At 52.2% G+C, this 69,863-nt stretch overlaps 10 protein-coding genes across 10 annotated transcripts; 7 read left to right on the top strand and 3 right to left on the bottom strand.

Annotated features, from left to right (window-relative positions):
- Positions 1-1,426: 1,426 nt before the first annotated feature.
- MIND_00398400 (Monocarboxylate transporter) lies at positions 1,427-3,249 on the top strand (the record flags this gene model as incomplete). The annotated part of the gene is made up of 4 exons (XM_037360811.1): positions 1,427-1,547; positions 2,133-2,384; positions 2,433-2,869; positions 2,992-3,249. 4 exons carry the CDS (start codon positions 1,427-1,429, stop codon positions 3,247-3,249), a joined length of 1,068 nt encoding a protein of 355 aa, XP_037223696.1.
- Positions 3,250-18,895: 15,646 nt separating this feature from the next.
- MIND_00398200 (F-box domain-containing protein) lies at positions 18,896-20,812 on the bottom strand (the record flags this gene model as incomplete). The annotated part of the gene is made up of 3 exons (XM_037360810.1): positions 19,623-20,812; positions 18,983-19,571; positions 18,896-18,934 (listed from the first exon to the last, which is right to left on the bottom strand). The coding sequence occupies exons 1-3, from the start codon at positions 20,798-20,800 to the stop codon at positions 18,896-18,898; spliced, it is 1,806 nt and encodes a 601-aa protein (XP_037223695.1). The 5' UTR covers positions 20,801-20,812.
- A 471-nt stretch (positions 20,813-21,283) lies between these two features.
- Positions 21,284-23,536, top strand: MIND_00398100 (uncharacterized protein; the record flags this gene model as incomplete). Its single annotated transcript, XM_037360809.1, has 11 exons — positions 21,284-21,310; positions 21,361-21,432; positions 21,487-21,570; positions 21,620-21,757; positions 21,809-21,862; positions 21,918-22,451; positions 22,501-22,657; positions 22,708-23,012; positions 23,062-23,075; positions 23,128-23,237; positions 23,289-23,536. The coding sequence occupies 11 exons, from the start codon at positions 21,284-21,286 to the stop codon at positions 23,534-23,536; spliced, it is 1,743 nt and encodes a 580-aa protein (XP_037223694.1).
- A 6,057-nt stretch (positions 23,537-29,593) lies between these two features.
- MIND_00398000 (uncharacterized protein) lies at positions 29,594-31,098 on the top strand (the record flags this gene model as incomplete). Its single annotated transcript, XM_037360808.1, has 3 exons — positions 29,594-30,805; positions 30,855-31,039; positions 31,086-31,098. 3 exons carry the CDS (start codon positions 29,594-29,596, stop codon positions 31,096-31,098), a joined length of 1,410 nt encoding a protein of 469 aa, XP_037223693.1.
- A 1,137-nt stretch (positions 31,099-32,235) lies between these two features.
- On the top strand, positions 32,236-33,100 carry MIND_00397900 (4HBT domain-containing protein; the record flags this gene model as incomplete). Its single annotated transcript, XM_037360807.1, has 2 exons — positions 32,236-32,646; positions 32,798-33,100. 2 exons carry the CDS (start codon positions 32,236-32,238, stop codon positions 33,098-33,100), a joined length of 714 nt encoding a protein of 237 aa, XP_037223692.1.
- Positions 33,101-50,463: 17,363 nt separating this feature from the next.
- Positions 50,464-51,963, top strand: MIND_00397800 (F-box domain-containing protein; the record flags this gene model as incomplete). The annotated part of the gene is made up of 2 exons (XM_037360806.1): positions 50,464-50,491; positions 50,540-51,963. Exons 1-2 carry the CDS (start codon positions 50,473-50,475, stop codon positions 51,961-51,963), a joined length of 1,443 nt encoding a protein of 480 aa, XP_037223691.1. The 5' UTR covers positions 50,464-50,472.
- Positions 51,964-52,687: 724 nt separating this feature from the next.
- On the top strand, positions 52,688-54,238 carry MIND_00397700 (uncharacterized protein; the record flags this gene model as incomplete). Its single annotated transcript, XM_037360805.1, has 5 exons — positions 52,688-52,964; positions 53,009-53,435; positions 53,491-53,565; positions 53,611-53,882; positions 53,940-54,238. The coding sequence occupies 5 exons, from the start codon at positions 52,688-52,690 to the stop codon at positions 54,236-54,238; spliced, it is 1,350 nt and encodes a 449-aa protein (XP_037223690.1).
- Positions 54,239-55,271: 1,033 nt separating this feature from the next.
- MIND_00397600 (uncharacterized protein) lies at positions 55,272-60,237 on the bottom strand (the record flags this gene model as incomplete). Its single annotated transcript, XM_037360804.1, has 10 exons — positions 59,910-60,237; positions 59,362-59,856; positions 59,121-59,306; positions 58,717-59,072; positions 58,461-58,671; positions 58,140-58,411; positions 57,267-58,088; positions 56,536-57,222; positions 55,766-56,486; positions 55,272-55,720 (listed from the first exon to the last, which is right to left on the bottom strand). The coding sequence occupies exons 1-10, from the start codon at positions 60,205-60,207 to the stop codon at positions 55,272-55,274; spliced, it is 4,497 nt and encodes a 1,498-aa protein (XP_037223689.1). The 5' UTR covers positions 60,208-60,237.
- A 438-nt stretch (positions 60,238-60,675) lies between these two features.
- MIND_00397500 (uncharacterized protein) lies at positions 60,676-61,532 on the top strand (the record flags this gene model as incomplete). The annotated part of the gene is made up of 2 exons (XM_037360803.1): positions 60,676-61,287; positions 61,344-61,532. Exons 1-2 carry the CDS (start codon positions 60,694-60,696, stop codon positions 61,530-61,532), a joined length of 783 nt encoding a protein of 260 aa, XP_037223688.1. The 5' UTR covers positions 60,676-60,693.
- A 187-nt stretch (positions 61,533-61,719) lies between these two features.
- On the bottom strand, positions 61,720-63,705 carry MIND_00397400 (Carbohydrate-binding module family 50 protein; the record flags this gene model as incomplete). The annotated part of the gene is made up of 9 exons (XM_037360802.1): positions 61,720-61,868; positions 61,930-61,943; positions 61,993-62,065; positions 62,118-62,215; positions 62,271-62,345; positions 62,398-62,856; positions 62,907-63,119; positions 63,165-63,222; positions 63,276-63,705. The coding sequence occupies 9 exons, from the start codon at positions 63,703-63,705 to the stop codon at positions 61,720-61,722; spliced, it is 1,569 nt and encodes a 522-aa protein (XP_037223687.1).
- Positions 63,706-69,863: the final 6,158 nt, after the last annotated feature.

Below are 69,863 nucleotides of genomic sequence, written 5' to 3'. Positions count from 1 at the left end.
GACCCCGGGTGGATATGCCAGGGCGCTGCGATGGTGCCGTCCAGCGACGCGGCGCATCTCCTGGCTCAGAACCCGGGATCCAGCCCATGGCCAACGAAGCAGCGTCCACCCGCGCGTCGACGCCAAGCCGCGCCAAGCCGCAGATCGCGGAGAAACGGCAATGCTATATTCATCGTATTCATCGTGCACTCACAAAGACTGATCACATCCGTCGCCACCCGCGGTCCGGACAGATGGCATCCGCGGATCGCGACCGCGTGATCGGCCCGGGGTGTTACGAGGGCCCAGGCGCTTGGCGGGCTTGGCGCGGGGTGCAGACTCATGCTGTGTCATGAGCAGTGAGCGGTGGGAGGAGGAGCCAGAAGCGCTGGGTGGGACCTGGGTCGCGCGACCGGGGGATCACCGGCAAGGCCTGTTCGGCGCGGGCTTGTGGCATAGAGGGCCCAGTGGGAGCAGTTTAATTTTGCCCTGGGGCTGGCACAGATGCAGCACACAGGGCATACTGTAAGATTTTATTCAATTCGAATGGCCCGGGGGGCTGTGACACATTGATGTCCGAAAACATTCGTATGATGTTCCCCATTTGGCAATTTGGCGCGCCGAAGGCGCCGGAATTGTAAAGAATTACCATTTTGGGAAGCCAAAATCCACTTTTTGCTGTGACATACGAAAAAATTTCGTATAAAATCGGTCGTGTGACATGTGACATACGAATTGAATAAAATCTTACAGTAGCAGATTGCCACTGGTAACCGGCGTTCCCCAGGATGGCAGGTTCATCGAGCAGCGGAGAGCGGTCCGAGGCCTGTTCGAGCAGAGCTCGCATAGTGGCGTGGCCGAATGGCGTGCGCCCGCCAAACGCCGGCGTGCACGCCACTGATGGCTGTGGCGTGGCGTGAGATGGCGTGGGACACTCCCTAAGGATTTTCTTTGTCGTTTGTCACTGTGCACTGAATCCCGCGGTGGGTTACACTGGCTGTGGTCATTCCCCCCCGAGGTGCTTACTACGATTCCGGTGTCGTCGACCGGTGTGTTCCGAGCCACTGGCAGGCTTCTGTAACCATTGAATGTAGCCCAGAATGGGGTATATCTTTTTTCGATTGGCTGCAGCTCCGAGTGACGATCCTAGCTGCTTGCTTGCTGCGGGTCTTTCTCTGCATCGTACGTGCGGAGACGGAAGACGACGTGGCAGTCACGGTGACGGGACGGCTATCAATAATGTAATGTGACATGTGACGCAAAGTTTTTTCTGCATCGAGTCGGCCTCCATGCGGGCGCTGCAGCGTGAAGGGCGCACACCCAGCCACACCCCTGCATTCCTGGCCATCTCTTTCCGGCCTCCATACAGCTCCCCAACGCCGCCGATGCCGACGGCGGCTGAAACTTGACGCGACCGCTTGATACTTTTGGGCTGCCTCCGCCCGTCATGTCCTCCGTCGACATCGAGCTCGTCGAGCGACGCACCGCTACCACAACAGCAACACCGACCCCGGATGTGTCCGAAGGCGGCTACGGCTGGGTAGTGGTCCTCGGCTGCGCGGTCATCAGTGCGTCGCTCTTCCAAGGGGGGTTCAAGATCCGAATCACGGATATAGGGTCGGAAAGTTTTTTTCCGACCCTCCGGGGACCCCCCCCTCCCCCCCTCCTGCCATATAGGGTAATATGTTCCCACGATTAGCATCATGTGACCACAGATGCGATCAAAAATTGGTATAAAAAATTTAATCTTTGTGAAACTTTTTTTTTCAAAAATTTTTATATATTTGTATATGTATGTGTGTAGGTATCTATATACCTGGAACCCTTAAATACACATGGCAGGCCATATCACTGTTCAATATGTTCACCTCTCATCCATTACCTGATGATGGGCCTGTGATAGGGTGTACTATCCAGGCTCATGGGCCTGAAAGTATATAGATATAAGTATGGGGGTTGTGAACTATAGAAATGAGAGTGTATACACCATATTTTCAGTGTCTTTACACCCATATAAGGCCCAAATCTTTTATATATAAAAAGTTTTTTTTACCCCCCGGGGACCCCTCCCCCCTACCCCATGTGCCTGATAAGGATCTTGAACCCCCCTTTGTGCTCTTCCTCATGTTTGGCTACTGCTGAATGCCTGCTAGCATGGTGGTACCTGGGCATATCGTACAGCTGGGGCATCGTCCAGGCCGCGCTCGTCCGCCGCGGCCTCGCCTCCCCGTCCACGCTGTCCTTCGTCGGCTCGTCCGCCGTCGCGTGCATTTCGGGGCTTGCGGTCGTCAATGCGCACATGATCCGCCACCTCGGGGCGCAGAGGACGGCACTGCTGGGGATAACGATGATCGGGGTGGGGCAGCTGCTGAGTAGCTTCGCGATTGGGGATTGGGACGAGGTGCGTGCGACTCTGCTCTGAAGTCTAACCAGTGGAAGTGACACTTGTGCAGTCTCTGCTTCATGGTCGTGTCCATTACCCCCGCACAGTACTTCCACAACCGACGAGGTCTCGCGAACGGGATCGTGTACGCGGCGGGGTGGACTTGGTGGGGTGGTCAACAGCTTCTTCATCGACGCGCTGATCGAAAAACTCGACCTGGGCTGGACGTTCCGCATCCTCGGCATCATCACACTTGCCACCGGCATCCCCGCTGCCCTGCTCGTAAAAGAGCGCACCCCCATCCGCACAACGGGCTTCGTCGACCCCTCCCTATTCCGCGACCCCAAATTCATCACGCTCTTCCTCGCGGGCGCAATCGGCACCTTCCCGCTCTTCGTCCCGCCCTTCTTCCTGCCGCTCTACTCCGCCTCGCTGCACCTCTCCGCGCGGGCCGGCGCCGCCGCTGGTCGCGACGTTCAACTTCGCCTCCGCGCTCGGCCGGCTCACGTGCGGCTTTCCTGCTCGCGCTCGTGCTCACTGGCCCATCTCCACGTCCCTCACGCCCCTCGTCGTCTTCGCTGTCGTCAACGGCGCGGCGAACGGCGGGTTCTTCTCCACGATGCCGACAGTTGTCGCCGCGGTGTTCGGGCCGGCGCGGCGTCGGCGTCGCGATGGGCATGACCGTGACGGGCTGGGTCGGCGGGTACCTCATGGGCGCGCCGATCGCGGGGTACCTGCTGAGCGCGTATGGCGGGGGCGCGCAAGACGCGTCGCTCGAGGCGTACCACCCCGCCATGTGGTATGCGGGCTTGATGGCGCTCGGCGCGGCGGGCCTCGTGTCGCTGCGGCGCTTCACGAGCAGCACGAAGCTGTTTGCGAAGATCTGAGGCTGCGCACTCGGCACCGGAAATCGTGGTGCAGCTGGACGACGGCTCGAAGAGGAGGGTTCGGCGTTGGAAAGAGTTTGGGCTCAGACTGCTTGTGAAGAGGAGGGATCTAACTCTAAGTATTTGTGTCTGGAGGTGATCCAACTATAAGGTCTACACAGTTCTGACTGTTCAATATATATATACTACACAGGGCTGGGGCTACGCCCCAGCTATGAAAAATCCCACTACGTACAGAATATCACATAGGTGCAGCATGCCCAATGGCCTTCTTAACTATGTGGTCTACTATTGTCTACATAGATTGCAACCCAAGGAAGTGAATTTTATGTATTTATTTAACAATTTGTCAGAAAATTAAAATACTCAGTACACACTTAGAAAATAACCCATACTGTACTATTTTGATCAATTTGGCATGTCACTGTCACACCCAATTTTTGTAAACACCGGGAATAATTTTTTCTTGATTTTCAGATTTTTGGGTGGCTTTTGATTCCATCAAAAAAGCAGTGATCCGGCCGAATTGAATGAAATAGTACAGTTTGATGTGTCCATGCTACTGGGGGCAGGATCATGATGTCATGTACAGCTTTATATCCCAATGAGGATTGGTCACATTTTACAACTTTTCTTACCAATTCAGGGTTTTAACAGCAGTGATCCCAAAAATAGAAGTGTGGAGCAAATGAATTGCTAATGCCAGCGCCAAACATGTGCATACATTCACACGATGTGGCTCCTAGACACCGCGTGACGGCGCGGTGTGACGCGTGACATGCGGGCCCGATCGGGCCCGCACCCTCCCATCGCCCCGTACCAGGGGAACCCAGAGCTTGAGGCCAGAGAGCAAGAAGAAGTGGCTAGGACAAGGGTGAACATAAGAGACAAGAGCCTGAGCTGTCCAGCCCAACCAAGGGCTCAGGTCAATGAGGCAAGCTAGCCTGGGTGTTGGAAGTCGTCTAGACGCCCCTTTCCTGGGGTATGGTCGCAGCAACCCCGCTCTAGGGGACCAGGCCGGAGTAGGGTTCAAAGGAAGAGACTTCAATGCTAAACCTAAGGTACAGGAGTAATACTGTAGTCTTTATATACTGTGGGCGCTAGGGGCCGATCGGGCCCGCTGAGGGTCGATCAGAATGGAGCAGGGGATGTCTCTGGTCGTCCCTGGTCGCTCCGCTAGGAGCCCAGGGACCATTCCTCTGGAAAGGAGCCATGCCAAAGTCGACACTAAGGAGTGTTTGGCAATGCAACAGTGAGGAGCTCCCTCCTGGACCCTGTGGTTGTCTAGGGCCGATTGGGCCCGCTGTCAAGGGCGTCCGGCGGCGCATCATGATCCCTGATGGCGGGTCATGATGGCTTGATGGCTGACTAAAGCGCGATCCGTGATTATGTCCCTTCTCTGGGATATTAGTGTTGTTGCTCATTGCTTTGAGCTTGTGAATTATGAGGGCTTGTCAAGCCCTAGGGCTCTAAGGGTGGTGAGGGCCCGATGGGCCGTATAGGGCCCGTTGGCCCGACCCGAACCCTGACAGAAGTGGGGGTTCCCCTGACACTAGGCACTAAACAAGTGGCCATATTTGGCAGCAGGATTTATATTGGAACAGTCTGGAAGCCTTGACTAGAAAATTTGAGGAGCCAATCAGTGGATCAAGTTACATCATTATATATTACATAATTAATCAAAAGAGGACTCATGGAGGCTTGTAATTTCTATAGAAGTCAATCTGTGAAACAAATAACATATGACAATTTGTTGCAGAAATTGCCACAATTTGGGTTGCGATCGGCGGTCCCTTAGACCCGGTCAGGCCTGCCCACCTGCCCGCTCCCTTTGTCCACCATTCCTTCAACCCTTTCCTTTCACCCTACAAGAATTCTGCATAACGCCCATCCAATCTGCAATTCTGCCCTGTTACTCAGTCATATAAAAGCCGTACCTCAGGCTGCAGCTTGTATCAAGTAGGCGAATACAAGGGGGGTTCAAGTCTCGAATCATGGATATAGGGTCGGAAAGTTTTTTTCCGACCCCTGGGGGACCCCCCTCCCCCCCCCCTCCTGCCATATCGGGTAATATGTTCCCACAATTCGCATCATGTGACCACTGATGCGATCAAAAAGTGGGATAAAAAATTTAATCTTTATGAAACTTTTTTTTGCAAGAATTTATATATATATGTATATGCATATATGTATGTATGTATGTATCTGGAACCTTCAAACACATATGGCAGGCCATATCAACTGTTACACTTTCTAGGCTGATCACTGATGACAGCATCACATTTGATCCCATCATCGATTTCTGATGATATCATCAATCTCTATCACATTGCACCAACCAACCCCAAACGAAGGCTAACACAGCCTTACCATATTTGGTTAGATGATATCATCCATCAATCCATCAATGACTCATACCGAGTCATATCGATCTGAGTCAGAGCGAGTCATGACATGAGTCAGGGTGAGTCGGTATGAGTCAGAGTGAGTCAGTATTAGTCAGCCTGGAATTAGTATATAAGGAGGACGCTGGTGGCCTTCTGCCCCCAAGCGCTTTTATTCTCTTTTCCCTCCTACCTCTTGGGAAATAGTCATCCGGTTGTATCATACCTATCAATACAACTTAATCTCATCATCAACCACTACGAAGTTAGATCATTTGATCATCCATTAAGTTGGCCCATCATCTGATCCGGCTTTGTTTGTGACATCAACTCTTCAACATGTTCACCTCTCATCAATTACCTGTCCATAGACCTATAGCAGGGTGGGCTATCCAAGCTCATGGGCCTGAAAGTATATAGATATAAGTATGAAGGTTGTGAACTATAGAAATTGGAGTGTATACACTATATTTTCAGTGTCTTTACACCCATATACGGCCCAAATCTTTCATATATAAAAAGTTTTTTTTGTACCCCCTCTCCCTACCCCATGTGCCTGATAAGGATCTTGAACCCCACCTCTTGGGCTAATATTGTCTATTCTCCAGGCTAAAACACCCTCTCTTTCATGCTCCTCAGACTGCCTGCAGTTGAATAACCTAACAACTCAGACACCCTGGGCCCAACCCTAACAGAAATCATACAATTTTTTCCCCTCTTCTTATTCAGTGTCTACCACCAATATGAGTGAGTATCTCATTATGGAACATTCCACAACTTTTATATATTTGAGGCAGGAGGCGTCGGCCATTGTGTCAGGGATGGTGGCACCGCGTTGGGCATGGGGTGGGATTGGCGTGTTTGACAGTTGATGTTGCTGATGATGTGCACATGCTGTGCGATCAGTTCCAATCAAGAAGCGACAAAATCTGTTGAAAAATGATGAAGTCATAGCCCACCGGCGTCGGCAACGTCGAGCACAACACCGGGCGGCAAGTGTTGCTGGGCGTCTGACAGCGGGTGTGTCACGGTTCGGGTCAGGCCGTCCGGGCCATAAGGCCGCACGGGCCCAAACGGGCCCGCACGGGCCCGCATACCGCCGTCCTCCTCGACGTTCCCCCATTCTTCCAACCCCTTCCCTTCACCCCTGCGTCCCTACGCAGCGCCCATCCGATCCGCCCTGGGACCTGGCGCCCATCCGATCCATCCCTAATATCGTAGCGTATAAAAACCGTACTTACAAGATGTAGTCGCTAGGCTAATATCGTCTATTCTCCGGGCAAATACCCATCCCTCGTGCTCCTCAGACCCCTTCGAAGTCGGACCCCCCGACGCCCCGATACGGCCCGAGCCCGACGTTGACAGGGTGATGATCAGGGGGGCTGGCGGCGGTCACTGTGGATGTCAGTGGTCAGCCACAAGGTGGTTGCTGGCCTGCCGCCCACCTTCCCCAGCTCAAAGACCCCACCCTAGTAAGAGTTAGCGGGGGTGCACTCGAAGAGCTCCGGGTAGTGGGTATGTGTCACTATAGATGTGCTAGTCTGAAGGAGGCTAAAGCAGGGGTTTCCCTGACAGCACTTTCTTGGTCCAAAAGACTTCATCATATAATAATATATATGTTTTTGAAATTGTTACACCTGCACCTGTACATGGGTTTTTTAAAAAAAAGAAAAGCCTTCTCATTACCATAGTTAATGTTTTTTTTTTTAAAAAAAAAAAACTGCCTCTGATTTATTGCCCCAGCCAAGGCAGGTTTTAGATAGGGAAATGAGAGATAAAAAATGGTTTACAAAGTTGAAAATGTTTTTTAGGAATGTTAATATGCTAAATACAAGGGATTTTTTTTACAAAAAAAAACAAAAAGAAAAACACTGTATAAGCCTGACACCTGATCATTATCATTACTGTGTGTCTATTAACTTCAGACCCAGCCATCACTGAATCAAAAGGCTTAATGATGAAGATTTTGTCAAACACTTTGGATATTGGGGAGTTCCCAATAAAGGGTTATATCAGGAAAAAACTTCAAAGAGAAACATGTCAACAATAATGAACAAAGTCATTTCTTCATAAGGAAATGGGAAACAGAACCATTGGTTTTTGATCTGAAAAACACATTCCCAAAGTAGTCATTTCCTTTTTTTGATGCATTTATTTTATTTTTGAAAAGTTAACCCCCAAGAGGCTCCGTACAGGTGGTCTAATGAGGTGGTCCAATTTATAAGGATAGTGGTTATTGCCTAGAAGGAGTTAGTGATGATGGTCTTCCACACTGGTCAGATAAACAGCTGTTAAGCTCAATGAACAATAGTATCTTTAAATACTATCATCATTGTAAGTGCTTATGGAAAATTTGCCTCCAAGGGGATAAGGAACATATCTTTTTTAAATAACTCAACAACAAAGGTCACTAGGTGTTCTCGTACTGGTTCTTGCTTGTCCACAAATCAATTCTGTCATTAGAAGAACTCGATTCCGCCCCTTGCACCAGATATGACACCAATGACCTTGCCACCGAAGTCAAACAAGCCACCACCCTGAAGGACTACAAAATCACCCCTCTCCTCTTCTGTATCAGCAGCCTGAGTGCCTCGAATTCTGCGATCGAGCCCTAGCGCACGCTCTACGTTAGTAGTCAGCAATGCGAGCGCTGTCGTGAAGTCGATAGTGCCATTGGAGTCAAGCGCTGCCTGTACACCTCAGGCTACCCCTACCTGGTACCTGTTAGGCTTTATCGGACCCGCGGAACCCTGGGCCTAAGAGGTACCAAATCCATGGTATCACCCATGGGCATGGTACTATCCACAAATTGTGGATGGTACCATGGGTGTCACACAACCCATGACCATGGTACCATCTATGCAGCCTTGGGTGCATCCATGGCTGTGTGGATGGTACCATGGTGCTTTGCCTGATTTGGGTGGCTGGGTGAATGGCTTGTAGCTCGCTCAAAACTGACTCAAAAAATAAGCGCTTTGGTGCAGCCGGTAGGTCTCCTCTTGGGCTGTTTGATCCAATCATCTAGTGACGGGAAAGTCGCTGGTTTGACTGGAGCATGGCTTTTGCATTTTTTGGCAAAATACCCTTGCCATGCTCTTGCCTTGGCTTTTGGGTTGTCTGCTTAGCACTAGAAAAATGAGATAGTTTTGCTCTTCAAGACAGGCCAAGTCTCATGAGATTTGCTGGGCAGACTATGGAGTTTTGAATATTTTTTCATTTTTCTAGCTTTTAATTAGTTGGCAGTTCAGGCATGATAGATGGGCAGTAGGCAGCCTAAAGTACATGGAAAGTGATGTACAGTATGTGTAGAGTATGGACTACATGCCCCCCCACCCAGTTGGCCATGCTCCCACCCCTTGGACTTTGCAGTGTCTTTGGCGCTGGGGAGCCGATCGGCCATCACTGATGGCATCAAGCCGACCGGCATGTTCGATTTGGATGCATCCATGGTGCCAGGCAGACAGGGCCATGCATCCATGGCTGGGCTTGATACCATGCATGGCTGCATCCATGGGTGGTATTGTCCCAAGCATGGATGCAACCACAGTGGTATTGATAACCACTGTGGTTGCATCCATCTGGTCGCGTGGATCGCACCACGGTCACGGGGTGGACGCAACCACGGTCACGCGTGGATGCTCCCACGCGCCTTGGGAGCATCCATGCATGGGGCGCGTGGTAGCACCCACGAGTCGGCATGGACGCATCCATGGTGCGCATGGATGGTACCACGCGCTCCCTCCCGACGCGCATGGATGCTACCACAGGCGCGTGGTAGCATCCATGCCCGCCTTCCTGCCCTTGTGGTACCATCCTTCCCGCCCTGTGGGTGCATCCACTGGCCCCGCCCTCCCGCCATGGTACCATCCATGCCCGCCCCCCCCCTGCATGGATGCATCCACGCCCGCCCTCCCGCCCGCATGGATGCATCCATGATCCGCTCCGCGGTCACATGCATCGCGGCGCGTCGGCGTGCGTGGTCTGGCTTGGCCTATCGTACAGGCCTGCATGCACGCGGCCATCACAACGATCGCGACGCCGGCGGGGCGTGTCTAGCTTTGGTCATCACACATATTCTTCTGAGCACATTGAACTTAAGTCGTTGGCCTCGGCAGACGCGGTCACGTGACCTATCAAACACACGCTAAAAAAATTAAAGGCGCGTCTGTCGTGTGTGGACATGTGGCTAAATAAAAGTGCATCCACCTTTCCTCATCCCGACTCTGTCCTGCGTGGCTTGGCCTTTCTTTTCTAAGTCCATCTGTGGCGTCTTTCAATGGACTTCGTTCAGATTGGCTCGTCAGACACGGTCACGTGACCTCGAGACAACTTAAAATAAGAAGCGCGTCTGGGTCTGTTCATAAGGTTGGGGGCTTCAGCTGGCGTGATGGACCAACAAATGGGCAAGAAAGACATAGTATTATAGTCAGAGTACATAGTCCAATCTAAGTACGCTTGCGAGTGGGCCTTGGCGTCAATACCTCGGCCCTTGGCAATACAATGTCAAGAACTACGATTTTTTCCAAGGCCATTTGTGTCTCACTCATATGAGGCCGATAGCCCGGCAACGGCTGGAACGCGGTGGGCTTCCCTTCCAAGCTGAACTCCAGTGCAGCCCATTTGATCGCGTCGTCTGGATCACAAGTCTCCGGGTCATATTCCACGAGTCCCTTGGCGGAGAAGGGGTTTGAAGTCTGCTTCAACGATGTGCGTGACGCGCTCACGTAGCGGCAAACGAGCTTTGGGTATGGCAAAAACTCGACTTCCAGTCGTTTGGCGGGGGGTGATTCATCGTCATCGTCGGCCCGGCGCTTCCTCGATGATGAGGCTTGCTGCTGCTGCTGCTGATCCTCGTCCTCGTCCTCTTCATCATCCTGAACCTCGGGGGTCGGAGTAAGGTCGCGTGTTGTTGCACGCTGTGCCTTGGAGGGACCAGATTTGGACTTCAGTTGCGCCAGGAAGTCGTCGCTCGAGGAAGCTGTCAGAATGACCCTGCCGTTCGCGGCAATAACGATGGGCACGTCACTCTGGTCCTCCTGAGCTATCTCCTCGGCGGTCCAGGACTCCAACAAAGGCGCATCGTCGGCCGATGCGGTGTTCGGGATTGGCTCCTTGCCCTCATACGCGAGGTACTCGTTGACCATGGCTTCTGCCATCAGGGACAGCGCGCGCGTGGCAGAGTTGTCTCCAGCAGGGTTTTTAATGTCATTGATGGAGCGACCCAGCCCAGGAGCGTAGTCAATCAGGGCAACCGGCCAGAACGTCCAGCGCAGATGGTCCGCCACGGCCTGCTTTTTGAACTGCCTCCATGCCATACGAGGGTGCTTCGCTTTGATGGTAGCCAGCCTGCTCTTCTCTTCTTCAACGCTGGTCTTCCCTTGGTCGAGGAGAACACGGTCTAAAAAAAAAAAAAACTTAGCAAGGCAGGGAGGAATGGTAAAACACGTACACATTTGATTAAGACCACAACTTGAAGTTTGGCGACGCTTTGAATCACGTGCTGTTTCCTTACTCGAACGCGCGACCTGGAACTGATGAGGATTCCGCCTGAGCTGCTCGCCTGCTTGCTCTAGCGCGATGTCCTGCTTAGTTTGTCTAAGTCGGATCAGCACCAATGTAAGCAAAGAGTAGAGGGCAACATACAATAGTATTGCACCCAGAGCATTTGTGTGTCGTTGAATGTCGTCGCCATGTCGATGGAGAGCTTCAACGTAGTAGGCTCCACCGCCATAGGTTACAGAGTTCTTGGTATTATCGTCGGGGTTGACAGCAGTAGTAACAGCAACAGTGTGAAGGTCGCGCGTCATTCCCATGGCCTCCATCTAGGAACAAATTAGGTGGGTAAACACTCATGGAAGCAACTTACCTGAGTGGCCAGGGGGCGGATCGCATGGCTGATCACGTTGTAGGTGGTTTTTTTGCGGTCATGGAGGTCGGGCCGGCTGCCGGTTATTTGGAACTGGAGATAGTCATGGATAGCGTCCTCCATCACGCCACGGATCGCCCCCGAATCGTTCCATAGATGCTCTGGAAGCCGGGAGTGGATCCGATCGATATAAGCCGCACGAGTAGCATTTTTATAGTCAGCAGTTGAAACTAATTGAACCGGGTTAGAGCAAGCTTTGAAGAAGAATGAAGAAGACATACCACCATCTTGTTTGGGATGAAGGCTGCGATAGTAAGCCTGCCAGGCCACCCAAGAATTTACCGCGCGGGACATCTTCGCCAGCAAGCCGCCACGCTGAAACAGAGTAGCAGTATTGCAGCCATACTGTTTGGCCACGCGCTCGACCTCGGCATACATCTTCCGAATGGCGGCTTTGGTGGCCTCAACGGCAAGATCCGGAGGCGGGCCGCGGACGCAGCAGCTGGCTCAGCGGAACTTATCTGCCGAGGAGAAACTGGCGCTTACGGACAAAATTGAGACTCTAACTGCTACAAAGCAGAAAGAGGTCCTCCTTTGCGACAGGCTCAATCGCCAACTGGGTACAACGAATGCAAAAGCCCTCAAGATCATGAAGCATCGTGATTATTACTCGGCTCGCTACCAAGCCCGAACCACGAAGGACCAGTTGGTCCGCAAATTAACGCAGCGCAAGATGGAGTTTGATCCAATCGAGCGGTCTGTGCGCCGCTCCACCAGTGGTATGTCCTTGGTTTCAGTGGCCCAGACAGCGCTTACCTTTGTCCAGAACAAAAGAAGAATGAACACGCGTCTTCAGCCATCAAAAAACGAGAGCCAACTATCAAGAAACTCATCAAACAATACAACGAGGCTCAGAAAATCATCAGCAAACTGATTCGAGAGAAGAAGGCGCCACCCAACGCCATTGCCCCCGTTAAACTCAACGCGGAAAGAATATTCGAGCTGGATATTGACGACATCATCTGGCTCGATGTGGGACTTGATGATGCCGAGGGTGATGTACCTCGCGCGCTGCTTGATGCGGAGCTCCGTGCTTCGATCCGAGCGATGCTGCAAAAGCAGCGTTGCGTGGAAGAGCTTCATCGCCTACGGCGGGAGCATGGCCATCTGTTGGCCCATCTGGAGGTCGAATGGCGCGCTGTCGAAACGGCCCTCGCCAGCTGCGATGATCCACCCCTCAAATACCAACTCGAACGCCGACGCGAGAAGGTTTTGAACCTCCACGTCGTCTGGGGAGACGCGCTCATCAGTTTATCGCCACCTCCGGGTGCCGCGCGGCTGTCAGCACCTCAGCAATCAATTTCGGAAGCCCGGGTTCTACGGAGCTTCCCGGCATGGAGGGACACCGAGGAGGATAACTTATCGGACGTGTGGAGCGAAGGAGAAGAGGGCGAGGATGACGATCCAATGTTGATCCCAATCTTGAGCACATTAGAAGTGGCAGATAATCGGGTACAGGAGGAGGAGAATGATGGTGAAGATGATATGGATGATCTGGACGATGTATTCTTGTAGCGGTCAACAGGGATTCACTAAGCCAGACGCGCCTTTAATTTTTTTAGCGTGTGTTTGATAGGTCACGTGACCGCGTCTGCCGAGGCCAACGACTTAAGTTCAATGTGCTCAGAAGAATATGTGTGATGACCAAAGCTAGACACGCCCGCGCCGCGTCGCGATGCGTTGATGGCCGCGTGCATGCAGGCCTGTACGATAGGCCAAGCCAGACCACGCACGCGACGCGCCGCGATGCATGTGACCGCGGAGCGGATCATGGATGCATCCATGCGGGGCGGGAGGGCGGGCGTGGATGCATCCATGCAGGCGGGAGGGCGGGCATGGATGGTACCATGGCGGGAGGGCGGGGCCAGTGGATGCACCCACAGGGCGGGAAGGATGGTACCACAAGGGCAGGAAGGCGGGCATGGATGCTACCACGCGCCTGTGGTAGCATCCATGCGCGTCGGGAGGGAGCACGTGGTACCATCCATGCGCACCATGGATGCGTCCATGCCGACTCGTGGGTGCTACCACGCGCCCCATGCATGGATGCTCCCAAGGCGCGTGGGAGCATCCACGCGTGACCGTGGTTGCGTCCACCCCGTGACCGTGGTGCGATCCACGCGACCAGATGGATGCAACCACAGTGGTTATCAATACCACTGTGGTTGCATCCATGCTTGGGACAATACCACCCATGGATGCAGCCATGCATGGTATCAAGCCCAGCCATGGATGCATGGCCCTGTCTGCCTGGCACCATGGATGCATCCAAATCGAACATGCCGGTCGGCTTGATGCCATCAGTGATGGCCGATCGGCTCCCCAGCGCCAAAGACACTGCAAAGTCCAAGGGGTGGGAGCATGGCCAACTGGGTGGGGGGGCATGTAGTCCATACTCTACACATACTGTACATCACTTTCCATGTACTTTAGGCTGCCTACTGCCCATCTATCATGCCTGAACTGCCAACTAATTAAAAGCTAGAAAAATGAAAAAATATTCAAAACTCCATAGTCTGCCCAGCAAATCTCATGAGACTTGGCCTGTCTTGAAGAGCAAAACTATCTCATTTTTCTAGTGCTAAGCAGACAACCCAAAAGCCAAGGCAAGAGCATGGCAAGGGTATTTTGCCAAAAAATGCAAAAAGCCATGCTCCAGTCGAACCAGCGACTTTCCCGTCACTAGATGATTGGATCAAACAGCCCAAGAGGAGACCTACCGGCTGCACCAAAGCGCTTATTTTTTGAGTCAGTTTTGAGCGAGCTACAAGCCATTCACCCAGCCACCCAAATCAGGCAAAGCACCATGGTACCATCCACACAGCCATGGATGCACCCAAGGCTGCATAGATGGTACCATGGTCATGGGTTGTGTGACACCCATGGTACCATCCACAATTTGTGGATAGTACCATGCCCATGGGTGATACCATGGATTTGGTACCTCTTAGGCCCAGGGTTCCGCGGGTCCGATAAAGCCTAACAGGTACCAGGTAGGGGTAGCCTGAGGTGGCCTGTAAACCACACATTTTAGTGTGTGGAACGCAGAAGCATAACAGTTCAACACGCACCCAGGCCATCTCGAATCGCGCGTTTTTTGCATCATAGTCGGCTGGGACCCCAAGCCCGACATTGACTCCATGCGCCAGAAGCTTCATCAGTGCAGTGTTGGCGGTCAGGGGAGGGCCCGGGAGACTGGACAGACCGACGTCAATTACCTGGTCGCAGAGAAGGAGTTGAAACGCACATTCTTCGCGAGTCCCATGTCGCGGGATAGGGCCGTGCCGGGCTCAGTATCACACTTACACCCGCCTCAGCGATGTCCCGCGCGAGCAGGTGCGCTTCGGCCGCATCCGTGAAAGTCAACTTCAGCCGCCTGCCGCTGACGGACTCAAATTCGGACTTGAGCGTCAGCAGCGTCGCCATAATATCAGCATTATCAACACGCACGACGAGCGGGATGGAGCCATCCCGCACACACGTCCACAATGCGTCCTCGTCGCTGTCTGACGGATAGGCAAGCAGAAGCCGGCGGAGAGCAGCGATTTGAGAGCTGACGCTTGCTCCAGCAATACCCATTCCGAGGCTGATGTGGACTGCAGTTTCCCGTTGAATTATAGCATGCCTCTCGAGGGCATTTGCCGAGATGGTGCTAAAAGCCGTCCCAACGCCCTGTAAGAACCCAGAGCCTACAGGAGCGACAATTGCCGTCGTGACACCCGCCCGATAGGCATGTCTGCAAGGTCTGCTCAATAGAGGAAGGGAGAAAGAGGCAAACAACTCACAAAGTGTTCCGCCCGCCAAACTGCAGCCCATCTGCTGCCCTTATCATCGTTCCCTTCAAGAAGTGGGTCACTGGACTTGCGCCGTTAATTAGCGGATCCATGACATAGCCGTCATTGGTCGACGACTCGAGCAAAATTTCACTCAAACCCAGAGCGGAGCCGAACGTAGTCAAACCTGGGAATAATACGCCACCAGCGAGGTCGATTGTTTGATCACTGGTGGCAAAGAATCCGGCGCAATCACCCGCAGATGTTGATGAGCAGATGACATGTCCGCCATTCACTACCACTGTAATGTTTCCGGTGGACGCTTTGTTGTGAACCGCTATGATTTCGCCACCCGTCTGCATCCAAACACCGGAGACTCCCTTGAATATCACTGTCCCGCATTGTATTTCCTTTGGGGTTAATGGCGGCAGTCCTTCCCATTTCAGGACCTGTTTTATCTCCTTCGTCCAGTCAGGCACCATCGGAACTTGCTGGAATAGTTCAGGTTTCTTCGGCAAGAGTGGCTTTTGCAGCTGTGCGACACCGTCGATATATACCTGCGCCGGGGTTGCACCAAGAGCAAGTGGGTGTGAGTCCCAGATGACGACATCCGCATCGTAACCTGTGCTGGCCATTAAGAATTCTCAATGTTTGAACTAGCCACCGAGGGAGAACGCACCTGGGGCTAGCCTACCTACCCTCCAGCCTACTCCAAGTGCATCCGCTGGAGTTGAAGTAACTGCAGCGATAGCCAGAGCGGGATGCAGCCCGTGGTAGTGCGCTTGTTGTGCCTCGTACATCAGGTACCGCGAATTCAAGACTGGATGATCTGACTGACAAGACAAATGAGATTGATACTAACATATGGGTGCGGCGACAATGTACCTTCATAATGACCGGAAGCTCATGCTCAGATAGTATACGTGGCGCAAACTCAGAACCGCGGTACGCCTCGCGTTTCTTGCTAAGAAATGTATCAGCCTATAACTGTGTGGCTTTCTCCAATTTACAGCTCACCGAAAATTTGATGCAAAGAGTGCAATCGATGGAATCCCGCCCTGGTCATTCGGTTGGCATGTGACAAACCGCTTGCAAACGCCGAATGTGGATGCTTACCCATGCCCGCTTCAACAGTTCAGGGACAAGGTAAGTCTCCCCTGCGTGATGGATCGACGCAATTGGAAACTCGAATTCCCTGCTCAGCTAGGAACAGTAAATGGTGAGCGGCAGCAAAGAGAAGGAAAGCACAATACCCTAATCAGCATATCGAGATCGACCGCCTCGTAGCAGTGCACGCTGAGCTTGACCCGGCCGCGCAGTACGTCAACCAGTGCCTCGAGCTTCAGGTCTTGTGGGAAGCCGGCGGCGTGGTCCAAAGGAGTGAGTGTGCCAGAGGCAGCACGAGCACAGAACGCATCTTGCTTCTGTTTGAGTGACAGCGCGGAGGCATAGGCTTGCCGGAAGGCCCAAGCAGAGTCCATTCGCGTTTGAGCGTAGGTTCGAGATGGATTCTCCCCGCATGCATGTCTGAAAACGTCAATATAGGTGGGTGGGAACTCGCTGCAGACGCACTTCATGTGTCTCCACCGCAGACGCCTATCGGTGGAAGAAGAGTTAAGATGGAGGAGCGTCGGAGGCTCGAGCAACATCGATGACGACGACCTTTCAGCGGTGGGGCGAAGCTTGATGAGGTATGCCTGGCCGCCTTCAAGTCAGGATTCAAATGAGTAGTGCTTATATCTTTCGATGGGACCGACAACTGACCAATATTGTTCGCACTCCCCGGCAGAATCTGCGCCGTCGTCACTCCGCCCGCAACTGCAAGTCGGAAGGCGTCATCGTGGGTGTTCAACCCGTCAATGCTGCGTAAGTGGGACAGGATCGGACCCTTTCGCGAGTTACCATCTGAAGCGCCTATCCGATAGAGTCAATACGGAAGTTTTCTTTGAGTCAAATATTATTAAAGTGGCGCACCGTTTAAGGCTGGCGCAGCGTACACGCCTAAGTGCGAATGCGCATCCACTAACCCCGGGGTAACCCATCGGCCCTCCGCATCGATAACTTGAGCGTTTTGTCCCACGGAAGCCTCCAAAGTATCTACTAACGCGTGGGGCACATATCCAACCGCACGCACAAGTCCACCTGCAAGCAACAAGTCGCCAAAGACGACCTCAGTACCGTTCCGCGCGCCAGTAAGGACCTTCGCATTGCGGATCAATACGGGGCGCGTTCCGGGGACGGAGCGGTCGGAATTCGAGGATGGGGATAGGCGGGAGGAAATGAGAGACGTTGGCGGTGTCGGTGTTGCGGAAAGCGCAGTACATTCAGCGGGAACGTTCACGGGAACCTGGTGTAAGGGAGAATGGCGGAATATGAGGACGAGAAGCAGAGCTACAATGAGCAAAGCCGGGGTCGACCACGGGTGATAGCGCTGGGTTCGACGAAGAGGGTCCCCGGCAAGCTTCATGGTGGTTGCGGACAAGCCGTGAGCGGTGGGAGAATCACGTCATTCGACGTGATGCGGCGGGTCACACTTATCGATCGATCGGGTGGTCAATGGTCATCGTTTCCCCGGTTCCCGTGATGTGGCACCCTTCTGATAAGTAACCGCCATGACGGATGGCACAATCTACGTCTTGAGGATGGAATCCGTACGCGACATCTTGCGTCCTAGTATTGAATGCATTCGCTGCTCGTACAAAGTGATTCCAATCTCCAGCTGGCCCGGCCCGCCCGGGCTTTACTTAGGTCAAACTTGTCATACGATGTGACGCTTCCATGTGGCCCGAATACAGCGGCTGCCAGACTCAGGTTCACAAACTTCAAAGTGAACACTGCGTCCCTCGCGCTTCCTCTGGTCATCAATCTGCGAACAATTTGAAAATGCTTAAATATCCGGGCTCTCACCTTCAAAAAATAATTATACGAGGATCAACGACAATGGCCCCAATCTGCTACACCGCTGCACTCCTCTACTTGGTCAACTTCCAAGGTCTCATTCTCAACCGGGTTCCCGGAATCAACACGGTTAACACACAGACGCTGTCTCCTGCTCTCATCAACGAGGAGGTGCGGATTTCTGTCCCCTCTTTCAGGCCTAAGCCTGATGACATTGAAGTGGCAACCCATCCCCGTCTCCGCCAACTCCTACATCTTCATTCAGCCCGCGTCATCTGCAAAGGACACTGTCTACCTCACCTACCCCGGGGCCTCGACCAACGCGTCCGCGCAGTTCGCCCAGCCCAGCGCAGGAACCTATTCAAGCGCGTTTCAACTGGAGTGTGTCAATGCCACAGCCGGCGCGTGCGTCCTCCTCATTCGGATATGTTCCATCTGCCTAAACTCGGAAACTACAGCCTTCGTCTTGCCAGCCAAGGATATGCGCTCACGGCTTGGGCCTCGCAAGATGGTAGCGCTGCGCCGGTATGTTCGCTCATTTCGAACTTGAAGATTGTGAACCAGGATCTCATCTTGGACTTAGATTACATTTGAGACGTACACCGGCCGCCCGGAGCAAGTTTGGAGCTTCGCACGTGTCAACTAGATCGTTTATTTAACCGCTGTCACCCCATCCTCAGAGCAACGACCTCTGGATGTGAGTTCTGCTAGCCCCGTTAGAGTTACAACATCCGTCTAAGTGTGTTACTCACCTGCACATCCGCCGCAAGCACCCACTGCTCGTCCAGCATGAACAATCCATAGTGCGATTCCCCGTCTTCATCCTCACTGTTAGTACCGATTGCGTCATCACGTTCGCCATTCGAACGCCGCCGGAGAGTCCTGACGACTTCGCGATACGGCAGTTCCGTGTGTACCGCTTGTCTGAAGAGGCCCGTGACGATGTCTCGGGGCTTAGGGGAGGATGGCGGCGCGGGATAGGACCGTGGCAGCGGGTCGTCGTCACTAGTAAACAACTCACTGTCACTTTCGTCCTCGGCTGACTGCGAGTCCGATTCATCGTATCCGCCCTGCTCCCCGGGTACAGTAACCAGGATACCAACCTGGCACCAACTGGGGCCTGTGTGTAGGGCTTCAGCGGTGAAGGTGGGCGGATCGACGACGGGGAGCTCCGTCACGGATATGACGTCCAGGAGCTTCCCAGGATCAGGGATTTCGTGGTCGTCGTTGACTGCGGGGAGCGTCACGGTATTGTTGTGATGCACAGGGATGTTGAAGTCCAGAAGACGCATCGCGCGACCTGCCGGTGTTGGAAGCGCAATGCATTCACCGTTTATATGCCTGTGATATATTAAACAAACAAGCTAAGATGTGACGAAAGAGCCGACTCACCGTGGCCACCAATTTTGCATGCTCCCAGCCTTGATCATTCTCGTCTCACGCGGACCCCAGTCGTCCCAATCAAGTTCCTGGACTTGGCCGTCTGTCTTCCACGCGTCCACCAGCCTGTGAATAGTGCGAATATGCATGACAAGGCGCACCCACTCGCCCGGCGAGTACCGCAGCACCACCGTGACGATTCTACGATCGTTTGCACGGTAGAACGCCGCGCCTGGAGCAGGCTGCGCGATATATGGGCCAACAAGGATCGCTGCAGAGGACAGTTGACATTTGCCGGTGGAGAGTAACGGGAGATGGAGGGTTGCAACGTGCTTCACCACTAAGGGCTGGAATTCGTCGATGGAGTGTACTTGGAGACATCCACTCCATGTCTCCTCGTCTCCGTCGCGGCCCCTGCGACAAGCCACCAGCATCAAACGTGGGCCAAGCATATGGCAATCTAGACCATCAAGCGGGCGGTATACCGGGCTGCTGCCGAAATTGAGCTCTGCGAACTCACCGGTGCGCCATTCGAATAGGAGCAGGCGCGCGCCGGAGTGGAGATATATGGTAACGAGATCGTCGAGCACTTGCATTGACATAAACAGCGCGTCGGAGCGTTGGCATGGAAAGGAAATCTTGCCAAGGCGAGCATCCGCATGGGGAGTGGTTGGATCCAGAAGCGAGCGGAAAACGACAGAACCAACGTCGGTAGTTGGAGGCACGTCCAAAACGGCGAGGAGGTTCTGGCCAACATCGAATGCGAAGTCCTCGAATCCTGTCATGGGTATGCCCAGCTCGGTTGTCTCCAGAGCGGCATCATTTTTGCCCAGCCGTAGGACTTGGAAACGGCCAGTCGTCTCCTGGAGGCAAAACACGCCCCCTCCCAGCTCATAAGCGCGGCATTGCTCTGGGCTCTCCATGCATACCACGTGTCTCTCCTTCCATGTGAGCTCCCGCCAAGCCTTTCTGCGATGCAGCAGCTCCGCCAACAAAGCTGCCGGTGTCCGCCCTCCGCCAGTCCCAGCTAGCAGTCCGTCCCGCCACAGCTCCAATCTGTATACCAGCTCAGGAGTTCCCCGAACCACACCATCCCATAGTCGTGCGACGAGTTGACATGCCAGAAGTGTGCGTGGGGGAAGGTGCGCCAGTACCACCGCGAGCAGCTCGGGCGGGAGCGCGTCAAGCATGGGGGGAAGAGGTAAGAAGCGGTGTGACGTGACAGCGGTGATCGCTGATTCGGCTGATACGGATTGTAGATCCGATATCGATTGATTAGAGAGAACAAGTAGAGAACAGCGCCCTAATGTGATTGGCAACATTGCATAAAGCCATGTCGACACTACGTACGCTGCAGCCGCTTGCAGTCCTAGGCGTTTACGATCCCATTTCAATCAAGTGTTCTATAGATATACAAATATATTATATATTATAATATATATCGGCACTTTTTCGAATTTTCTTTCGGTCAACTTTTTGTTCTTTGTTCTTCTTTTCTCTTGATTGAAAGTCCAACAGGTTCGTCATGAGCAGTGCAGAAGACGAGGAGCCCACGAAAGCTTAAGGTGCCGCGCCATCAAAAGCAATCATGTGATATGTCACGGTCGTGACGGCACTGCCACCCCCCGCTTCTTTCCTCTTCCCGTCACCCGACGCCAACGCTGCCAGCGTACATGGACGGCGACATGGACGACGCCGCGGTGGGTCCCCCCGCTGTTATGAAGGGCTCGAGTGCTCACGCTTTTGCCAGGTCATACTGGCGCTTGCGCGTCTACGACTGGAGCTCGACGCGGTCGAGGCAGACACCAAGGCGATTCGATATGTGCGTGGCCATGGCTATGACTCGCCGACTTGAGGCGCTGACGGACGTTGACAGACCCTGGACTCGTTTAGCGTGGACCCACTCGTGCTCGTCGCGGGAATACAGAACCAGATGGAGGAGCAGGCGGACATGACCCAGGTGCGTGGTCCTGTAGGCGGTGTGCTCGGGCTGACAGAGGCTCTGCTAGAAACACTTTGACGTGCAGATACGCTTGATGGAGCCGTTTTCCGGCGCAGACGTGGTGGCGCGGATCGAGGAACTGAAGGAATGGGAAACGGTGCTGGTCGGTGAACGTGAGAAGATGCATGTGGAGACTGGGCCTCAGGTGTGTGGCCGTGGCTTTGCTTCCTCGCTGCGGCTGACTGTTGCTGTGCAGGTGCGCGAGGAGGTGCCAGCGAAGGAAGGGAGGAAGACAGCGGCAAAGATTACTGTACGTGGCAGCAATTTTCTCCGTGACCCGCCTAGCTAATCTGACTTTGGCACAGCGGTCTGCACCCACTGCTCGCCCGCCTCCAAAAACCTCAGCTGCAACGAAGAAATCCACTTCCAAATCCCTTGCGACAAGCAAAGCCCCCACCCCTAAAATTCTCACCGCCAAATCTCTTCCCCCCAAAGCGCCCCCGAAAAACCCCACACCCAAAGTCTCTGCTAAGGAGCCCGCCTTCAAAGTCTCTGCCAAGGAGCCCGCCTTCAAAGTCACCACCAAGGACCCCGCGCCGAAACTCGCCCACTCGATGTCCCCCAAAACTGTCTCCCCAAAGAAGCCCTCAGCCTTCAAGGTCACTACGCCTTCTACATTCCACTCTCCACGCACTCTCCCACCGAAGGCCGCGAGCTCTGCCGCACGCTCGTCGCTTATGCCCTCGCCGCCAACCGGGTTCTCGTCGTGGACGGAGGTTTACAGCACGGGCAGCATGCTCGAGCTTGCCAAGGCGGAGGCACGGCTCGATCGCGGCGACAACCCGGGCGGGACGTCATCTTCGTCGGCGTTCTCATATGGGTCTGTAACAGTCGTGCCGGTGAGTGTTTTTGCTTTTCATTGCGATCACACAGCACTCACTTTCGAAGAACCCATGCAACCACTGTGTGTTCCATGACATACCGTGTCTCCGTATCAGCAAAGAGGTACGCGGCGGTGTTACGCTGCGATGTGTCCTGTGCCAAGCGATGGCGTCGAGCACAAGTTGCCTAGGGCTGCCAAATGCGCCGAAGCACGCGTATGCGGGTACGCACGAATCCTTATTTACTTTTGACTCTGCTTCTCACCCACATCAGACGCCGTCGCGAAGTATCACAACTATGCGATTAAAACGGGGCACCGTCCAGGCGTGTGGATGGGCCCAAAGGAGCCGGAACTCGACTTTGACAAAGTGCTCGAGGAGCGGGCGGAGAGAGCGGCGAAGCAGCCGATTCCGCCGCCGCCGGAGGGATTTGACAGCTGGTCGGAGGTCTACGCGGACGGGAACATGCGCGTTCTGGCCAAAGCGCAGGCAAGGAGCGACCGCGGGGACAACCCGTGGGGGGCGATAAACGGCCCGAAGAATCGGTGTTTGTCGTATGGGAGTGTGCGGGTACCAGAGGTGAGCTGTCTACCTGAACCGGGATGTGCTGATAACCGGCTTCTCCAAGGCGCCGTGCAAGAAGTGCGTGGGGATGGGCATCCCGTGTCTGTTCATCGATCTGTCCGCCGTGCAGGCCTCGCGCGGGGGGCGAACTGTGGCAGGCACAGCGCTGCATCGTCTGCCAGGTCAAGTCTAGCCAGAGTTGTGTCCCCGCGGCGGACGCGGAGAAGCATAAGTACACCGGTGAGCCCCTGTCCTTCCCATTATAGTCAACCCACGGCTGACGGCGGGCAGACGCAGTGGTCGCCTACCACAATCACGCCATATCCATCGACGCACGGCCGGGGATGTGGATGGGGCCCGGCGTGCCGCAGCTCGATTTGCGCGCGCCGCCGCCGGGGCTGCGCGCGAGCATGCGTGGGAAGAGAGGGGCGGAGGAGGGGCTAGAGGAGCTGTCTCTTGCGGGAACGGATGCGCGGCCCGAGGCAAAGCGGGTGAAGATTTCGGCGTCGGTGGCAGTGGCAATGGAGGCGGAAGGTTAGATCACTTAGGCTTCCTTGGGGCTAATGTCTTAGACAATGATGTTCTTATTTGTTGGAGTAATAATGTGGTTGACTGAGTAAATTGTAATGCAGGGTGAAATATGTCTCAGTCACCCTTCTTGCTAGCAGCTACTTTTAGACGCATGGATACACATCCCTCGTAGCATGTTGATCTAATTTCCTCCCTCCGGATCTCACTGCTTCTTGGGCATGATTGAATCTTCGGGCGGAGTCGGGCGGCGAAGTCCACTCAGTATAAGTAACAGCAAGCCTGGGCTGCTTCTTAACATCTCTCTTTCACCTGCAATCTCAGCATGCTCACATCTCCCTTCTCCGATATCCTCCGCACCAATATTGCTCCCTCGGGTGCTCAATGCGATCACATTCGGACCTTCCTCAAGGCTTATCACATAACACTAGCATCCCTCAATGATGAGGTGAAACAGCTGCAGACTATTCTTGATCGTGCGATAGCAGAGCGGGACTCGATGGGCCGCTTCATTGATGCCCATCAAGCACTGCTGTCACCAGTTCGCCAGATTCCGGAAGATGTTCTGCGCATCATCTTCATAAAAACCCTCCCTGAACACAGGAACACTGTGATAGATGCCCAAGAAGGTCCACTGCTGCTTGCTGGAGTATGCAGATACTGGAGAGAGATAGTTATGCCAACACCTCGGCTGTGGTCATCTATTCACCTGGTGGTTCCAAAACTCTACAACACCTTGAGTAAGGCACCACAACTCAAGTTGGACAACCAAGAAGCATTCACAATGTTCAAGGCATGGCTGGGGAGAGGTGCTGAGACTCCTCTTGATATTACTGTGCATAAATCTTCAGCTACCAGGCTTCAAACCCACTACATGGAACTTTCTACTTCTCATCTGGAGATGTTGATCTCAGTGGCTCACCGTTGGCACACAATTGAATTACCTCAGCTCTCTGCTGATGAAATGAAGTTGCTTTCCAAGTCTTCTCTTAGCCCACAGAGTGTCCCAAATCTAACTGGAATCAAACTTCAAGGCTCCACAAATCAGAATCTTGACATAAGTCCATGGAAATTCCTAGGTACCAACAATCTAAAGTGGCTCTCATATCAGGGACCATTCACTACAGTCCCTCGATCTATCTATTGGCATGGGCTTACTATAGTGGATATAAACATGGGCCTTCCCACAGCTGCATCAATTGTGGGATTTCCTTTCCCATTTCTCTATGCCTATACCTTGCTAGAACAGCTTTCAGTTACTCTTGGTCAAGGACAACTCTGCAAAGCATCACAAAGACTTGTCCTGCCAAACCTCCATACCTTCAAGTTTTTGGCTGCTAATTGGAATGATGATTTCTTAGCAACAGAAGCTCTCCTGGATTTCCCCTTCCTATCTACCCTTTAGTTAATATCCAATCCTCTTGTCACAACAGCTCTTGCAAAGCAATTTAACTATGTGCAAAAGATGGAAATCTCACGATTCTGGTTCAACTCTAAAGGCCTTCTGGAGGTTCTAAGCGGACTTTATCAGCTTACTCATTTACAGATTAATGATCAACCAATGGCTGCTCTAGATGCTTATAGTGATGAGGAACAGGATCTAGATCCAGATTATCCAGATGTCCTGTCATATCTGACTTTGAAGGCCTCTGATCAGAATATAATATACCCTGCATTAATGAATCTGGAATTGAAGGGTCGCTGGCATATTTCAGATAAAGTGATTATTCAGTTTATTCTCTCCCAAACTTCTACTGCAATTACATCCAAGACGAAGGGGTGTTTATTAAGAAAGTTCCACTCTGAGATTGACAGAAATGTAGATATTGATATCTACAAAGCTGTCTCAGAAGCAATTTTAGGAGGATTACAACTTTATCTGATATATAATACAGCTGTCAGTGACAAACCTTACACCTCACAATATTCTCCATTTGAGGGCACAGAACAGGATCCAAATGTGTTGAAATCACATAGAAGTTAATGGTTAGATATTTTCATGTTGGTAGCTTGATACTTTGACGTGTTAATAGTGTCTTTCGCTCATAATCCTGTCTAACACGTGAGGGGCCAAATGGAGAGAGAAATACACTGCATAGCCACATTCTGCGCATGAGGAACAAAAAAAAAAAAGAATCATCTCGTTCTCCTTCATTACTGCGTGTATCTGCACAGAAATTGGAACACATAGTATTTCTCTGTAGATCTTCATCCATGTCAAGTTTTATCGTGGTACCTATATAATTGAAGACGGTTAAAGACACCCCTCACAACACGTCTTGCCACCGCAGTCACGTGCAATTGTGCCAATGCCACAAAATACACATATCCCTTCTGTCCTTCGTGAATACCACCATGCCACTCCAGTCCCGTATCGTTCCGCCTCCGCCTCCGCCTCCTCTACTCCTCAATCAACCCACCCTCGTCCACAATAGACCTTGTATTCGCTATTTGCAAGTTGTTCCTGTAACAGCATTGTGATGGGACTTCCAGAGAGGGATGTGTTGAGTTTGCTCGATGGAAGTTGCTGAAGAGGAGGCTCATCGACAAGGAACTGAGACTTTACGCTTCAGGATTCCTCCAATATCACCAGGAGACCATTGCGAGTTATGCTACCAGTGGTTTCCCTCAACTTCATTGCGGGGCTGCGGCCGGAAACTGTGAGAAAAAAGATAGAACAAATGGCAGAGTCAAACGCAGAGCATCTTGAGAGGGAGACAGGAGTGAAACCACCTAAATCAAGGATCGATGGGTAAGAAGAACCCTGGCAGTCATGCCAATGCAGCTAGACTGACCTCTTGTTAACAGCTATATTGCCAAATACGCCACGAAGGCGGAGCGACAAGCTCCGGGATTTCCTGAGATGCTCGATAGCATTGTGAAGCAAATGGGAGAGTCTGGTACTGCCCAGTCAGCATGCTAGAAGCTACTAAATAAGATGCTCGGAGAACGTATATATTCGGCACAGGAGATGGCTCATCTTTTGCTGGGAGTCCCACTGGTTCGCACTTCAGTGACGTTTCAGACGTTATACCTTGACAAGGAGGGCGGCCTACGGATGCTCGAAGAAGAAGATGTCCGTAACTGGCGATTCTTGGCTGCAAAGGTACTATGTCTTGTCTAGCAACATCCTCAGCGTTGACAGTCTTTAGGTACATGCAGTGATTGCCAGCCTTGGAAGAACTTTTGATCCACAAAGTCTTTCGCAAGTACACCTGGCGTCAAAATGAGTGGCATGCACGGCGACGACACACAGACGTTGTTGTTCGCACATTCCCAAGATTCTGACCAGACCCCGAGAATGCCCTGTACTCTGAGTATTGTCAAACGAAGGTGATGCTATACCATCCTTTTCGTGTGCTGGCGGAGCTTCAAATGGGAGAAGGTGAAGAAAAATCTTGGCCGGAGCTGTATGTGGCATGTAGAACAGGCCATGAGGTCCACCCAAAGGACACTCTTTGCTGTTGGAAGGATGAGAGCACAGAACCAGAAGATGATGACGACGATGAAGAGGTGAATCCGGACATTGAAGCGATGACTGAGGAGGACTGGCAGATCTTCGCACGCAATCATCCCAATGTGGAAATCCCGCATTTTGGCGTTGACAACCTTGGGACTCGTCCTGTAGACGCAGCTTGGAGTGTGCATACTGCTCATCGATAAAATGACCAAGTATCTTGATGAACAGTGTCGAGAAGCGGGTGCCGTTCCAAATCATACACCTCAACCAATCAATATCGACACATTGGCAGATGAGCAATGGGAAATCTTTGACCTCTATACCACGAAATACTCTCGGATTCTTAACAGCGAAATTCTTTTTCCATGTTTACTCAATATCGATGGGACAGCTGGGTGCGGTAAGACATACCTCATTCATGCCATCTGTCAAGAGTTGAGACGGATGGCAACTTCAAACAACAAGCCCAACCCCATTCAAGTACTGGCATCATCAGGAGTAGCCGCCTTCAACATTCACGGCCGCACCATCCACTCTGCTCTGGACCTGCCCGTCAATTCCGCCTTCCTTCCCTTGACTGGCTCACACTTGGCAACACTTCAAGAGCAATGGCAAGGTGTTCATTTCATCATCATCGACAAGAAGTCTATACTTAAACTTCGTGTACTTAAACAAATTGACTCCCGCCTTCGCCAAATTCTCCCTGAGCATGCTGATGAAGCTTTCGGAGGTTTCCATCTAAGTTTGGTAGGCAACTCTGCGCAACTTCCACCAGTGAAGGACACGGCACTCTATTGCCCACCGGCGATAGATGATTCAGACAAGGCATTGATGGCTCGCAAAGGCAGCTACCTATACCAGTTGTTTACCTGCTCATTCCGACTTCATGTTGTACATCAACAAAACGGAGAATCCATGGAGCAGCAATGCTTCCATCTCCTGCTCCACAATGCATCTAGAGGGAATTTGAGTGTTGAAGAGTGGAAACTCCTCCAAACACGCTCCCGATCATCCCTTACGCCACAACAACAAGCCGAATTCAACGACACTGCATGCCTGTACATGACCAAGGATACCATGCGTGAAGTTCTTGGGCAGTCACTGTACACAAATCTCAAGGTCTCACACTGCCCAAAATCAGGTTAGGCCTCGGAATACGAGAGTTTGCAGTGGGCTTGACTTTTGTGGGTCTGTCGAGAGTGAAATCATTGACTGAGATCATGTTTGTTGAGCAGTTCGATCATTTGCGTGTACAGAATCTGGGCGGAAGAAATCTGCAGTATTGTTTAGATGACTTCAGTCGTAGATACAACAATTTATTAACATTTGCAACTATTCTATGCTACTTGGATTCGGAAGCAAGCATTCCCGCGCTCGCGGTTCCATATTATATAACAACCCTACCAGTGATCATGTAGGACACCATAGATAAGGTACAACTAGTGCTGCTCAATTATAATTATGAATACAAAATTTTCATAATTTATTCATATTTATAACATATTTTCCTTGCTAGAGTATACTATATAACTAAGGAGGGGTTGAATCCTGTACCATTTTAATCAATTCGGCGCCCAAAATGTGTGTGACATCAGCGCCAAATTGAAATTTTCAGCATCCAAGGCCTCCAAGTGTGACCGCCGAAAATTTTTGACATATTACGGGCTAAGGCCGCACCGTAATTTTCTAGCCGAAAATGGTTCATTTACCAGGTGAATTTGGTGTTTGTCGCTGTTGCATGTGACTGCCAAATTGATTAAGATGGGTGCCAGAAAAAAAAAAAAAAAGAACATAGGTTGGACTTTTTGTTCAAGGCCTGCCAGGGGACCCACTGACCGTGACTGTGACATGGCATTGCCATGTTTGGAAGATAATGCACACAGTCATGTGACCTGATAGCATCAACCTGAGTCAGTCCTCTGGTTTAGGTTAATCATGATACCTTCAGCAGCCAAGAGTGTCATCAAAGTCCGGGACAACAATGTAAAGGTCAACTGCAGCCTTCTGTCAGGGCTGGATGCGGATGTTGTCCTGTCTGACAAGAGCCATTGATATTGCAAAGACTGGATTTGAAAATGTTGCCACTGCTGCTAGTAGCTTACTACAGAGCTAGAAGCCAGAAGTACGAGCTGAGCTAGTACTTCTGGCTGAAGGGCTTGCTGGTATATTCGAATATAATCAATTATGGCCAGGGTATAATATATTATATTCATAATATATTCATATTCATAATCACTGATACAGACCCATTGAATATCTGAATATGCAGAGGGCATAATATAATCATATTTATTTGAATATATTCAAAATATATTCTAGCATAATATAATTGTGGACAGCTCTAGGTACAACTGGTGCACTGCCCTCATGATCACCGGTTCAATTTTTTTTTCCTGCAATAATATTGTTCAGTTCAGTTATGGGACTAAAGAACAGAACCTTGAATTTTCTGCCTTCAACATTCTGAATCAATGGCTCTCAAATCCCAAGTGGCGTGTGGTGTGACAGGAATGCTTGCCGCCCGCCGCCGATTGGCGGAGTACACGTGCGCCATCACAGACGTGACGCCTCGTGGTGGCTGTCGATTGTCTCTTGCTCCTGGACCACCATGTTCCCCAATGAGCTGTACTGCGAGATCCTCAAGGGTGTGCCGCGCATTGACCTAGGGTCCATCGCACGGTTTCACTTATTGGTGCGACCGTTCCTCTACCGCAGGCTTCATCTGCGGCCTTCTGCGCTATCTCGCACCTGCACGAGGAAATTTGGACTCCCCACAATTGCCAACGCCAAATACTTCATCGAAAAGCTTCGGTTTTACGCCTCCCCCGATATTTGTCAATTCGTCCATGTGCTGCACATCATCGGAGACCACGAAGACACGACGCTGGAGAAGTTGGACTGGACAATGATGATGGAGTGTCGCTTGCACGAAACTCCATTCTGCGCAGGACGCATGGCGCACGTTCTGCGTGATCGGCTCTTTGATTTACTGGGCAACTTCGTCCACCTTCGCAGCCTGATTGCGGAGCGTCTGCTATTCACCGCCCCAGCACTGCTTCAGCTCACCCGTCTTGAGGGGCCACTCACACTAAATCTCATACGGTGCTGCTTCCCAACGCTTCCTCTCCCCTTTGATCCTTTCATATTCCCTATGGTGCTCCGCAGCCCTATCCGCATTTGTGTGTCTACACTGACGATATCGAGTCCTGCAAATGGGCGAGACTTCTGGCTGTGGCTATCCCTCCTCAACCCAGACACATTGAAGCAGGTGACGTGGGTCCTGGGAACACAGCCGGAGCAGTGGCCCTCCACCATTCCAGCGGTGCTGCCGCGTGTCAAGACCCTTGTGCTGGACTTGCCCTGGCAGCTTTCCCGCCCTAGCTGGGCCGTTCTGCGCCATGTCTTTCCAAGTGTTACAGCACTCACTGCGACCGGAGTGGCCAGCGGGCCCGAATTAACGCCCCAGACCGTTCTTGCGATGATCACACCATCAGGGTGGCACTTAAATATACATGCGAGAGGCTTCCGAGCCCTGCGCGCGGTGCAAACTGGTTGCGGAAGCCTGACAGACGCTATATCCGGCACTAGCATAGTGACCCTCCGCATCGACGAGTGCGAGATGCATGCAATGCTGTGGGCGCTGCACTATGTCGAGGGCCCGGTGCCCCGCTCGATCACAACGCTTGCCGTCCATATACGCGACGGCTCTGGCCCCGGATGGGCCGCAGTCTTGACGTTCTTTCCTGCCCTCGACAATCTGGAATTCCTCGTGTCAATGACGTTTACTGGAGAGAGCATGGAAGCTACGCAGTGGCTCGAGGTGGTGTCTGAGTTTATATTCCCAATGCTTCGCCTGATGTCATTGCCAGATGCGAGATTTTCTTATGACGTTCCCCTCCATCCTTCCGACTGGTCTTACAACGCTAACTTTTGAATATCGGAGTATCTCTGCCGCACTGGTGGCTGGCACAACCGACCAATCACTCATCGAATCGGCGTCCGCCTCCGAGCTTGAGCCGACTCCAAGTTCCCGTCTCCCACCGCCGTTTACACAGTCACAGCTGTCGTTTCGGTCAAGGGGGGTTCAAGATCCTTATCAGGCACATGGGGTAGGGGGGAGGGGGGGGGTCCCTGGGGGGTAAAAAAAACTTTTTGTATATAAAAGATTTGGGCCTTATATGGGTATAAACACACTGAAAATATAGTGTATACACTCTCATTTCTATAGTTCATAACCCCCATACTTATATCTATATACTTTCAGGCCCATGAGCCTGGATAGTACACCCTATCACAGGCCCATCATCAGGTAATTGATGAGAGGTGAACATATTGAACAGTGATATTGCCTGCCATATGCATTTGAGGGTTCCAGGTATATAGATACCTACACAGATACAGATACAGATACATAAATTTTTTTGAAAAAAAAAAGTTTCACAAAGATTAAATTTTTTATACCAATTTTTGATCGCATCAGTGGTCACATGATGCTAATCGTGGGAACATATTACCCTATATGGCAGGAGGGGGGAGGGGGGGGGGTCCCCAGAGGGTCGGAAAAAAACTTTCCGACCCTATATTCGTGATTCGGATCTTGAACCCCCCTTGGTTTCGGTGCCCCGGCCTTCAGCGGATCTCAGTTCAAACTCCGTTCTTCGGTCTGGCTTGGACAAAGCCGCACTGCACAGACAGCTCATAATCCGCGATCCGCAAAGGTTTTCTATAGACATATTCACGAGTGACAAGCAAGTAACAAGATAAGTCAAAGATAAGTAGTACTTAGTCCCTTATCGAGAACTTGAATTCGGTAGTAGAATTAGGCGTAAACAATTGTGCTTTTCTCGCGGCACGTTCCAACCACGTTCCCCCGTTTCCTTGCAACGGACGGCGGGTGCGTCTGTGCGGACCGGACCTGCCGTATGGGGACCAGACGCCGGCGGCGGGTACCCATTCAGCCGACGTAATGACGTGAGTCTGTGACCGCGTGACATCGCTTCTTCTCTGCGCATCTCATCTCGCCGGCTAAGCGAGGCATCTGTGGGCGTCTGGCGTGGGGCCTCTGCTCTTGCTTCACGACCCCCACGATGCTCATGACCCTCGCCCGCATGGCAGCGCGCACCGCCACCCTCACCGTTCGCCACGTAGGTCGGCGGGAATACTCAGCGCCAACACCCGACCCCGCGAAAAGACGCTCGCTGAGCACCCTGACGACGTTGTCTCTCGCCACGGGCGTTTCTCTGTCTGCCTATGCCCTCGGAGCGCTCTTTCCCCCCACCCCTGTATCCCTTATCCTCCCCCCGCCCAGCACCACCACCGCCCGACCCCGCCTCACCGGCCTCCATCGCTTATACCGCCGCCCTAGAAGACGAACTCCAGTCGTTACCGTTCTTGACTGCACATCGGGCCCGTGAAGATGCTGCGGAATGGTACGAAACCCGCCCACACGCGGCCATCCCACCGGAGATCCGTGCGAACAAGCTCACGAGCGGCGCACTCGCCGGCCCGGGGCGCCTCGCACTGCTCCCGCTCGCGCGCGTGAAGAAGGACGAGAGCGAGGCCCTGATATTCGTCCATCTTGGCCGCGGACTGTGTGGGCACGACGGCATCGTGCATGGCGGAATGCTTGCGACATTGTTGGATGAATCGCTGGGACGAAACGTGCGTCTTCCTTCTTCAGTTGCCCACTCCACGTTTTGCTCGCTCATTGCCGATGTCGCCCGGGCGGAGCCAATTTGCTTCCGGGCGATCCCCGAGCTTCTCGTCCATCCATCGCGCCACATGTTCTCGCCAATCTCACTTCTTTTGACAGGCTATCATCAACCTGCCCGCCCAGATTGGCGTCACGGCGCACCTCGGGCTGCGCTACCGTGCCCCAACGCGCGCGGACCAGTTCGTCGTCATCCGCACGTCGCTCGTCTCCCAGACCGGACGCAAGGCGGCGGTGAAGGGCACGGTCGAGACGCTGGACGGGACTGTGCTCGTGGAGGCCGACGCGCTGTTCGTGCAGCCCAAGTACGCCAAGCTGCTGAGCGCAAGCGTCGTCCGCCAGCATATGGGTGAGCCGCCAAAGGAGCCCGTGTTGTTGGCCGAAGGCGAAGGGAAGGTGAAGTAGGTGTTTGTGATGTGTTTTTTTTTCTTGCGGATAATCTGTTGTACTGTAACGGTACTTGTTGTGGATAGCTTGTTGTGAATTCCTTGTCTGTACGCAACGTCACTGTTTCCCCTCCTTTTTTGATCGCCCTTCTGCGGATGACCAAATGAGCCAAGTAACTTTAACTGCTTCCAAAAATGTACTCCAAAATGGATGGAAATAGCTGAATAAATTCAGAAAAGTCGAGGGCACGGAGGCCAAAGAATCAAGATGAAAACAACTAAAAATAGCAAATAACCATTTTGAGGCAAATACACCTAATCAACCCCACAACTGGGGCCCGCAGTGATGGCCTTAGGGGCCCTAAATCAACCTTTTGGATGGTTCAGGGCCTATTTAGGGTTAGGGCCCTAATTTAGGTCCACTTATTTAGCACCTAATATCCCAAAAGAAGGAAATTTATTTCTATGATTGTCAGTGTTGTGATATGAACACAGTATTCAGTAGTTAATAGACTGATTTGAAAGTTGATTAGGGCTATGTGAACAGAGTATTTACTGGTTCAACGGTTGTGGTGTCCAGCCAGTTGTGGATCAACACTCATTAGCATATTATTCTCAGATCCAGTGGCTAATGACTTAATTCTTGGGTGCTCATGTTGGAAAAACAAACTTATATGAAAGTTATATCCTATCTGTGAAGAGTCTAAAACCCTAAGGCCACCACTGCAACGGACTGTAATTTACCAGTAGTGCTGGCCATAAATAAATATCTTTGAATAAATATTGAAAGGTCCCAAATTGGCTTCTAGGCAACTGCACAGGTAAACCCCCTGGGTATCTGAGGCTTTTATGCATACCTGTACCTGGGGATACAGGTATAGATTTACCCACGGGTCATTAGTCACTTATGACATTTCCAGTCACAGACGAAGTTGTATCATCAGAACTACATGGCTGTAGAGTCTGAGGAAAATACTGCAACTAGCAAGACTTAAACACAGGGCATCTTAACTGAGAGCCAGAGTTAAGCCAGCTCAAGCCTCAGTCATCAAGCAAGGTCACCAGCCCATAAGATTAAACAAAAATACTACAACATTCTTTTGCCTCAAGCATATAATACAGAGGGTGGGGAGCCACTGAGGACATGACCCACATAGTATGTGTCAGTTTCTGAGGAGATCAGGATGTCTGCCCAACAAAAACAGTATCAATTAGTATCATTACTAAGAAATGGCCTAAAGGCAAGTTTGGCAGATGATGATAACTTCTTGAAATTCACATTCGATATCACTAAATTATATTTGAATATATTCATATTATATTGAATATCTCAGAGGAACCATGCATATAATATACTACAAATATAATATTCTTCTAAGTATGCAACTATGATATGAATATAATATAATATCCAGGGGAGGATCCAAAGAGAAGAAACTCTAAGGGTCCGCTTGCTAGGAAGCTGACTATATACTGCTTGTCCGTAGCTGCCGCTGTCGGGCACAGAAGGCTTGGGCGGCGTCGCAGGCAAGGTCCCCAGGCGACCGTTGGGGGGGCATTGACGGATCGGTGATTGCGCGGGCGAGATGGAGGGCCGGACTGGAGACGGAACCGGAATCGGACCGGAATCGGACCGGAATCGGAGACGTGTCCGAGGGGCCGAAAGGGAGGTTCCCCTGACATCACCCCCCCCCTTTGAATGCGGCGTCCCGACGCATAGACCGGAACGGAATCGAGTCGAAGGTTGCGGAGGCGATGTGCCGTGGTTTGCCAGGGTACTTACGGTAGAACTCTGCGATTTTCTCTGGGGCGAAGACGCGGTCGAAGCGGACCCACTGGTCATGCGACGCATCGTAGCCTTTCCATCTGACGAAGTAATTCAGCCATTTATACCTCACCCTTGCGTCCAAGATTTCCTCTACTTCCCACTCCGGGACTCCGTCCTCGAGGTCCGGAGGGGGCTGGTCGTAGCCGGGGCGTCCGTCGAAGGGGTCGTCTTGGGCGAGCTCAAGCTTGACGACGGGGAAGACCGGGTGGAGCTTCGAGTAACGCGGAGGGAGGTCGAGCTTGTAGGCCCCTTTGCTGATCTCCACGACTATCTTGAACGGTCCGAGGCGGCGGTGGGAGAACTTCTCCGAGGGGCGAGTCGTCCTGATGTCAGAGGCATCCAGCCAAACACGGTCGCCAACCTTAAACTCCGGAGACGGTGTGCGTCTCCGGTCGTAGTAGCGCTTATACTCCTCTTTGGCCTTGGTGAGCGCGGCCTTGGCTTCAGCAACCCCAGTGGCGATCCGGTTGCGGAACTCGTTCACGGACTCCATAGCGGAACGGACTCCGGGTTCGAAGCCCATGCGCGGAAGCTGTCCCGTGTCCGTCATGAAGGGGACTTGCTGCGTGGAGGAGTGAACGTGGTTGTTGTAAGCGAACTCCGCGGCTGGAATCAGCTCATCCCAGTCGTCCTGCTGATAGTTGGTGAAGATCCGCAGGTATTGCTCCAACTCCTGGTTGACGCGCTCTGTCTGACCGTCCGTCTGCGGATGATACGCGGTGGACGTGGCTGGCTTGATGCCAATTAGACGCCAGAGTTCTCGGGTGAAGTCCGCGATGAACTGTGAGCCACGGTCGGAGACGTACTTCTCCGGAGTCCCGTGATGGCGCCAGACATTCCGGTAGTAGAGGCGGGCTGCTCCTACTGCGTCGACCGTGGTATGACACTCGGAGAAGTGGGCTCGCTTCCCGAGGGTGTCCACGACGACCATGATCGCGTCGTACCCATGGGCCTCGGGGAGCTCGACGATGAAGTCAACGGAGACGGTATACCAGCACTCCGGGGGCGTTTCCGTCAGGTGTAGCTCTCCGTGGGGCAGTCTCCGGAGCGCCTTGGTGCGACAGCACAAGTCGCAGGTCGCGACGTACCGGCCGATATGGCGAGACATCTGAGGCCACCAGTAGTTCCGGGAGACCAACTCCAAGGTCTTGAAGCGACCAGCGTGTCCAGCGACTCGAGTGTCATGGCAGAGCTCGATGATACGCCTCCGGAGGTCCTTGTCCTTGGGTACGACAATCTTCCCACGAAAGTGAAGAAGACCACCGGAGACGGCCCACTCGTCGGAGCGTGACGAGCGGGGGCCTCGAGCTTGACCTTGGACCTTTAGGAGTTGCCGGGCCGCTAGTGCGACGGGCTCCTCCCAAGTCAGGCTCACCGGAGAGGGCATCACGGATGTCGCGAAGAAGTTCGGAACCGGGACCGGAAACGGAAACACCCTCGAGTGCGCGGACGTGGAAGAGTTCGGGCCGCAGGAGGACGACGTCGGAGTTGTCGGAATCGATTCCGTGGTCGGGTCTCCGAGAGAGGGCGTCAGGTCGGCCCATGTCGCGGCCGGGCTTGTGATGCAGTGTGAAGTCGAACCGGGAGAGGTAGAGGGATCAGCGGGCCTGTCTCCGGTTGAGGTGCTGCGTCTTCCTGAAGTACTCCAAATTCTTATGGTCAGTCCAAATCTCGATGGGATGCGCAGCACCCTCGAGGAAGTGTCTATACTCCTCGAGTGCGCGGATGATCGCGAGCATCTCCTTGTCGTGGATTTCGTAGTTGCGCTGGACATCATTTAAGCTTTTGGAATAGAATGCTACAGGGTGCCACTTCCCGTCCGGGGCGGATTGTGAAAGAACCGCCCCCGTCGCATAATCAGAGCTGTCCGCCTCGAGTCGGAAAGGCCGTGCGTCGTCCGGAATCGCCAAAACCAGTTCCAGTACATATAGCTGTATCTATGCAAAAGATATGGGCACTGTCCCAAGGCTCTAATGCAAAAGATGTTAAGACAGATGTATTTCATGAATTTCTCAGTGGAATCAAGAGATATGACTAATACAAAAATATATATAGTAAGAGAAATCACTATTTCTTCGGGCCGATGAGTCGCAATGTAATATTTGGGACTTATAAGCCCAGGGACCAAAAAATTAAGAATCGATTAAGTAAGGTTGATGTGGCAAGATATAGTCATCAAAAGCTCTGATGGCAATCAAAGATTGTTCCACATTGATCAACATACCTATATGCCATTGATCCCATCACTGATACCTTGATATAGCAGGCAAAAACAGTCAAAGAATATTATTTCATTTTATTCTTGGGCAGTTGCCCTCATCTTTTGCATTACCCCCCTGGGACACTGCCCATATCTTTTGCATAGATACAGCTATATGAGCTGCCGGTTCCGAGGTGACCGCGTCCTTGATCGCTTGGAACGCCGAGGCCTCCGCGTCGCCCCAAGTCCATTGCTGGTCCTTCTTGGTGAGCGCAAAGAGAGGACGCGCGAGGGCTGAGAAGTCCCGAATGAACCTGCGGTAGAAATTAGCAAACCCAAGGAACTGCTGAACATCCTTGTGGTTTTCCGGAGTCGGCCAAGCGGAGACGCCTGCGACCTTGACGGGGTCCATTTCAACGTGGTTGTGGGAGATGATGACTCCGAGGTATTCGATTGACGGTTTTTCGAAGTCGCACTTCTCTGCTCGGAGGTACAGCTTATGCTCTCGGAGTCGGCACAAGACTTCCTGGACGATCTGTCGGTGTTTCCGGAGGTCGGAATGGGCGATCAGGATGTTGTCCAGGTGGATCATGACGTCTCCGGAGAGGATGAGATCCTGGAAAATGTCATTCATCATCGTTTGGAACGTCGCGGGAGAGTTTGTCAGGCCGAAATACATCACCAAGGGCTCGAACAGGCCTCGGTTAGTCCGGAAAGCTGCCTTCCACTCGTCACCTTCTTTGATCCGGACGTTGTTGAAGCCCCAACGAACGTCGAGTTTGGTGAAGTAGCGAGCGCCTTTGAGCCGGTTGATGAGGTCGTTGATCAGCGGAAGGGGGTACCGGTTTTTGACGGTCATCGCGTTGAGGGCCGATAGTCCTGGACAAAGCGGAGTCCGCCATCCTTCTTTTTGACAAAGAAGACCGGAGACGCCATCGGAGACTTGGAGGGGCGAATCCGGCTCGTTGACAGCCCTTCCTCGATGAACGCGTCGAGCTCGCGTTGCTCAAGGGGCGAGATGGGGTACACCTTGCAGTTGGCCGGCTTAGCGTCGGGGACGAGTTCGATGGCGTGGTCCCAGGTTCTCCGTTCCGGGAGCGTGTCGAAAGACTCCTTGTTGAAGACGTCCTGGAACTCCTTAGCCCAGTCCAGGATCTCGGAGGGCGGGGGGGCGGAGTTCCTGGCAAAGGCTTCGGCCAGGCGCTGCGAGACAGTACTGCCAGCGCGTATCTCCTCCGGGGGCGGAACGAGGTGTAGAAGATGCGGTCACCATCTTCAAGCTGACCATCGTCATTGTCGTCGTCGGAGTCCGGCGTCAGATCAGGCAGGCCGGAGTCGTCACCGGAGACGGAATCGTCTCCGTCGTCAGACCCAGAAAGGTCCATGGCGCAGACCGAGGGGAACGGGCCGGAGCGGAGTCGCTTCTGGAGCAGCCGGAGTCGCCGTAGCTCAGTCCGTTCGACGCGTTCTTCTTCACGGCAAGTGGAGCAGCCGCGAGGGCACCGTGTCATCTTGACCTCCTTGGTTTCCCAATCAATCTCTGGGTTATGCTTCCGCAGCCAGGAGTACCCCAGGATGAGGTCTTGTTTACCAAGATGGGTGACGGCGAAGTTGAACGCGCTCGGAATGGCCTTTGTAGCATAAGACCAAGTCCGCGATCTGGTTGATGGAGCCAGCGTCATTCGGAGTGCCATCGACGTTGAAGACCGGAATCGGTTGCGCCAGGGTGCGGACTGGAATGCCATTCCGAGCGACGTAGTTTGTGTCGATGAAGTCGGAGGTGGCACCACAGTCAACGAGCCCAGAAAGGGAGAGCTTCAACTGGACTCTAGCTCCAACGGGAGGTGGAGGGAGTTCACTCCAGGGGAGGCAGCTGTAAGGGCAACCCCGGAGGCCTGAGATCAAGGTCCTAGCAGGGGAGGATCCAAAGCGTGAACATTGGTAAGCAAATACAAATGAAGCTGACCTAGCAGGGGAGGATCCAAAGAGAAGAAACTCTAAGGGTCCGGCTGCTAGGTAGCTGACTATATACTGCTTGTCCGTAGCTGCCGCTGTCGGGCACAGAAGGCTTGGGCGGCGTCGCAGGCGAGGTCCCAGGGCGACCGTCGGGAGGGCGTTGACGGATCGGTGATTGTGCGGGCGAGATGGAGGGCCGGACCGGAGACGGAACCGGAGTCGGACCGGAATCGGAGGCGTCTCCGAGGGGCCGAAAGGGAGGTTCCCCTGACATCACCCCCCTTTGAATGCGGCGTCCCGACGCATAGACCGGAACGGGATCGAGTCGAAGGTCGCAGAGGCGATGTGTCGTGGCTTGCCAGGGTACTTACGATAGAACTCCGCAATTTTCTCCGGGCGAAGACGCGGTCGAAGCGGACCCACTGGTCGTGGCGACGCGTCGTAGCCTTTCCATCTGACGAAGTAATTCAGCCGTTTATACCTCACCCTTGCGTCCAAGATTTCCTCTACTTCCCACTCCGGGACTCCGTCCTCGAGGTCCGGAGGGGGCTGGTCGTAGCCGGGGCGTCCGTCGAAGGGGGTCGTCCTGGGCGAGCTCGAGCTTGACGACGGGGAAGACCGGGTGGAGCTTCGAGTAGCGCGGAGGGAGGTCGAGCTTGTAGGCACCTTTGCTGATCTCCGCGACTATCTTGAACGGTCCGAGGCGGCGATGGGAGAACTTCTCCGAGGGGCGAGTCGTCCTGATGTCAGAGGCATCCAGCCAAACACGGTCGCCAACCTTAAACTCCGGAGACGGTGTGCGTCTCCGGTCGTAGTAGCGCTTATACTCCTCTTTGGCCTTGGTGAGCGCGGCCTTGGCTTCAGCAACGCCGGTGGCGATCCGGTCACGGAACTCGTTCACTGACTCCATGGCGGAACGGACTCCGGGTTCGAAGCCCATGCGCGGGAGCCGTCCCGTGTCCGTCATGAAGGGGACCTGCTGCGTGGAGGAGTGAACATGGTTGTTGTAGGCGAACTCCGCGGCCGGAATCAGCTCATCCCAGTCGTCCTGCTGGTAGTTGGTGAAGATCCGCAAGTACTGCTCCAGCTCCTGGTTGACGCGCTCTGTCTGACCGTCTGTCTGCGGGTGGTATGCGGTGGACGTGGCGGGCTTGATGCCGATTAGACGCCAAAGTTCTCGGGTGAAGTCCGCGATGAACTGCGAGCCGCGGTCGGAGACGTACTTCTCCGGAGTCCCATGGTGCCGCCAGACATTCCGGTAGTAGAGGCGGGCTGCCCCTACTGCATCGACCGTCGTATGACACTCCGAGAAGTGGGCGCGCTTTCCGAGGGGTGTCAACGACGACCATGATCGCGTCGTACCCATGGGCTTCGGGAAGCTCTACGATGAAGTCGACGGAGACGGTATGCCAGCGTTCGGGGCGTTTCCGTGGGGTGCAGCTCTCCGTGGGGCAGTCTCCGGAGTGCCTTGGTGCGACAGCACAAGTCACAGGTCGCGACATACCGGCCGATATGGCGAGACATCTGAGGCCACCAGTAGTTCCGGGAGACCAACTCCAGGGTCTTGAAACGACCTGCGTGTCCAGCGACTCGGGTGTCATGGCAGAGCTCGATGATGCGTCTCCGGAGGTCCTTGTCCTTTGGTACGACGATCTTCCCTCGGAAATGGAGAAGACCGCCGGAGACGGCCCACTCGTCAGAACGTGAGGAGCGGGGGCCTCGAGCTTGACCTTGAACCTTAAGAAGTTGCCGGGCCGCTAGTGCGACAGGCTCCTCCAGGTCAGGCTCACCGGAGAGGGCATCACGGATGTCGCGGAGGAGTTCAGAGCCGGGACCGGAACGGAAACGCCCTCGAGTGCGCGGACGTGGAAGAGTTCAGGCCGCAGAAGGACGACATCGGAGTTGTCGGAATCGACTCCGTGGTCGGGTCTCCGGGAGAGGGCGTCAGGCCGACCCATATCGCGGCCAGGCTTGTGGTGCAGCGTGAAGTCGAACCGGGAGAGGTACAGAGACCACCGGGCCTGTCTCCGGTTGAGGTGCTGCGTCTTCCTGAAGTACTCCAAATTCTTATGGTCAGTCCAAATCTCGACAGGGTGCGCGGCGCCCTCGAGGAAGTGTCTATACTCCTCGAGTGCGCGGATGATCGCGAGCATCTCCTTGTCGTGGATTTCGTAGTTGCGCTGGACATCATTTAAGCTTTTGGAATAGAATGCTACAGGGTGCCACTTCCCGTCCGGGGCGGATTGTGAAAGAACCGCCCCGTCGCATAATCAGAGCTGTCCGCCTCGAGTCGGAAAGGCCGTGCGTCGTCCGGAATCGCCAGGACCGGTTCCGAGGTGACCGCGTCCTTGATCGCTTGGAATGCGGAGGCCTCCGCGTCGCCCCAAGTCCATTGCTGGTCCTTCTTGGTGAGCGCAAAGAGAGGACGCGCGAGGGCTGAGAAGTCCCGAATGAACCTGCGGTAGAAATTAGCAAACCCAAGGAACTGCTGAACATCCTTGTGGTTTTCCGGAGTCGGCCAAGCGGAGACGCCTGCGACCTTGACGGGGTCCATTTCAACGTGGTTGTGGGAGATGATGACACCTGTTTAGCCCACCGGATACTGAGAATTGTCAGTGACAACCTGCTAGAATAACACTGATAAGCCACAGTGAATTTTTCGGTTCCCATATAAATGAATAATCATTGAGGAGAGGTATGAATAAATACAAGTACTAAGACCTCGGAGAGCCTACAAGTCATATCTGGTGCAAGTTGTCAGTTGCTATATGCTGTGGATAATTGTCAATAATTCTGGGAAATAGAAACTTATATAGTAATAGTTGTGCTATGTGACATATGTGACACATTGTCCCAAACAGGAAATCACTCCGGAGTTTACCGTGATTTTGCCTCCCAAAAGTTGATTCAAAAAGGACTAATTTTTGTGCAAAAAATATTTTTACAGAAAACAAATAGTTTCCGCAAAGGGAAAATTTGATACAAACTGGTTAAAGTGGTTTCCCTTTGCAGAAACCATTTGTTTCCTGTAAAAATGATTTTTGTGCAAAAAGTAGTACTTTTTGTATCAACTTTTAGGAGGAAAAATCACACTAAACTCCGGAGTGAATCCTTACTAATGCTTGCGCTAGTCCTAGTTTCAACTTTCAAGACCTGGGATAATCTGATAAATTTCCAAAAAAGGAAATTTTGTGATTTAACAGTACAATCATCATCAGAGAATGTCACAGGTGGTCACAAAATCAAAGTTGTGTATTTTGTCTATACGAACAACTTTCATTAAGTAACCTATATTGGCAGCTGAATGGTTGTGTCAGTAATAGCCAATCACTAGTTGATTCACATCTGATCGGATGATATCTTCATAACTAGACTGGGCACAGAGCCGGCTCAAGTACTACTAAGGATACTCAACTGGAGTGATCAATATTCCTACTAATACAATATTCTTAGTATATCCATACTGCCTAATGATGATAAATCAGACTTTTTGATCTAGCCATATCTTCACAAGTTCTCCATGGATTTAGATGATTGTTGTACTAGTAGGTAGGTGGTCATATTGCCCTGATGTGCTCTGATATGAGTATAGTGAGATACCTTTAAGCTACACCGTTATACCACTTTTCTGTACTTTTGCTCCTTAGAATTCACTCAAATATAATGATGACTTGATATCTGTCTAAGGAATGTCTGGATAATCATGATCTAAGTTGTATTATGGTTCAATGGATATTCACCATAGCTCTGCGACACACACCTATTTTTAGACATCTTATATGTCTGTGTATGTCCCATATATACTATCATGCAAGTGGCCTAATAAATCACTCAGAAGTGAAGGATTCCTGAGGGGGTCTAGGTAGAAAGCATAGGAAGGTGTCACATTATGAGATTATACTTCTCACACCATCATATATGCATGTCATCTACTGTTATTCTCCAACATACTGCTAACTGCTATTACACATCATATTGGCAATATAGCTATAATCTGCTACTTGATTATAAATCAAAGTATGTGAAATTGAGACAATATGCTATATACACCTACCCATATGCTCTGATTGATTTCTGTATGTTCTTGAAGGATGAATTGGGGAAGATATTCAAACAGAGATTAGGTGTAAAACTGGTTTACATGAATAGTAGGGTCTATACACTGAGTACTGGACATTGGGATGCATATATGAAGGTATTTGGATGTCTACTAGGACTTTGTACTGTAATTAGTTGTGGTTCTAGCATGTGTCCCTAAAGGTAGCTGAAGAGAGGGTAGGTACTCATAGAGTAAAAGAGAGTGTCTTCGCCCTTACAACTGGCCAGAAATTAAGTTCAAGTATGATTCAAGACTTGAACATAGGATGGTATAGACCCTCAAATGAACCTGTCCAGCACTTAAATCAACCTCATAGCTAATCTGGATCTTGCACAGTACCATTATCAGTGTTATCTACCCCAAAGATGATGGGTTCACCATTGCATGAGCCTTATGAGTCTGAGAAATCTGAGTATATTCACCAGTAGGGGTATGGTCCACCTCTCAGAAACTGGTGCCCCTGCCCCTCTAGCACATCTTCATCCTAGGTTATACAGCACCTAAGGTCTTCATGAATTGACTGACCCTAGTATTGGCCGCATGATCACTAATTGGTAGGATGATAGTAGACTATCCTGTGGAACTATATCAAGTTAGATCATGACATTATATGCATGCTAAGCCAAGATATCAGCAAAATGCTCATCAACTCAGTATTCAGTCATACTTGGCAGTCAATAGATTGATGTGATGGTACTAGATAAGATAGGTGGATGAATGAAATAGTGATAGGATGGTTTACCCTCCAAATGAGGTCCCTCCAAGCCTTATCCACCCAGGCTAGCTAGAGATCCAAGGTTATCTTTCAGGGTTGATGGAGATCAAATACCACTGATAAGTGAATATGTTGCGTTCTCAGTATCATATGCACTTGTGATTGGTAATCAATTCATTTATTTCCCTCAAGTAGTTATGGAGATAGATGTTTATTAGTTATACATCAGTTATTGGTTGGCTAGTGCTGATGCAAGTAATCATCTGCCACTATAGGTCACTTAGTGAAAGTTGTCCATATAGATAAAATGTACAACTTTGATTTTTGTGACGATCTGTGACATTTCTCATGATTATACTGTCAAAGGGTAAAAACTTCCTTATTTGGAAATTTGTCAGGTCATCACAGGTCTTGTAACTAGTGCAAGTGAATATACATGGACATTTCCTATTGAGGACCATGTGTCACACAGGTCACATAGCCATATGTGACGGAGCACTATTACTGTACTGTTCCTAGAATTATTGACAATTATCCACAGCATGTAGTGACTGACAACTTGCACCAGATATGACTTATAGGCTCTCCAAGGTCTTAGTACTTGTATTTATTCATACCTCTCCTCAATGATTATTCATTTATATGGGAACCGAAAAATTCACTGTGGCTTATCAGTGTTATTCTAGCAGGTTGTCACTGACAATTCTCAGTATCCGGTGGGCTAAACAGGTGGATGATGACTCCGAGGTATTCGATTGACAGTTTTTCGGAAGTCGCACTTCTCTGCTCGGAGGTACAGCTTATGCTCTCGGAGTCGGCACAAGACTTCCTGGACGATCTGTCGGTGTTTCCGGAGGTCGGAATGGGCGATCAGGATGTTGTCCAGGTGGATCATGACGTCTCCGGAGAGGATGAGATCCTGGAAAATGTCATTCATCATCGTTTGGAACGTCGCGGGAGAGTTTGTCAGGCCGAAATACATCACCAAGGGCTCGAACAGGCCTCGGTTAGTCCGGAAAGCCGCTTTCCACTCGTCACCTTCCTTGATCCGGACGTTGTTGAAGCCCCAACGGACGTCGAGTTTGGTGAAGTAACGAGCGCCTTTGAGCCGGTTGATGAGGTCGTTGATCAGCGGAAGGGGGTACCGGTTTTTGACAGTCATCGCGTTGAGAGCACGGTAGTCCTGGACGAAGCGGAGTCCTCCGTCCTTCTTCTTGACGAAGAAGACCGGAGACGCCATCGGAGACTTGGAGGGGCGAATCCGGCCCGTCGAAAGCCCTTCCTCGATGAACGCGTCGAGCTCGCGTTGCTCGAGGGGCGAGATGGGGTACACCTTGCAGTTGGTGGGCTTAGCGTCGGGGACAAGCTCAATGGCGTGGTCCCAGGCTCTCCGCTCCGGTAGCGTGTCGAAGGACTCCTTGTTGAAGACGTCCTGGAACTCCTTAGCCCAGTCCGGGATCTCGGAGGGCGGTGGGGCGGAGTTCTTGGCGAAGGCTTCGGCCAGACGCTGTGAGACGGTGCTACCTGCGCGTATCTCCCTCTGAGGGACGGAACGAGGTGTAGAAGATGCGGTCACCATCTTCGAGCTGGTCATCTTCGTCATCCGAGTCCGAGTCCGGCGTCAGATCAGGCAGGTCGGAATCGAGACCGGAATCGGAATCGTCTCCGTCCTCAGGGCCAGAGAGGTCCACAGTGCAAACCGAGGGGAACGGGCCGGAGCGGAGACGCTTCTGAAGCGACCGGAGTCGCCGCAGCTCGGTCCGTTCGACGCGCTCTTCCTCACGGCAGGTCGAGCAATTGCGGGGGCACCGTGTCATCTTGACCTCCTTGGTTTCCCAATTGATCTCTGGGTTATGTTTCCGCAACCAGGAATACCCCAGGATGAGGTCTTGCTTGCCAAGATGGGTGACGGCCAGTTGAACTCGTTCGGCATGGCCCTTGTAGCGCAGGACCAAGTCCGCGATCTGTTTGATGGAGCCAGCGTCATTGGGGGTGCCATCGACATTGAAAACCGGAATCGGCTGATCGAGGGTGCGGACCGGAATGCCATTCCGAGCAACATAGTTCGTGTCAATGAAGTCGGAGGTGGCACCACAGTCGACAAGCCCAGAGAGTGAGAGCTTCAGCGCTGGTGGTGGACTCAAGCTCCAACGGGAGGTGGAGGGAGTTTGCCCCAGGGGCAGCGGCAACAGTGTACTGCTTGGGCAGTTTCTTTTCCCAGGCAGTGAGGCGGCGAAGGACGATGACCGGAGTCGCGGGCGGAGTCGGAGACGGAGTCGAGGCGGGGGCAGGAGAGGGTGTGTCTTTCGTTTCGGGCTCATTGTAGGGCAAGGAACTGCATTCATCATACAAAGAGGCAAAACGATTTATAGACGCGAACGAGGGCACACCAGTCACTCGTCGCGGGGACAAAATCCTCTCCAGCCATCGACTCCGCTGCCGTCTCCGGCAGGGCAGCTGTGTCCGTGTAGCGGGCGATCAACTCCGCTAACATCTCGTCTCCGAGTTGTTGGATCACCTCGTCGAGGATGTCCATTGAGCGGACATCCGCGGGAGGGGGCAATCCCGGCGAGATGGTTTGGGTCGCCGCACCTGAAGCAGGCGCGGCGAGGGGCACCCCGAGCCCTGGTGCGATCCAACTCCATTGGGACGGGAGCTGGAGGCGCCGGAGCGGGGGCGCGGGCCGCGGGTGGCACGACCGGAGCCACCGGGCGGAAGGGGGCCGGAGCCGGGATGCGGTTGACCGGAAACGGAGTCCGAATCAAACCACCAGGCGTCTTGGGGGCGGCTGACTTGATCAGCTTGGCCCGGACCAGGGCCTCATATTGACGGAAGGCCCGGGTGCGCCAGCTAAGGTAATCCCGGAGGTCCGGGGGGTCGTTCGAGGACGTGATTCCGTTGTTGATCAAGGGGTCAAGTCCGTGGCGGAACTTGGTCACCTTGACCAGCGCGTCTTCGAATCCGGCGAGGTCCATCAGGTCCTCGAGTCGTCGGTGTACTGGTAGACATCCTTTGTGCCCATGTGATAGGCGGAAGTCTCCAGCTTGGAGAGAGCGTGATCTTGCTCGTTCTCCTCAACGAACCGGAGTCGAAACTCGGAAACGAACGAGCCCCAGGACGGAAACGGAAACGGGGCTTTGCTTCCGTGGCGCTCCGCCCATTGCTGAGCGGGTCCTTCTGCCATAAACGACATGGCATAGCGGACGGCCTTTTCCTCGCTCGCCTCTCCGTTGACCACGAAGGCCTCAGGGGCAAGGCGGGCGCCGTTGAAGGTGAACGGGGGGTTTGGTCGCAAGACCAATTTTGAGGCGAGGTTGATGTCGCCAAAAAGGGCTTCGGAGTCGCCCTGGACCGGAGTCGGAGTCGGAATCGACGTCTCCGGGCGATGGTGTTTGGGGTCCGCCAGCATTATTAGCGGCGGCAGCGGCAGCGGAAGCCTGGTTGGTGAGTAAAGCAAGGGCCTCAGTTAGGCTATCGATTTTCGCCTCGAGTGAGTCCAGCCGGGCGTCTGCGGTAGGAGTGACTCCGGACGGCATGACGGGTGCGGGGACCACAGGAGTAGAGGAGGAGGGGACAAGTGGCAGGGGCGGTGACGAGGGCGGAACGGACTCGTACTCCGAGCCTGAGTCAGCGCCGAACCTGGCAATCTTGTCCGGTTGATCCCGTAGAGAGTTTCTTCTGCTGTAAGGGCAACCCCGGAGGCCTGATATCAAGGTCCTAGCAGGGGAGGATCCAAAGCGTGAACATTGGTAAGCAAATACAAATGAAGCTGACCTAGCAGGGGAGGATCCAAAGAGAAGAAACTCTAAGGGTCCGCCTGCTAGGGAGCTGACTATATACTGCTTGTCCGTAGCTGCCGCTGTCGGGCACAGAAGGCTTGGGCGGCGTCGCAGGCAAGGTCCCAGGGCGACCGTTGGGAGGGCGTTGACGGATCGGTGATTGTGCGGGCGAGATGGAGGGCCGGACCGGGAGGCGGAACCGGAGTCGGACCGGAATCGGAGGCGTGTCTGAGGGGCCGAAAGGGAGGTTCCCCTGACACCCCCTGGGACACTCCCCCCCTACCCCATGTCCGTGATAAGGATCTTGGGACCCCCTTTGCCTGTTTGCATGAGAAATCTTACCTGGTTTTAGGGGTGATCAAACATCCTTTTGGACTAGTTTCACTATGAAGACTTGTCACACTACTGTCAAGGTAAGGCTATGCAACAAGACATATACATTTGATAGGAATAGTGACAAGTGGGGATGTCATCAGGGCGATAATTGGATCAAAAGGGATAGGTGTGTGGTAGGAATCAACAGGGTGTGATAATATGCCAGTTTATATCAATACATAAAACAATATTCGTGATACCCTGGATCATATAAGTGAATGTTATACAAAAACTATGTAAGGGCAACCCCAGAGGCCTGATGTCAAGGTTCTAGCAGGGGAGGATCCAAAGGAGTGAATAGAAGTAAGCAAATACAAAGGAAGCTGACCTGGCAGGGGGGGATCCAAAGAGAAGAAACTCTAAGGGTCCGCCTGCTAGGGAGCTGACTATATACTGCTCATCCGTAGCTGCCGCTGTCAGGCATGGAAGGCCTGGGTGGCATCGCAGACAAGGTCCCAGGGCGACCGTTGGGAGGGCGTTGATGGATGGGTGATTGTACGCGTGAGATGGAGTGCCGGACCGGAGTTGGAACCGGAGTCGGACCGGAATCGGAATCGTCTCTGAGGGGCCGAAAGGGGGGGGGGGTTCCCGTGACAGGCTTGACACAGTGATCAAAACTATTGTTTGACACATCAATAATATATATTATGAACCACAATCCCCATCAAAATTAAAGCAATATAAAGGTGAAGATGAATAAAGAAAGAATAAGATCATGGTAAAACATAAGGACTAGGAACACCTAGATTTCTAGGCTACCACTAAGTATTCTAGCTATTCCTGGAACCTTTAGGCTAAATATTACCACTATGGCTCCTTATTCAAGCTCAAAAACAGTGGCATATTATTATTACCCCAATTTGTTAGATATGAGGGTGATTAGTTATATATAATAGCAGTTTGTTTCCTATTTCTAATATATTAGGTACACTTAGTACTGGCCCTGATTTTTGATCTATATGGTCTTACAGCCTATGATATACTTGGTGTATTTCTTTGCTACAAGTCATAGAGACACATTTATTAGCCACAACATTGTAGAGGGCCTTAAGTTAAGTCCAATCTGATGACTTAATGTTTGCCTCAATTTCTTACTAATCAAGTGTACTTTCCTGTAGTTTTGGTTGTCAGCTTACCAAGTTGTGAAACTACACATGTTTATTTGTACTTAGTATTAGGGGAACTCCCCCTTCAGACCTCTCAGCCCCTTTGGACCACCACTCTGGGCACTCTGCTCCACCGCCCTCCACCCTCTGGCCGCCGCTCCACCTCACCACCCTCCATGGCCCCCCTTGCCCGCACTATCACCAATCTGTCAACACCCTTCCAATGGTCACCTGGGGAAGTTGGGACAAGGCTTGTGACACCACACAGGCCCTCTGGTCAGAGCAATGATCATCCTTGGTGTCAGACCCGCAGTATATAGTCAGCAGCCTACCAGGTGGACACTTAGAGTTTCTTCTCTTTGGATCCTCCCCTGCTAGGACCTTGTCACAGATAAGACCCGGCCTATTCACTCCGGGCGCTGGTGTCGTGCCACCGCGGGCCCGTAACACGCAGCATGTGACGACAGTAAACATGCGCCCCAGTCGGAGGAACGGACACGTGGGAAGCACTACCTGTTTAGCCCACAAAACACTGTGAGTTATCAGCGGGCCAGCGGTAACCCGCTGGGGTGCCATTGACAATCAGAACATGCACTGAGGTGAATAATTGCTGGTGAGAGGGGTGAATAAAGTCGAACTCTAAGGCAAAATTAAATGTAGATTTTATTACCAGCTTTGATAGCATGATGAGGTCATATGATAAGCGATCGTGGGAATATATTACCTGATATGGTAAGGGGACGGGGGGGAGGGGGGTCCCCAGAAGGCCCTTAAAAAACTTTTCGATGCTATATCTGTTTTTTAAAGGATTTTTTTTTAAATTTCAATGAAGATAATAATGATTGAACAAAATAGTGACCTTCATTGATTAGAAAAAAAGGTTTAAAGAATGTCAAATAGATAGGAAGGAAATCTAACCAGAAAAATGTTTCTCGGATTGTAGAGAAAAAGGGTGCATATGTGGGAAAAATGGAAGATATCTGGGCATAAGAGGCCTTTTTGTATCACAATGTTGATTCTTGTTGGTCTGATAAGATTGCTGTTCTACTTATTGTGTCTTTTTAAATCCATTTTTCCCAACAAATAAAAATGTCCTTTTTTGGGTCATTACTTATTATCCGCGTAGGGTGACTAGGGTCCCCGATGACAACACTGACGACAATGACCCTGGAGGGGATGATAACGAGGACGACTTCATCCTGCATGCACAGGAGGTGGATAGGGAGGACGAGGTGCCGGTATCGGACAATTCGGATCCGGAGGAAGTGTGACAGAGGCCGTGACCGAGGCTGTGATTTCCCTTTGGGGATAATCGTCCTTGTCACTAACCACGATGAAGGCGCTCACGCAAAGTGCGTCCCTGCCATCCTGTCTGACGTGAAATCTCACTGGACATGTAGAGCTGTGTAATTTGCTCTCCACCGCACCATCCACTACGGTGCGTTTGCGGTGGAAGAACGAGCATGAAGCTTTCGGGAGCTTTGTGGCCTTCCTCGACAAGGAAGATGACGGCGACGACGAGCCGATACTTTCCAGACAAGGACACAGTCAGTCCCAAGCCTATATCAGCGCTCTGCCGACAGAACTTCTCGGCCACATCTTCATAGAGGTCTGCCGCGCCATGGTCCCGAATGTCCTCGCCTTCGACCCGTCGCACGGGTATTTCGGCCCGCATTTCTGGAACTTTCAATGCAGCTACGTGTGCGTCCACTGGCGTCAAGTGGCCCTCAGTACCCCACAGCTCTGGGCCTTCATTGACTTTTCGACTCCGAGACGAACCAAGCTTTGCTTTCGCCGTGCGAAGGCAACTCCGCTTGTCATAGCTTGCCGCATTCTACCGTATTTGGTGCCGCGGAAACGTCGCCACGCGAAGGCGGCGCTTGAGGGCCGTCTTTGGCTGGTGCTCGAGCGCGGGAGGAAGCAGGTCAAGGAAATTCGTCTCCGTGGCTCCTGGATTCATACATACGTTTCGTATACTTTGCGGCATCGCTCGGGCTTCCCGCTCCTCACCGAGATGGTCCTCGATATTCAGATGGACAACACCTATGCATCTAAGACACAATTCCCGCCGCAATCGCCTCCAACAAACCCGCTCTTACACACGCTCGATACTGGAGGGAATGTGGGCGACATCGCTCAGTTTGGACAGACTTTGTGCGCGCTTCGCATTGCGTGGGACCCCAATGCCGAAGGCGATCTGCTGCACGTCCTTTCCGCCTGCAGCCGCCTGCAAACGCTGACCGTCCACGCATCCTCGCGCCATCAATCGCCGCCCCTCCGCATCCCCGCCAGACCGACACTCCTCCCTTGTCTTCTTTCGATTGACATCACAGAGGACGGGTTGGCCCCGTCTGCCGCTATGCTACTTTTGAATAACATCTCCCTCCCGCGGCTAGCCTCCTGTCGTGTCAAATTTCGGGACAATCCGCCAGACGCCGAACACATCAGGAGCATTCTCGCCACCCACTTCCATGATGCGGCTCCCACAGCCCAGACCATAATTGCGGATCCCGACGCGCAGTACACCCTCCGGTTCTCCCTCGCGTTCCGCTTCTGTGCGAGTCTGGATCCGGCTCTGGCCGGGCCCCGCGAACTAGCGCTCTCGTGGGTTCGTGAGTCCCGTCCGAGTCGTGACCCCACCGCGCAGGTCGCGTTCGCCGCCGCGTGGAGCGCCGTTGACACGCTCTCCCTTTCCCTGGGCGCCGAGGACCATATGGCGGAAGGTCCTCGACCCTGGGTCCATGCCAAGTTTGCGGCAGTTGACGATTGTGTTGCGCACAGAGGCATTGGATATGGGAACAGAGGACTGGGCGCGACTGCTTGATGTGGTTGGCAGGTCCATGGATCGAAGGTCATGGTGGCACTGGTAGACTCCGACATGAACGGGAGGGTCTTGGGCAAATTTGGAGGCCAGTCGTACGTCACATCCGATTAAGACAGTGAGATATGTATAACAGTATAAGTACCACATGAACAGTTCTCGAGCTCACAAGCGTGGCACGATATTTCAAGCGTTACTTCAGCTGCAGGCCATCCAACAGAGTCTCTGTAGTGTCTTGACCAGGAGGGCAGATGCAGCTCTTTTTCGACGAGATTGGGGAGCTACCAGTCGCCGCCCGTCACCGTCGGGAAGGAAAGTGTTGACAAATTGATAGCCGAGTCACACTTGCCGTCATCGAATCATGATGTGGCACAGCCTCCCGATTTTTGGCTTCTCACTCCATGTCGTTCGCCAGCAACGAATACATGGATTCCGCAAACAGCTCACGCGGGAACAAGGGTATTCAATTGGGTGAACTGCAGGATCGTCGACCGTCTTCCTTGACGGCTTTGCTGGTGCGTCCGCAGCGAGTGCGTTGTGTCATTGACGATGAGTGGCAGACTGCTTTCACACAGGGCCATAAGCGGATATACTTAGACCAGGCTTCGTTAGATGGGCAAGGTGCGATGCATCATTCACGAAGTTAGATTGTTGCTGACAGCCTTTTCATATATTCAGCGAAGAAACGGACAGTCTCAGGCTCCTTCCTCATCCATCCACTCATTCCATGCCCTCTCACAGACCCACTCCTTCACTCCCTCTCGTTCTCCTCTCTCTGTCTCCCATTCTCTACCCTTCTGTTTATGCGGCCACCAATACGACCTTCGACGACGCGCACCCGAGCTTTGCTTTCTCCTCGCACTGGAAGGCCGTCTCGCCTGCCTTCCCGTGCACCGGCTGCCTCACACAGCCCGACCCCGCCCAGACGTTAGACGGGACATGGCACGATGGGAATGTTTTCGCGACCGCGACGGACGTGCGCTGGGGCTCGTTCACCTTCACCGGTGCGTGATAACACTGGTCCTTGAACTGTGATGACGTTGGGCAGGCCACGCAGTGTATATATACGGCATTGACGAGCTCAACTCGGAGCCGGACATCGTCTTTACACTTGACGGTGCGGCGGCAGGCACGCACCACTACGCGGGGCCAGGGGCCGGGACAGTCTACCATGCACTTTATTTCGCCAGGACGGGTCTGAGCGAGGAGACACATACCGTGTCATGGGAACTGCGGTATAACACGGCGTCCGGGGTCGACCAGCAGGTTGCGCTGTTCGACTATGCAATGGTGACGACTGGGGCGGAGGCGGGCGGCGGGGGCGGAAGTGGAAGTGGAAGTGTTGGTGGGGCGGAGGCGGGCGGCGGGGGCGGAAGTGGAAGTGGAAGTGTTGGTGGGGGCGGAGACGAGACATCAACTCCTACAAAGCCAGAAGAGTCGGTATCTGCGGGGAGCGGAAGCGGGCAGTCTCTCGCGTTCGTGACTACTAGTATTCTTTGCAGTTGACGTTTGCTGATGTCAACCGTCCAGGAACCACTCAGCAACGCCGGTGACTTCTGTGGACCCCCGATCCAGCACAAAAGCTGGGCTGAATCCGGGGCTGAGGTGCGTCTCTGTTGCGGCAACATCCCCTTCTACTCACGCTGGTAGCGCTTCCACCAATATCGGGCAGAAGTCACTCCCGTCGACCGCAATTCCCCCATCCCTACCTTCCAATCCCGAGTCTGCCGCCTGTGTAGGGCGTAACCGGCTGGGGACGATACTAGGCACCATATTCGGTGTTATCGTCCTCATCGCGCTGCTACTGGGACTCTTCCTCAGGCGCCGGTTTCAGAAGAAGAACAAGACATCGGCCCCGCCTCCTGTTGAATCGTTTCTCGCCGAGGCAGTGCGGGACGAACCGCGTTGGGAGTGGGAGAAAGGTCGGTTTCATTCGGGTACGGTATCATACTGAATGGCAGCGCTAATAAGCCGCCTAGGGCCGTCCCGCGGCTTATCGCTCATGCGGGTCTCCCTACCAGCCTCCCCTCTCGCAATTTCGCCCTCTACCGTAACCATGGGCAGCGGCGTTTTCTCGAATACGCCATCGTCGCAGTCCCCGCCAGCGCCAGCAATTACGGTGCCGCCCGCCATGGCACATGTACAGACAGAGCGGGAACGTCTGCTGGAGGCACGTGTGGCCGAACTGGAAGGGGATATGCAGCGATATCGCGATGGCAATGGGGAAGTGGAGCGGGAAGAGCAGCCGCCGCCGTATATGGGCCGTGTGTCCCAGTAGCAATGCGCGCATAGGTATTATTAACAGGCACGTTTCATTCGGCTCATGGCTTATGTCTGTTGTCGAGAGAGAAAAAATCAAAAAAAATCAAAGAGAAAAAGAGGGGGAAATGGGAAAAATCATACCAATATTGAGTAGTATCTTGTGTACCCTGTGGCAATGAATTCCGGGCCTAAATATGCCCCTACGGAGCACCCGAGAGCTCGAAAGTCCGAAATATCAAACAGCGCGTTAAGCCGCCTGATCCCAAATATCAAACCTATCTCTTTTAGGACGACTGCCGAAAAGAGATAGGCCCCAGCCAATGAGAATCAAACGTTCGACGGCTGATCGGAGGTTCTGTCCGAGGCCGCGTTGATCACCGTTCGTTGCCACTCGCGTCGACCCTCGAGGACAACACGTCCATGTCTGCTGTTGCCAATGGGCTCACTAACCGCCCTCCGCCATCTTGTCTCACCTCCAGCCTTGCTGCTGCCGCCAATCGACTCTCCTGCCAGCTCACACCTTAACCACGATGCGCGAAGACTTGACGATGGATGCCGCTGAAGGTTTGCCACGAGCTGGGCTACTTTGGAAGCTTCAGCATACTCAGGTCGATTGTCTGTGAGGCTCAGACTCCGTTTTTGGTGCGTCTGCGACATCTTTCATGCATTTTTCATTCGACTGACGCTGTCTTTGGCCCACAGCTTCAAATAATAAGGCCTCGCGCTGCCAACAACGCCTCATTGACACCACCCAGCGACCTCCTCTACCCTCCCACGTCCTCAACTGCCTTCAAGAATCCCTTCACGCTCGCGGTCCACCTCGAATATTGTTTGAAGAACGCGCTTCTCGGTAAGACCAATTCGCGCCGCTGGGAATCGACAATCGGTGGGAACGGTTGCAAACGGTCGCAAGAACTGCTTTTCGCTGGCGACAACTGGTCTAGTACTGTATATCTGGTGCGTTCATCTTGCTCTTTCACGTTTATTCCGCTAACACACATTCAGATTTGCTTGTACCTAGTTTACTCCCTCAATACATCGATTTTACTTCAAGCTCTACGTGCGCGATATCGTTTACGTGTCGCCGCATCAGTCCCAAGCTCGCGATGGTCCGCACGCATGAAATGCTCACAACCCTCCCTTCCCCTTCCTTTTCCTCGACAATTGTACTCATAGCCACATCGAGCGGCAGCGCAAGGAGCGCAACGGCGTTTCTGTCTCTTCACTGGAGCAGAACTTGCTGCCTTCACCTCCGTGCGAGCCTTCTTGGTAAGGCGTGCCTCCTCCATCCAGTCGTAGTCATCATCCAGTGGTGGTGGCGATTCAAAAGCGAGAACTGTCTGATGCAGCTCGAGTGGGGGTTCAGGCTCATGAGCATCAACGGTTGGAGGCTCCATGGTGGGCATAGCAGCTATCGCATCAACAATGGTGTGTTGAACGCTTGATCGTGCACGCATTACTGTTGGATTGAACGCAAGAGCGTGCACACTGACTTGAGCTATAATGAGGTGAGTAGTGAGCGCAGAAAGGCAAAGGCACGTACACTTTGTGAAGTCTAAATCAGTTGGCTCATGCATGATAGCAGGTAGTACAACTGCTTTGCGTGCTGGGTCACTGAGCAGCTCGTGGATGGGCTGAAGGGCAGTGACATTCTCGCCCAAATGCAGTGTTGCACGAGTCATCTTCCACTGGAGCGACTTTTTATGGTGGCGTTCAAGTTGCTCCGGCAGCTTGAAGTACAGTCGTTTCTCAGCAGCAAGCTCTGTTGGTGGCTGGGTAACAACACGTCGGTTCCAGAACTTTGCCAACGCTGCATAGTCTGTAGCCTTGTAGATCTGCTCTGGGGATGTAGGTGTGTTGGAGGGAATGAACGAAGCAATGTTTTCAATGAAGAATTCGAACTCGCGGCGAGTATGGACTGGGACAACGGCAGCAGTGGTACGTTGGCGTGTTTGGAGGTACCGATAAAGGTTGACAGGCTTTGTAGAAAGTTGAGTGAGCGCGAAGGAGGGTGTGTCGTTGTGATGTGATGCTGCAAGCACATTGACCGGGGGTAGGATTGGAATTTCATGTTCATTGGCGATGGCGGCAGTAATGGGGATGATGCCAAATGTTTCTGAGGTTGCAATTCGTGTCGCAAGCAGCTTCGGCTCAGGGAAGGTTGGCTTGACCTCAAGTCTGATGGCAGTTTCCACAATATCGTCCAGGAGCCAAATGTCAAAATGGTTATTCCAGCGTGTTCCAGTACGATTGTAATGCCCAATCTTGTAGAAATAGTTTTAGACTGAAAAAATTTAACAATTATATGCTCACCCGTCGGTTTCTGCGCATGAACCAATTGGCTAGGATTGCTTCAGTGAGTGCAAGAGATGCATGAAGTGAGCCAAAAATACGCCGAATCTGCTTGTGAACACCACCCTCAACTGAATTGGTCCCGCGAACAGTCCGATAGAGGTTCAAACCATCCTTGTCACGGCCAATCCAGTAATAAAGTGCAAGACCAGGCAGGTCGGAGAGAAAACCAAGTCGAGCAGTCTCGATAAGTGCTGCAGCTTGTTTCTGAGCATCTTTGGAGAAAAATGGTTTGCCGTCGGCATCACGAACATCCTGGAAGCAGGCAAAAAGAACAAGCAGATCGCGCACCAGCTTTTCTGGTGATGGGATGTATCGTCGAATGCGTCGATGAAGGGCTGCTTTTCGTGCACGAATCGCATACTCCCAACTGATACCCTTTTTTGCCAAAATTGCACGTACTTTTGCCTCGTCCTCAGCGTCACGGATAAAGATAGTCTCGCTGAAGAGGTGGGCAAATTCCTTGAAGGCTGGATGCTTTTTTGAAAGCAGACGGAGTAAACGATCCATAAAATGGTATGCGTCGTCGAGGATTCGGCTGGCAAGTGTCTGGGACGTATGAGGCTGATTGATGATATCTTGGGCGTGTTGAATTGAGTCCCGCAGCATTTGTTCAAGATTATCAGCAGTCACTTCGGGTAAAGAGCCCTACAGGAAATCAGCTGCTATAGAAAAGCAATATAATAACATACCATGAGATCATCATTGTCGGTATCTTCTTCTTCAACATGCTCGACAACCATCTGCTCATTTTCAATAGCAGCCAAAACCTCGTCCCGACGTGTTGGTGCCTCAGACGCAAGCTGTTCAGCAACTGATGGAATGGTAATTGGTGCAGGAATGCCCAAATCAGGGTCTGATGATGGCTCGGTAGCAGGATGAGGAGGGTCGACCGCGCGACTGTGAAGTGTACGTGTCTGGACAACCGCATAGCCACCATTAATGCTCAGCCACTCGAGTGTCTGGTGATGCTTAGCAATAATGTAGCCAGGCACAAACAGCTTTATAAGCTTGATGACCGAGTACATCTTGGTCACCTTTACCACTCCCACAGTATTTGGTACGACAAGCTGCCCATTGTGCGAAGCAAGTTCTCCCCATGCCAGTGTCTTGTTGCTGATAACAAGTGCGACCGGCTGGCCTGCACGTAACTGAGCAGGCTGGAGCAGAATACCGACAGACCCAAGCATCATCAATGAGCATTGTATAGACCATGCACAATCGACTTGGGCAGCAAGTTCAGCAGTCCGTGAGGTTGGGGGAGGAAGTGGTTGATCAAGTCGCTGTTTGAGAACAGCACCACACAATGTTGGAAGTGAGCAGTTTGGATCAGTTGCGACTCCCTTTAATTTAGCAAGTTTACCAAGATCGACAAGAGTTGATGATGGGATGGTTATAGTCCAGGTTGACATTAGGCGCTGCGTAGAGACAGTAATACCATGGCCAAATTTGACAATACGAGGATGGGTAAGGACTGAAATGAGGGAGGGAGGAGGCCGCAGAAGAAGTACGGCCTGACAAGTAAGTCAGCACAGTGGTTAATAGCAAAGATAGGATAAGCGTACATCAAGAACCAAGATTCGAGATTGAGTACGGATAAGAATAGTGCGAATGTGGTTATTTTCCAACTCAAGTGAGAGTGCAAGGTAAATAGAGTCACTTGGTGGGAGAGAACGGATAATCTCATCACAGAGTGTGTCAATCCGGTCTGGCGAGCTGGCATAAACAGGCTCCATTGATGTCGCAAATGCTGGAAGATCACGAAAAGGGTCAATAATAATGTGCTCAACATTGTGTTTGAGCGATGGAGTTATGCGTTCATGCCATGCTCGTTCAGCTAGAAGGAATGAGACAGGCGAAATTAATGACCAATTCAATATACACACCCCGCGGGTTATCACAGTACAATAGCTCCGTTGGCTTATGCCCATGGCGGGGAAGCTCATTCTTGAGACGGTCATACATCTCTTCCAATGGTGCAAAACCTTGTGTCAATGTGAGGCCATAGAAGCGGACTTCCTCATCAGTGTTGACAGCATCATACAAAGCTGTATGGATTGGTTCTCCACCTGGAAGCCGGCCTTGGTGGTCGACAGTCTGAAAATGATTAATATTTGTGAGAACGGTGAGAAAAGAAAGTACTTTAAAGGTGTGGTCAGCTTTAATGATTGTTGCAGAGAGCGAAGACATGATACGGTCCATGTACAAGCGGCAAGATGAGAACCACGCAATAAAAATACTCTTGAGGTACTTTGTGGAAGGCGCATACCCAGCAAAGCCCAGGGCGTCACGGAAGGGAGAGAATGGAGGAATACGTGGGCCACGTAGTCCATAATGGAGAGCAGCATGGAGGTACATAGACTCGAGGCGGCTATGCTGGAGGTACTTTAGCTCACGCACCATTTTCGAAAATGGATCCGGGCCGAACCGACCCGCAAACATGATTTTCATCATATCCATTTGCGAACGGTCAATGGCTGAACGGTGGCTTATAACAACTGAGAAAAGTCAGAATGTAGAATTAGACCAACAACAAGCAAACAAACCAGGGAAGCGGTCCTGAACAAACTTTGGCAGTTGACCCAGAATCCATGGATCACTGCCCTGGTACGTCTTGCCGCAGCCCCGGGTGTTTCCTTCACGATGAGGGCAGTAATGGCGCTTGGTAAGGAGGAAATAGTCGGAGCCAGACGTTGTACAGACACGACGTGCAATTGGCTTTGTGTTCCAGCCTATTTAATTGTAGTCAGTTTGAGTAAACGAGCGAATTGAGTAAGAGACACAGACTATGCTTATTCAGAAACTCCCCACATTCACAGGTAAAGTGGTCTGGACGGCCAGGGAGGTAGTCCGGAAGCCAAACGAAAATCGGAAGGCGATACAATGCATCGGGAGCATATATCTCAGTTGTCGCGGCCTTTCGTAATGCGAAAATGGGATCTTTTGGATAAATCCACAGTTGTTCATCACGGTAGACTTGTGGTGAATGGTTGTCGGCAGTCTCCTTCTTGAGTTTTTCAAGCGTCGATTGCAGCCACTGCTCGTTCACAGAGTCTACAGCAACTTCTGCTTCATCCTGCTCCGCCTCTAACCCGTCCTCATCGTCCTCGTCACCCCCATCATTCTCATCATCCAACAACGCAGCTCCATCATCCCCCTCCTCTTGGTTGTCGAGAACCTCGTTGTAGATGCGTTCAGACACCAGTTTTGGTGTATCGGCGGCATGCAGGTCTTCGTGAATGCGTGCGATTGCGTTGTGGGCTGGAACATTGGTTGAATCGTCTGTAAGATAGAATATTAGTTGTATAGAAGCTCAGAGTATCAATAACACGCACCTGGATTGCTCTCAGCATCCATCTCGTCATTTCCTTGCGGTGCACTTGTTTGCCAGAAGTTCGCGATGCCACGCATGGCAGTCTTGAAGCCGGTGAGAAGTTTGGTGGGAGCCTTTCGTTTGGCAGTGGATTGTGGCAGAGTCGAGCTCAAAGAGGTCGGCAGGGGAGGTGGAGGTGGTGCTGATGGCGCTGAGACGGTAGGTTTCGATTTAGGCTTGTTTTTTGAGCCTTTAGGGCGGCCAGCACGTTCGCGAAACCCACCACGGCCCTTTTTGGCTGAAGTCGTGTCGTCTGCCATTCGTAGAAGCCTCAGATGACCGCGCGATGGCGGGAAGCAAGCAAGAAGCACCTTCGTCAGCGTGAGAGATGGATGACGAATCTCGGGCGGGAACGGAGCGGTGGAATATCAATCAACTGTCATGGCTTATCCCTTTTCGGCGATAAGCCAACAACAGCCATGGCTTATGAGCCTTTCATTCAGCATGTAGTCCATTTTTATTGACTTCGAATTCAATAGGATGTCTACTATGCTATGCGACGCAGCTAACATATCTTGGAGTCACTGGTCACTGGTGACGTCGTGTTGGCGCAGCACTAGTGCCAATGGTGAGGTCATTGATCTCTGTGCGGTAAGCCCCGTCAGCTACCCGCTTCCCTCTGATTCGTGGCCGTATATCCTCTTGGCGCGTCGTATATCCCGACAGCGCACCGACCAAGACACAAACTGACTCTGGCGAACGGGCGTTGGTGTCTCTGCCAATAGAGCGATATAGTTCGGACTCGGATGACGCACCACTGGCATCGCCGCCTCGTGTCTGGGACTCCACTCCACAACTCGCAAATTTGGAAGAGCGATGGGGGGAAAGATAAAAGCAGCTCCCTGGTCGGTCGCTCGCCACATACCCCACCTCTCATAAGCCCTCATATTTGTTCTTTGCTTTCTTCTATGACTGCATACTACTCTCCTTCCACGGCCCGTGCTGAACAGCGCAAACTGCGAGCGGGCGTTGCCGACTGGGCGGAGGATGTGTCGCGCAGTACGCCTTCGACTCACCGGCAATCTCGGGACCGCAGCGCGACGATACACTCTCATATTCATTCCCCGCGCCACCACGACACATCGACGCTCTCCCCTGACGACTCTATGTCCCAGGTTGCCAGCAGCCGCCACACCCGCTCCCACACCCGCTCTTCTCACTCGCGCAGCGACGACTCCCCCCGGCGGCGGCATACGACTGGCTCGCGATACTACTCCCGGACCGTCTCTCCCCCCGGGCCGGCGACGTCGTACCCACCCGCACATGTCCACGCTCCCGTTCCCTCGGCCTACGTCGTCCATCCCGCACGCGGGCACTCTCCGCCCCGTGTCGACTTCGTTGTACGTTCCAATTCGTCTTGCCCTCGAGCAACGAATCACTGATGCAAAATCCCCAGTACCCCCCGCAAATTGTCCCCGTTCCGCACCCGGTCCAGATTGTCGAGTCGCCCGTCATCTATTCTCCGTCGGTGTCGCCGAGCTCCTCGCGGCGCAGCAGGGGCTCAGTGTTCTCGCGGATATTCGGGCAGGGGAAAGCCAAGAGGAGGCGCAGCAGGAGCGTCAGCGTCGAAAGCTATCGATACTAGTATTAGTGTCTGAAACTGTATGTTTTACAATATGCATGTGGTTTGACAATTGCGGAGGAGGGCTAAGGCTTGAACCCCAAACACAATACAATGCAATGCAATACTCACTCAATATATTGGGTTTTGGTGTATGTGCATGGAAAGTAATTAGTTGGAGCCTTAAGCAGGGCTAGCAAGCTCCGCGACGCTAACCTCCAACAGCAGTTGTAGCCGCCGCACCCGAGGACACCGCCAGCGTGGAAATCGGCGTCATGCGCAGCGTGCCGCCCGTGACCACCGCGCCGGGCACGGTGAAGAGCGGGACTGGCGTCTTGTCTGGCGCGATGAGCGGGAGCACTGCGGATGAAAGTCAGCACCTCCTGATAAGTAGTAAAAGACGCGTAAAATGTAGACATACCGCAGTATGCGCGTCTGATTCGTTCGTCAGCCGCGCCATCGGCGGTAAGAGGGGACGACGCACCCGGTAACCAGATTCGTGCACGCCTCATTGACCTGCGGGTTGAGTGTGCGGAAGTCGGACAGCGTGATCGCGTCTGTGCGTTGTCAGCAGTCAGCGCAGGAATGTATCATCTGGTGTGTGCGCACTGGCCAGGAGGAGTCGCGGGCAGAAGTCCCCCGACTGGACAGTGTACCACCGGCTGCACGAGCTGGTAGCACCGTCAGATGTGGGCCCAGGTGGAGCACTAGATGAGCGGTTGGCGATGATTATGCTCCGAGAAGAAGAAGGAGAACACACACATTGTGGCCGTTGGACTCTGCGTAGGGACGGCGCTGCCACCGTCATTACTCAGCGCAGGGAATCCTCCTGGGGGACTAGGAATCCAAAATCATCGGTGAGAAATGGAATAGGGATATGGACACGCACCCCATACAGATACGCATGTTCGCACTACTGCGCCTCCCCGGCCCGAGCTTACAAATCCCATCCAGCGTCGGATTCCACGCAACGAGCTGCGAGACCGTGATCTTCGCCGGCAGGCCCCCGCCGAAATTGTTGATGTCCTGCACGGCGTCCGCGCAGCTCTCTGTGCTGCCCATAATATACGTCGTGCACGGCTTGGGCACGCAGAGGCGCGAATTCTGGCTCACACCTTGGAGGCACGCGGCGGGCGTGATCCACGGGTTGAGCGTCATGATGTCGAGGTAGCTGAGCGAGAACTGCGTCGCGATCGCGTCGCAGGTCATGGTCTTGCTGAGCACGACGTTGATGTTCGGCGCCAGGCACGGCGGGGTGACTGGCCCGGGCGGGCCCGGAAGGGAGCTGCTCCCGCGAGTATAGGCCGGGACGAGAGCGCGCGGGGTGGTGTTATATCGCGAGTAGCCGCTAGCAGAAATGATTGGCGCGACGGAGAGGAAATTGGAGTAGAAACGCACGTGCCGCAGTCGCCGAGGATGTCCTGGAACTCGGCATACTGTGCCGGGGAATATTCCAGCGGGTCAGAAAGCGTCGTCTTGATCGTCTGCAGCACACAGGACGAGCACTCAGCGTCGCGCCCGCCAGGGATGTCCGCCCATTCCGTCAGATCAAACCCAGAAAAGTCTCCGTGAAGTGCAGCCATCGCAATGGGACACTGTGTTGATATATCCCTAGAGCGCTGTCAGTGGAGTCGTTCGGAGATAACGGTACGCAACTCGTCCTTCAGGCAGCGCGCGTTGTACGGCCCGAGAATGAGGTCGACGGCGAGGCTAGCTAGGACGGTAGCGCGTTAATAATTAAGCCGGATTCACGAAGGGTATACCGACCTACGTGGGTGGACCCATTTGGTCCCGGCCACGCGTACCCCGCACACGCACTGGCAACGGCGCTGCGGTACGACTGCAGAGCGGTTTTGCACGCAGTAGTGCAAATGGTGTCGACGGAAAGCGCGTTGGCGTAGACGCTGTACTGGACACTTGGGTCACAACCAATCGTTGCTGTCAGCGCCGAAGCACACGACGACGATGGCGCAGGGGAGGTCGGGAGCTGCGCGGAGGTGTAGAACTGGAAGGTCGCGAGAGCTTGGACACTGGCGTTTGGCGCTGCGACTGCGACGAGAGGCTGGTGGGCAGCCAAAGGGGAAGCGGAGGATGGGCTGGCTCCCTCAAGGTTCTTGAAGTGCTGGTATGTCGAAGGCCGAGCGAGAACAGCAGGGAAAGGCAGCCCGAGAAGGTAGGCGACGATGCGTAGATGCATGGCCGACTTGAGTACCGGATGGCAGCTTGGTTGGCGTTATGAGGGCACCAATATTGTGGTGCCCAAGTTGTTATTGCTTAGCCACGCAGTGCGTATGATAAAGCATTCCGCTGACAGTCTGTCTCCGGGTTTGTTCCCCCTGGTCGCTACGCGCCAGGTGCAGCATCTGCATTCAGTTGCGGGAACACGGGCGCTCATCTCCGTGGGCGTGGGACCAGAATGGAAGCTCGCAAGAAGCGCCGTGGGTGGGGTGTGTGTTGGTGCTGGGTGGAAGCCGCAAGAAAAGGTGCTGACGTGGCCGTGTGACGCATGACAGTCACAATGATGATCGGCTAATCTTTTGCCAGCGAACCACCACATGCGCCAGACGTGCCGCTCGTCGCTCGCTCGCTCGTCTAGGGTGACTAGCAAGTGAATAGGATTGGCGCTAGTCTCCCATCGCGCCATCCCAGTCATCGCGCCAATCCAGAATGTCTGCCACTGCCAACGCGACCCGAAGGCACAGGCACGCTCGATCTGTCATTCGGCCCGTCACTGTCGCTGTCGCCCGGTTCTCGGCTCCGGAGATTGCAAATCAGCCAACCGACATCGTGAGTCTCGAGGAATAAAGACAACGGCTCGGCTCACGACGCGCTCGTCAAGGCTGCTTGCACCCCACCTGCTGCCGCCATGAAACTCCGCCCTCTCACCGCGCTATCCATTGTTCTCTTCTCTGCCGCGAGTCTGACTGCGGCCATATCGCAGGACCCCAATCCAGCCCCTGTCGGTGGCAACCGCGACCCCGATCTTGACAAACGGGTCTTCACCTGCTGTGCGTCTCAAACCACTTTTCTAAGTCTGCACACCACTAATTTCATCGCAGTGACGACGGACCAGACCGCCCTCAAGCGCCGTGTAGGCTATTACCAAGGCTGGGCCGCCTCGCGCACTTGCATGTCCTTCCAGCCTGAGCAAATCCCCGCCGGCAGCCTCACGCACATCAACTTCGCCTCCGCACTCATCGACTCGACCTTCAAGATCTCGCAGATGTCCGCCGGCGACACGGGCCTGTGGAGCCGCGTCGTGTCGCTGAAGAACGACAACCCCGGCCTCAAGGTCTACCTCTCCGTTGGTTCGTACCGGCTCTTGTCTCTGAGACTCTGACTTTGTTCAACTCACAATTCCTCAACAGGTGGCTGGACGTTCAACAACCCGCGCACAGCCCATGTATTCTCGAATCTTGTGGGCTCCCTCGCCAACACGAACACGTTCATTACTTCGGCCATCTCTGTCCTGTATGCCTACGGCTTCGATGGGCTCGACATCGATTGGAATGTAGGCCCTCGTCCTCTGGTACTGCGCTGTACTGACCACCCCAGTATCCGGGTGCCCCTGATCGCGGTGGTGTCGCCGCGGACAAGGCCAACTATGTCACCTTTATGACCGCCCTCAAGGTACCGTGTAGGTTATGGGCTCATTCATTGTGCTCATGATTTCGACAGCCCGCACTTGCCGCCCGGGGCTATGGACTCACCTTGTCCGTCTCCCCGCTCCCTTGCGTCTTGCGTCTGAACTGAAATTTATATAGCACTGCACCGATCAATCAGTATTACCTGCAGTATTTCGATCTTCCGAACCTGCTGCTGGTAAGCTTCTCATAGATGTTCTGAGTAAAGCTAATGATGTTTAAATTTATAGCATGCCGACTGGGTCAATGTATGTTTGCTAACTTTTATCCTATGTCATCCTTATATTTGACAACTGATGATAGCTCGCCGCCTATGATCTCCATGGTTTGTGCTTCAATATGCTTGAAATTTTCTTCCCACATCAGGCATTTAGGCTACTATGATGGCATAGATGTGAGTGCACCAGCATGTATTTTTTCTCTTATTTTTTAATGATCTTTGACAGTTCAACTTTGGGTATGGTCCATCCTTATTGTTTGTTTTATCATTGCACTTACCTGAGCCAGCGCCAACATCCGAGCACATGCCAACTGTATGCACATTGACTCACCACAACTTCTTGTTCCTAATCCTCCTTATAGTAACAGACATCAACACTACTTTACAGACATTCTGGCCACAAGGAATTGACCCAAGTCAGATTGTTCTTGGAATGTATGTATCAACATTCCTGCTGGTTATTAATGGTTATCTCAGTAGTTCCCCAGGGCATTCTATGGTAGCTTCTTTCACCTAGATTACACAGCCTCCATGCTCAGAGTATTTCGTTAGGCCGCTCTTTCTCTCTTGCAGATCCAGATTGCTCTCTAGCTGGAGAATGCCTCTTTGTTTCAGGCGGCGATGCTGGTGAATGCAGTGCCAATTCAGGCACATTGATGTTCTCTGAGATTCAAAATATCCTGGCTAGTAGTGGCAACTGGGCAGATCTTGATCTAGATGCAGGTGTAGCATCAATCAAGTTCCAAGAGTATGTTTCAGTATCAACATTCCATACTTTTCTAACACATATGTAGTGATCAATGGGTCAGTGTGGAGACTGCAGAATGTGGGTTTCGAGAGGTTATAAGCATATCAAGAACTAAAATATCTATCAGCATTTGCTATGAAGATTGCATTGTAGGTCTTATAACCCTTTGATAAGCTTCCTCTGATACAGAGCCAGTGCTAACTCTCTATGTCTTGGTGGATCTATGATCTGGAGTGTGGACCAGGTAAATAGTATCATATTCATCGTGTTTAGCACTAAATTCAGTCTCCAGGATGATAATTCCTATAGGTATAAGTTTCACTCTAGACTAGAGTGCACACCTTGATTCTGCATCCAGTGCTATCACTGCTTTATACTCTCCGGCCCCAGTCATCTCAACACCAGCTGTGCCATCCTTCTCACAGTGCTATACAACAGGATGTGGTGCCACCAGTGTCAGTGTATCCTCTCCTGTCAAGTAGCTTTGCTGATGGGGCTTAAACACTAGTGTAATCCAGGTTTCAGGGCAAGCACTACAAATTATAGCCCCACAGATGGAGTTTGCCCAATCAATAGTCCTGCAATGGTCTGCTGCCCAAGACCTTATCTTCCTGGTGAATGCCGCAGTATGAATCGTGTTCTTTTATCTGGAAATTAGCTGATCTAGTATGGCAGAGGGTGGCTTTACAAATCAAGTTACCTCCTGCAATCCTCAATGCAACTCAAATGAGATTCTGGTTGGAAAAGATGTCTTTGGTCCAAGTACCTCAGACTTCTGTATCAGTGGCACAACTGGGATCTGCTGCACAGTGGATGCCCCCTTTCCTCCAGAATGCACCGCAAATGGTCTGTGCTACAATTATGTGATGTATGTGAGCTAATATTAGAAAGGTGCTACTTGGTCATGTCCATATACACTCCCATATGCCAATTGTGCCTGGAAGGGGACACCACCTTTATGTAACCCCTGTCTTCTGTTTTACACTTTATGCTTAAGTATTTTAGGTGATGATGCTGCTTGCCCTGCAGGCCAGATCAGCCTCTGTATGTTTTATCAGCTCACCTTGGTTTTGGAATTTACAATTATAGTGACTGATGTACTTGGTGATGGCCAAAAGCCCTGCACTGCAGGTGGTGGCCGTGTTCTCTGCTGTGATCCAGCATTAACAGACAAGGTCCCCCTGGCTAATGTGTTTCCTAATACCATCACATCTGGCACTGAAGCTGCATATGTGGAGTTAAGCAATGATATAGGCAGTGATGCATCTCTAGTTAGCAGCAACTCATCCTATACTAATGGCAACAAAATGGATCACCCTGCAGCATTTGGGGAGGTCTTTATCAACTCACCCAAGGCCAGCTCTGTCTCCTCTATGGCACTAGCTTCCAATTGGGTCATTGTCAACTGTGATCCAAATAGTGATAAGGAACAAAAGGTATGCTAGCCTTAATATTCATAATTGCCTCATTGATATTGATAACAGGTTCTGGTCTATTGTTCAATTCCTGGTGATGCCTCTTGTTCCCATGTTCATATTGGTGAGTTTCCAAGAACTCTTGATATTTGTCTTAAGCTCAGATATTTGTGTAGGTGGAGCAGAGAACACAATTGTTGAACTACCCAAGTCCTGTGGTGCAGGCCCCTATGCCAGAATCATCAGCATGGATGTCCAATCTAATCACAGTGTGCTTCCTGCTGTACATCTGACTGCAAAGCCACCTAGTGAAAGTGTCTATCTCCTCCACTTTGACTATGACTTTGCAGCAGTTCCCCTTCAAAATGGGCCAATATATATGCGCATAGGTAAGCCTCTTTCTCTAATCGTCTAAGTTTATATGGAATTTTGCTTTAGATGCATCTGACATGCCAAGCTATTGGTAGGCTAGTTATAATTTGAGGTTATTGCTAGTACTGAAAGTTAGCAAGGGATAATGTTGTGGCATCACCACCTTCAAGGAAGAGATGGTTTGACATATTTATTCCATCACACTGTCTCATTCTCATATCTTTAGGATTGAGGAGAGAGATGCTAAAAAAGCCTCTAGTAAAGAGGTGGTGGGGCTCATTTACAAATTGGGTCTCAAAGATCAATACTTTCTCTGGTGACCTTGTACACACTAGATCATTCAGTGAGCTTCATTTCCAATCTTTGATTCCAGTTGTTAATTGCTTCTAGACTGGCATGGTACAAGTTCTGTCTCTGCTGCCCTCACCAGTTAACCTTTATAGATACTCTTCCCATCTATAATGATACCCGTGAATGCCCAGGGCCACCAGAGTTCCAATCAACTTTGGATATCTACCTGACTGGGAAAGCTCGTAAGTGTCTATTGAGTTATACAAGTTAGTGATTATAACAGAATTCAGAACTTACTGCTCGATATGGCCTTTACATAGAGGTGATTTGACTTGAACTATTCAGACTGAATATCAAGTTATTTTCAGGGCACCATTGTTCCTGCAGAGATTAGTGCAGCATATCTCTATTTTGGTTGGTCATATTTTGGCCTGTGTTTATATCTTTTGAGTCCTTTTTCAGCATCAGATGCACGTATATCAGTTTCAGCCACTATTGAAGGGCAAGCAAGTGTCACCTATACATCTGATAAAGGCAAGTATAACTTATTTTCTTATTCAAACCACTAATGCAGTTTTAGTTACTTTGGGAACATATGGATTCCCAGGCCTATATGTGCCTGGGATTGTAAGTGTGGGGCCCACACTAAAACTCACTGGTTATGGTATGTTAAATCCCTGACTGGTCTTCTGCCCATGACTATCATTTTATAGTGGGAGGACAGATAGCTGTGGCAGGGTAACTTCTCTATCAATAGACATAGTTCAACTTTAATGTTGCTTCAGGAGCCTTACTACAGGAATCACCTATAACTTCAATCCAGTCTCATTTGCCCTGGGTAAGAGTACAGATCAAATTGGGCCTGCTGCTGCTGCACCGTATGCACTTCTATCTATGACTCAATAGGTTCTGAATTTCATGACAGATCAGTTAGCAAAGGGTTTGGCTATGACTTCAGCTATCAAATGGAGCTGGATGGGGATATATCTATTCATCTTGTTCCTTCCATCCAGTTGGGCATCCAGCTTTTGAATGGAAAACTCATTGATGCACAAGCATATGTGCAAGCAGGTAGGTCACCAAATAGCAACTTTGCATCACCTTTTTTCACCCGATCTTTACAGATGTATCAGCAGGAATTGGATTCAATGGCTCAGTTTCCAATATTGCTGCTGCTCAGGTGCAGAAATTTCCTTTAATGGCCTGAATGCAGACTTATTTGCAATTCTCTCAGATCTGTGTCATTCCCCACTATGGTGTTACTCTATCTGGTGGACTCACAGGAAATGTTCTCTATTGGGAGCCTGCCTCAACTAACTGGCCATTCTACACTAACAACATTGTTATTGGGGATAAGGTATGATAGTTAACCTTCAGTGATTACTACTGAGATTTTCAGTGCTGGAGCTCTGTCACAGAACCTCTTATAGATGGCTTAGGGGGCACACCTGATCCCACTGCCCGAAAACGTGATTTGAAGATTGCCCATATGGAGCAGTCCTATGGCCAGCTCCCTGAGCTGGCTTTGCACAACTCTACCCAGTCTCCTGCATATTTCCAGATTTCCCCTGCAGAGATTATGGAGCCCGCTAGCATCAGCACAATTGAACCCCGTATGAAAAAGAAGTGTCCCATTGAGGGATGGTTAGACTGCCCTCGTGTTGC

The sequence above is a fragment of the Mycena indigotica genome (genome assembly GCF_014461135.1).
Source record: "Mycena indigotica strain 171206Taipei chromosome Unknown Mind.scaff0003, whole genome shotgun sequence".
In the NCBI taxonomy this organism is placed as follows: domain Eukaryota; kingdom Fungi; phylum Basidiomycota; class Agaricomycetes; order Agaricales; family Mycenaceae; genus Mycena; species Mycena indigotica.
The sequence above is the reverse complement of the archived record's forward strand: the minus strand, read 5'-3'. Positions and strand labels throughout refer to the sequence as shown.